We start from the raw sequence: 60,948 nt of genomic DNA, 5'->3' as shown, positions 1-60,948 counted from the left end.
ATTACAGCAGCAAGATGGAGTTTGGAGTCACATGGGCAAGTCACATATCCATGCATGACTCAGTTTTTTGCAGGCTGATGCCATGTTTACATGTTAGTTTGAAGGTTTCCAGGAAAGCTCAGATGTGGATTGACATCTCCCAAAGTTCATTGTCAGTTAAGTGTTTCTTGACTGGGCACTTACTGAGAAGAGTCCTTTCTCAAGAAGCTGACCAAATGCTTCACTGAGACTACTTAGAATCAAAACACATTGAGATACAAGTACAGAGCCAATATTCATAACTTCAACTACAAAAATGATACACACACATAGACAGCATCATCATAATCAGCAAATCATAACCTCTCCATAGACACCTTACACAACAACCTTTGTACAATATTTGCTGCAAATATATAACAGTGGTTGCAAAAATGAGCTATATGGTCACAGGTTATGTCAGTAATGTCACACAGCCAGCAGGAGGCGTCACAGTGGTGAGCTGAACCCTGTCACATTCCCATACAAAAGTGTGCTGATAACACATGCATGATAAACACAGATTTTTTTCTGTTCTGACAGTTTTTTGTTTTGCCAGATCCTCTTGTTCAGTCTAGACATTGTTGTGGCATCTTTTCCAATGCGGATGTTGAGTTCTGTTTTAAGTGAAAGGTTGTCTGTGATAGTGGACCCTAGATATGTGAACTCATTCACCACTTCAAGTTCATAGCTGCTGTTCTTGATGGAGGGTGCTTCCTCCGCTCCCTGGCACGCTGTTAGTCTTTTTTAGCCTTATAGTGAGCCTGAAGCCTTGGCAGGCTTTAGAAAACTGTCCACTAGGTTTGAAGATGAGCTTCTGTGTAGGCTGTCACTGCTGCATCATCAGCAAAGAGTCTTGGGTTCAGGTTTGAGTCTTGCAAGACTGAACAACTTTCCATCAGACCTTGTGTGCAAGTAGATTCCCTCCGTTGAGGAACCAAAGCTTGTTTCAGCAGCAGGGAGGAGAAGATCCCAAACGGAGTTGGGGAAAATACGCGGCCTTGCTTGACTCCGCTACGAAGCTGGAAAGCCTCAGACACTGAGCCGTCGTACTGAACTGTGCTGTGCATGTTTTCAGGGAAGGATTGTATCATGCTGAAGAGCTTGGGCGGGGGGGTGGGAGCATCCAATCCTTTCTAGAAGTGCGAATAGTCCACTTCTCCTGACAAGGTCAAAGGCCTTTGTGAGATTGGTGAAGGTTATGTAGAGGGGCTTCTTTTGTTTTCTGCATTTCTCTTGTAGTTGTCTCAGCGAGCAGATCATGTTGATAGTAGCCCTTTCAGCTCTGAAGCCGCACAGTGATTCAGGATAGATTCTGTCTGCAAGGGTTGAAGTCTGTTCAGGACAACTCAGGCAAAGGCTTTTCCCATAATACTAAGAAGGGAAAGGTGTCAGGTACTAATATTTTATATTAGTATTATTAGTAATATTGGGGGGAGGGATAGCTCAGTGGTTTGAGCATTGGCCTGCAAAACCCAGGGTTGTGAGTTCAATCCTTGAGGGGGCCATTTAGGGATCCAGGGCAAAAATTTTTCAAGTTGCAGTGGGGGAGGTTTAGGTTGGATATTAGGAAAAACTTTTTCACTAGGAGGGTGGTGAAACACTGGAATGCGTTACCTAGAGAGGTGGTGGAATCTCCTTCCTTAGAAGTTTTTAAGGTCAGGCTTGACAAAGCCCTGGCTGGGATGATTTAGTTTGGGTTGATCCTGCTTTGAGCAGGGGGTTGGACTAGATGACCTCCTGAGGTCCCTTCCAGCCCTGATAGTCTATGATTCTATGATTTTACTATCTTTCCAGCAACTCCTGCAGCGGATCAGATACCAGATGTATTGGTTCTTCCTCTCCTCTGGACTTTACTGCTGACACCAAGACAGGGGGGTCCTGGGCATGGGCAACTCCGGGTCTCTATATCATTTGTCCAGGCTTGCGTCCTAGAGAGGTACTCCCGTTTCACCTCAGGTGTCGACCCAGCAGTCACCGGTTCTAAACTGGATGAGGAACAGTCAGCACGGATTTGTCAAGAACAAACCATGTCAAACCAGCCCGGAGCTTTCTTTGAAAGGGTAACAAGCCTTGTAGATAGGGGGGAAGCGGTAGACATGGTATATCTTAACTTTAGTAAGACTTTTGATACTGTCTCACGTGACCTTCTCATAAACAAACTAGGGAGAAAAACAATCTAGATGGAGCTACTATAGGGTGGGTGCATAACTGGTTGGAAAACTGTTCCCAGAGTGTAGTTATCGCTGGTTCAGTCAGGCTGGAAGGGCATATCAAGTTGGGTCCCGCAGGGATCAGTTCTGGGTCCGGTTCTGTTCAATATCTTCATCAATGATTTAGATAATGGCATAGAAAGTACACTTATAAAATTTGTGGATGATACCAAGCTGGGAGGGGTTGCAAGTGCTTTGTATGATCTGGACAAATTGGAGAAATGGTCTGAAGTAAATAGGGATGTGAAATTCAACGAGGACAAATGCAAAGTCCTCCACTTAGGAAGGAACAATCAGTTGCACACATGCACAATGGGGAATGACCGCCTAGGAAAGAGTCCTGCGGAAAGGGATCTGGGGTCATAGTGGATCACAAGCTAAATATGAGTCAACAGTGTAACACGGTCGCAAAAAAAGCGATCATTCTGGGATGTAGTGCAGGGGCAGCGAGTTGTATGGCCCTGTGGTGCCCAGGCTCCAGCACAGGGACCTGGCTTCACCAAAGTTCGGAGCTGTGTCTCTCCTCGGGCCCTGCCTGCCACCCCCCGTGCACTTCCCCTGGAGCGTCCCCCCACCCAGCCCCACATGTCACCCCCAGGCAATTTAAAAGGGCTCCACTTCCAGAAGCGGATGGCACATCCCTGTGGCCCCTCGTGGGGGGGCGTGTCTCTACATGCTGCCACCGCCCTGAGCTGCGGCCAATGGTACCTGCAGGCAGTGGTGTGTGGAGACCCCTCCGGTCCCCCACCTAGGAGCTGCTGCCAGAGGGGGGTGCAGGTCACTTTTGGGAGCTGCCCAAGTTAAGCGCTGCACCCCTCACCCTCTCCTGCACCCCAACCCTCTGCCCCGCCCAGACCCTGCACCCAAACTCCCTCCCAGAGCCCGCCCCCTGCACTCCATCCTGCACCCCAACCCCCTGCCCCAGCCTGCACCCTAACTCCCTCGCAGAGCCTGCCTCCTGCACCCCAACCCCCTGCCCTAGCTTGCCCCCTGCATCCCCTCCTGCACCCCAACCCCTTGCCCCATCCCAGACCCTGCACCCCAACTCCCTACCAGAGCCTGCACCCCTGCCCCAGCCTGCGCCCCAACTCCCTCCCAGAGCCCATCCCCTGCACCCTCTCCTGCACCCCAACTGCCTGCCCCAGCCCAGAGCCCACACCCAAACTTCCTCCCAGAGCCTTAGGCAGTGGAGCGGGGGCCGGGACTTCGACCAGTTCTGGGCACCACCAAAAATTATACCAACCTGCTGCCCCTGTTTACTAGCAGGAGTATTGTAAGCAAAACACTAGAAGTAATTCTTCCACTCTTCTCTGTGCTGATTAGGCCTCAACTGGAGTGTTCTGTCCAGTTCTGGGGCCCACATTTCAGGAAAGATGTGGACGAATTGGAGAAAGTCCAAAGAAGAGCATCAAAACGGATGAAAGGTCTAGAACACATGACCTGTGTGGGAAGATTGAAAAAGATGGGTTTGTTTAGTCTGGAGTAGAGAAGACTAAGAGGGGACATAACAGTTTTCAAGTACATAAAAGGAGGAGGGAGAAAAAATGTTCTTAACCTCTGAGGTTAGGACAAGACGCAATGGGCTTAAATTGCAGCCAGGGCAGTTTAGGTTACGGACATTAGGAAAAGCTCCCTGCCAGGGTGGTTTGGCACTGGGATAAATTGCTTATGGAGGTTGTGGAATCTCCATTATTGGAGATTTTTAAGAGCAAGTTAGACAAACCCCTGTCAGGGATGGTCTAAATCAGGGATCTCAAACTCAAATCACCACGAGGGCCACATGAGGACTAGTACATTGGCCTCAGGACCACATCACTGACACCTTTCCATATAAAGGGACAAAAGTCCCCCGGCCCCACCCCTACTCCACCCCTTCCATGAGGCCCCACCCCTTCCCCACCCCCATTCCAACCCCTTTCCCAAAGTCCCCACCCCAGCCCCTCCTCTTCTCTGCCTCCTCCCCTGAGTGCTTGACTCCCTGCTCCTCCTGCTCTCTCCTGGAAAGTGCTAAGTGCCGCCAAACAGCTGTTTGGCGGTGGGAAGGCCAGGAGTTAGGCAGAGGAGCAGGGACATGGCGTGCTGGGGTACGGAGGCGTGCCGGGGGAGGGGAGCTTGGCAGCCGCAGGAAGTAACTCGGGGAGGGGGCACGGGGAGCTTGCTGGGTCGCAGCAAATAACTCTGAGGGGATGGGGGGCATGGGGACCTTGGTGGGCCACAGAAAATAACCCTGCAGGCCACATGTTTGAGAGCCCTGGTCTAAATAATACTTAGTTCTGCCATGAGTGCAGGGGACTGGACTAGATGACCTCACGAGGTCTCTTCTAGCCCTATGATTCTATGAGCACTGCAGGCCTCACCAAAGCACATAAGAACGGCCACACTGGGTCAGACCAAAGGTCCATCTAGCCCAGTCTCCTGTCTTCTGAGAGTGGCCAGTGCCAGGTGCCCCAGAGGGAATGAACAGAACCTGTAATCATCCAGTGATCCATCCCATCGCTCATTCCCAGCTTTTGGCAAACAGGGGTGAGGACACCATCCCTGCCCATCCTGGCTAATGGTCACGTGCACGTGAGCATCCAGTTCTGGCTGGACAGGTGAGCAGCAGGCAGTGAGCTGAAGCCCCTGTTCATGCTGGCTGCACAGCCTGGGAGCCAGGAGAGTGCAGAGGGAAAAGGCGTGGCACAGATAGACCTAGGAGGTGTGTTACCTTTTTGTCCGATCAGCTTCTCAATATTTCACTGAAGGGGTCCTGGGTGGTTTCTGCTAAGAGCTGAGAATGAGCTGATGCTCATGGTCATTGCGAGATGCTACTGAGGGAATTAACCCAAGCAATATCTAAAATGTAGACTGGAAAGTTGCAGAACTGTGGAGGTGGGACTTGTCCCTGGGGGAGGGGTCTCACTGCGAGCTCAAGCAGCGGTGAAATGGGAATAACTAATTGCCAGGACTCTGACTGCCCTGGGGACAGTTACGAAGCCTAAACTCCAAAATTATCTCCTTTGAAAGTTATAATACAATTAAACTCTTTGAACTGGCCTACTTGCGGCCTGCCTCCTGCTGACTGACTGTAACTAACTGGGTGGGGGGGCAAGTTCCTTGTGCTTTGAGCTGGTTACTCAGCAATGCCGGTGCCTTAGCAAGAGCAGGACTGCAGGAGAGGAGCAGACTCGCCTAAAGACAAGGGGGGGTGTGCGCACCGCAGCTGGGAGCCTCCTGGCCCTGGTAGACAGGGGCCAGCTAGCCCCCTAAGGACAGCAGCATGGACCCTGCCCTGGGGCTGCAGTTCAGGTGTGCCAGTGACCAAACCCCTCCCTCCCTAGTCTCACTGGGATAGAGAAGGGAAATTGGCACTAGATTTCACAAGTAGCCAGTGCAGCTGCAAGAGCAGCAGCTGGCAGAGGGCTGCTGTCCTAAGGCCCAGAACAGGTCACTGACTGCTTTGGGGCTGGGGCCGGGGCCTGCAGGGCCCCAGGCCAGTGTGCAGCAGCCAGAGCTGCTGAGCTGGAGAAGCAGGGGGGTGGGGATTGTTGTTCTCGGTCTATGCGTTGGGGGGCCCAAGCAGGGGACCAAGAGAGACAGGCAAGAACCAGCCCCCCCCAGGCAGGGCATCTGGAGAGGCTCCTAGTGGGCACTGGGGGGAGCCAGGGGTGGGCCATGCTGCTGGGAGCTGCAGTTCCAGGGCTAGGAACAAGCCCTATGCCAAGGACTGTGGCTGCTGCAGGGCTTAATTACTCATGAAAGAGGTGCCTGGGTTCAAGCAATTTTTTTACTTTCATAACTGACTAGGGGAGGCAAGCCCAGCCCTGCCAGGCCTCTGAGCTGCGGGGACTTGGCCCAAGTTAAGCACTTGGCCAGCCCCTGCAGTGCACCGGCTGCAGACACAGGGCCGGCAGGTGAGAGGAGCTCCTGGGGTAGGCACTGCCCAGTGGGCCCTGCAGCAGGTCCCGCAACAGAGACAAGACAGAGCTCAGGGTGGATTCCACAGCGTGGGGGAGCCAGGACAGCTAAGGGGCAGAGCAGGCCCCTGCCAGCACTTTGCTGGGGGCTGGATCTGCCAGGCTCCCCATCAATCAGCAGGGGGATTATGCCCCAGGTTGGTGCTGGGCTGTGACACACCCTCCCACCCCCCCAGAAGCCTGGGGAATGGGAAGGGCAGCCCCCAGCCCAACCAGCAGGACCCACCCCTGCCTTTACTGATCCAGAGGGCAATGGGGCTGGGGGCCCCTTGCTGGTGCCCTGCCTGTAGGGCTGAGCCAGCCTCTTCTCCCCTCCTGTTCTGTGAAAGCCACAGCCCCTCTGGCAGCAGGCACCGCTGGGAAAGGCCCCAGCGCCCACGCCCCGGGTGGAGGGACCCCTCACTGGGGCAAGCTGAGCTCCTGCCTGGTGTCCAGGGGGCCAGTCCCCTCCTGGGGCCTTGGTGGGGAGAACAGAGGGGACCAGGAGAGCCTGGGACTGTCCTGGGTGTGAGGGGATAACTGGACCAGGCCGGGCACCCGGGGCGGGGTTTCTGGCTTCCCCCGGCACGGAGGGGCTGGGACTGGGGCTGGCAGTTGCCGAGTAATTAGCATGCCCGACCCTCCGGATTAATCAGCCGCGGCGGGGTCCGCCGCCTCCCGCAATCAGGGGCCGGTTCAGGAGACTCCGCGGCCAGCTCAAGGGGGCAATCAGCGCCAATCAGCACCATTAGCGCGGGGGGCTCTAGCTCCGACGTGCAGCCGCCGGCCCGGCCCGGTTCGGTCCCGGGACTTCGCCGGGTCCCGCGGGCAGCAGCTGGGGGGCGGCCGGTTCCTGCGTGCGGGATTCAGGGAGCTGCGCCCAGGCCCGTTCCTTCGCCCTGCTCCCATTATCCCGCCCCCCCGGCCCGCTCCCCTCATTATCCCCCTGGCCCGTTGCCCCCCTCGGCCCCCCGCTCTCCCCATTATCCCGCCGCCCAGCCCGTTACCCCGCAACCATTCCCCCATCACCCCCTCGGTCTCCCCGGCCCCCCCATTATCCCCGCTCCCATCCATTACCCCCTCCGCCCATTCAGTCCCAGCCAAAGCGCCGCAGAAAGGCTTGACAAGTGGCCGGGCGAAAGCATCTGTCTGGCCGCGCCGCCCCCGTCCCGCCCGCCCCAGCCGACAAAAGCGCCCTTGTGCGGCTCCCTTGTGCTCCGGCCTCAGTAATTACCGATCATCAATCAGCGTTAATCACAGCTGATTAGGCGGGAGGGGGGCGGCGCCTTCCCAGGCCGGGCGCGCCGGGGGCCGGGCCCTGCCCCCCGAGCGGGCTAAGGGGGAACTCAGGCGTGGCGTGAGGAAGATGGATGAGTCCGGAGGGCGACACCCCTCCCCCGCCCCCCTGCGCTGAGCCGGGCTGCGGGGAGCCTCGGAGCGCGCCGCCACTCCAGCCCTCGAAGGCAGCGGGCAGGCAGCGCTGCCGGGGCTCCGGGGCACGGGCTGCGGCGCAGGAGCCTGGGGGCGGCGAGCCCGAAGCCCGCGGGACCGGGGGATCGCGAGAAAGGGACCCGAGGACCCAGGCATCGCGCGCAGCGTAGAGGGGGAGCCCCGCGCGGCGCAGAGTCGGGGCCCTGCGCGGCGCAGAGCCGGGGCACCGCGCGCCCCGCGCAGCGCAGAGGGGGAGCCCGGCGCAGCGCAGAGCCGGGGCACCGCGGGCCCGGGAGCAGCCGGGCGGCCCAGCAAGTTGGCGGCGGCTGGAACCCGTGGGGAGGTGGGGGCGCAGCCGGCCCGGGAGGCGCTCCGCGCCCGCTCGCCATGCAGAGACCCAGCGGCCAAGGGGCCGCCTTCTCCATCGACTCGCTGATCGGGACCCCGCCGCCGCGCTCCGGCCACCTGCTCTACACCGGCTACCCCATGTTCATGCCCTACCGGCCGCTGGTGCTGCCCCAGGCGCTGTCGCCCGCGCCCCTGCAGTCCGGCCTCCCCCCGCTCGCCCCGCTGGCCTCCTTCGCCGGCCGCCTCACCAACACCTTCTGCGCCAGCCTGGGGCAGGGGGTGCCCTCCATGGTGGCGCTCACTACGGCGCTGCCCAACTTCAGCGAGCCCCCCGACGGGTTCTACCCGGCGCAGGAGCTGCCGGCGGCGCGCACCAACCCGGAGCCGGGCTGCAGGCGGAGCGCCGAGAGCCTGGAGGCGGAGGAGCTGCCCCCGGCCAGGGACAAGGGGCCTCCCGAGCAGCCGCTACACTTCCCGGACCCCTTCCCCAGCCTGGCAGGTAAGAGCCGGGCTGCAGCCGCAAGCCCAGTCTAGGCCAGCGGAACTTTCTGCGGGGCGGACGCTGACCCCTCTCACGGGTGCCGCAGCCGGGACCGGAGCGTCCTCCTGGAGCAGAGCGAGCAGCCAGCCCTGTTCCGTGCGCAAAGCGCGGCGCGGTCCCTGCCCTCTGAGGGTAGCGATCCCGCCCGAGCAGCCTGGGCGCCAAGGGGATCCGTACCCTTTATCGGCTCCGGCTACTGGGGGAGGGGGCAGGGGGCAGGGGGCTGCTGGGGTGGGGAGCGATCGGGTGCAGACGGAGCGGGAGAGCTGGGGGTGGAGGGAACAAGGGGGCTACAGGGGAAAGACCTGGGAAAGGAGGCACGAGGGAGGGGCTCTGCGGAGGAGACACCCCGGGAACAAACAGAGCCGGAGCCGGAGTTGGGGGGGAGCGTCCTGGGAGGCGCTGGGACCAGGGCTGAAGGAGGGGAAGGGACCTTCGGGACAGGTTGTGCCGGCGTTGGAGGAGGGTAGGGGGCTGCAGTAGGGATCGGAGGTCCAGAGGGAGCGATGGGCGAGTGTGGAGTTTCCTGGGAGAAGAGGGCTGTGGGGTGGACTAATAAGGAGGGGCAGGTGAAGCCGGAATTAGGGGGCTAAGGGGGACTGCAGGGGGAGAGGGGAAATGGGTTGGGGTAAAGGAGGCTGCAGCGGGAGGGGCAGGTGGAGCCGAGGTTGGTGGGCTGCAGGGGGGCAGGGGCAGCCGGTGCTGGAGGTGAGGGGAGTTGCAGGGGGAGCCGAGGCTGAGGTGCAGGGGGCCGGGCAGACCGGGGTGTGTGGGGAAGGGGTCTGTAGGCATGGAATAATCCGGGGGGCGCGGTGGGACTGCGGGGGGCAGGACCCTGGAGGCTGGTGGAGCCGCCCTTGGGGGGCGTAGAGTTGGGGCGGGGGGGTCAGGTGGCTGCAGGGGCAGGTAGACGTGGGGGGCGGGGGGAGTGGCCGATGGGGCGGGAAAGGGGTTTCCGGTGGAGGCCCCCTCTGCTGTGCCAGGGGCGGGAGCCCTCAGATAACCACAGCTGTGTGCTGGGGCGGGGGGGGAGAAGGGTTGCGGGCCGCCCCCCGCGGGGATTGCTCCAGAGGCGGCGCAGGCTCCGGGTGTCTCGGTTCTTCGGCCCCCAGCCCCCCTCTGCCCCGGGCTGGCGGGCAGGGGAGGGGTCTCCCTCTGGAGCAGGCTCCCACCCCGGCCTGAGCTCCCCACGGGCTGCCCTGGGAATAGAAGTGGCCGGTGAGTGGGAAGCCCGAGGGAGAAGGGGTGGTGAGCGCCGCTCCCCTCGCGGGTCCCAGGCTGGGCTCGGCTCGGGACAGACCCGGCTGTAGCTGCCCCTCCGCTCCCGGCTGCCTAGGCGTGTGAGACACCTGCCCCAGCAGCCCCCGGCGGGACGGGACCCAAGATCCCGCGTGTGTGTGCGGGCAGCCCAGTGCCGGGCTTCGGGGGTGTTTAATTACACTTCGGTGATGGGGGGCTGTGCGCGCCACGGAGGGAGTGTCCGGCGGGGATGGGGTGTCCGGTGAGTGGGTGCTCCCAGGGTGGCGGGTTGGAGGGGGGTGTTGGGTGTGCGCAGGTGGGTCGCTGCGCCAAGAGCTGTCGGGGCGGGTTGGGGGTGTCCAGGGGAGATAGGGTTCGGGGGGCGCAGGGGTGCCCGTGCCGGGGGTGTCCGGAAGCAGGGGTCGGGTGGGCTTGTGCGCCAAGGTGTGGCGGAATGGAGAGATTTCCGGCCCGGGGTGGGTCTGCGCGCGGGGGGGTGCGCGGGGCGGGGGCTTGGGAGGGCAGGGGGTGCCCGGCGGGGACAGAGTCGGGGGGGGGCAGGTGGCTGTGCCGGCGGGGGGTGTTGGGTAGGTGGGGGGGGCAAGGTGTGGAGGCATGGGAGGATTTCTGGCTGGGGTGTGTGTGTGCGCTTGGGGGGGGGTGTCCGGCGGGGATAGAGTTGGGGGGTGCGCAGGTGGCTGTGCTGGGGTCTCTCGAGTGGGGGGGGCAAGGTGTGGCGTCATGGGAGGATTTCTGGCTGGGGGTGGGTCTGCGCGCGCAGGGGTATCCGGGGTTTGCGGGGGTGGGTGTCGGAACGGGAGGGAGGTGCCCAGCGGGTAGCGCTAGGGGTGTCGGTGGTTGCAGGTGGGACGTCTGGGAGTCCCCCCCCCCCCCCGCCCCCGCAGCCGCTGGCCGCAGCTCAGCTGAATGGTCCGGAGCCGGGCCCCGCCGTGCGTCCTGCAGAGGGTACCCGGAGTCGGGTCCAGGCTCCCCTCGGCCCACTCCCAGCGCCAGGGCGCGGCGCTCTCCGAGGTGCTGGCGCCCAGCTGTGGGTGCTGCTCCCCGGCGGCAGCGGGGATCGAGCTGCGACCCGGTCTGGCGGTGCCCGGCGCCCCGCAGGGACGGGAGCAGCTGGCGGCTTTATTCCCACAGCAGTTGCCGGAGGGTCCAAGTCCCCCCTGCCCCCATCAGAGAGACGGGGACCCACAGGCCTCCTGCGCCGCTCGGGCAGCCAAGCAACTGCAACCTGGGGGGCTGGCAAACCCCGGCACCGCAGAGCGCGCCCGGCCAGCCCCTATGTCCGAAAAGCAGCTCCCCAGTGGTCGGGGCTGCAATCACCGCTCCGGGGAGCCCCCAGCCCGCCCAGGGAGGGACCTTCGGGGGGCGGGGCGTTTCCAGATCTCAGCAGCCGAGCCCCCGGAAGCCCGGGGGAGTCTGGGTCCCCCTCATCAGTTTTCCCCTTGTCAGGAAACAGGTGATCGTCTGCGGCTACTTCTCCTAGCCAGCTGCTTCCCTGGGCCCCAGCCGCCGCCTCTGGCTTCCTCCCCAGCCTGCGGGAGGCCTGGCTGGAGTAACTTGGGGTGCGCGGGGGGGGGCTGCCTAACTTGTTGTTTGAGTCCCTCTGATGTCCCCTCTGAACAGGCCCGGTCTCTCTAGCTCTTCGCAGACTTGTGTTCCCTGCCTCCGGGCGTTTGCATCGCCTGTCCTGAATTCTGGGGTCTCCTCTGAGACCCAGTGACGGGCGCTGGGCACCTGGCCTTGGCCCCCTAATGTCACATTCGCTTGTATTACCGCTGGGCTCAGGCTCCTGGCGCCTCTCCGAGGAGGTTCCAGGCCCTTCCCCAGCAGCTGAGTTGGACCCCACGACGTGTACGCGTGGTTAGCATGATTCCTTCAACGGGCATTTCCTACCCTGATCGCTGCGAAATGCCATCCCTGGCCGTCCCCAGGCTGGGCCTGGTTCTTCCGTCTTCTCTGGCCTCCTCGCAACCTGAATAATTGTATGTCGTGTGCGGGCTTCCCCCTCCTGCTCACCCTCCTCTGCAGACCAGGAGAGATTAAGCCCTGGACCCAGTCCCAGTCCAGCTGATCTTTTAACCCGCCTCTTGGTGCTGCCCTTCTCTGGTTTCTGATCTATGACTGAACCCGCGCTCTCATCCTGCCTTTACTTAGCTCCCTCCAGAGCATCAACAGTCTTGAGAAATCCGAACAAACTGGCAACCTGTTCTCCTTTAGCAATAGTTTTTCATGCACAAAGGATTCTGATACCCGAGACATTTTCTAATACATTTCCTCTGCAGAAGTCGGGCAGCCTTGTGTCCCCGGTGCAGGGGCTGGGCGCTCTGGAACCCTGGGAATGAAGCCAGAGGGGGCCTCTGGCTGTGGGACCGCCCCGGGGCGCGCTCTCACCAGGGCAAGCCCCCTCCTCCTGGGTCTCACCTCGGAGCATTCAGCCCCCTGCTCACACCATGAGCCCACCTGGATGGGAAACCGGGGGAAGCCTTGCACTACCCCTCCAAAGTGCCCTGCACCCCAACTCCGCAGTTAGGAGTGACTCTCAGCCAGCATGTAAAACAGAAGGTTTAATAGACAACTGGAGCACCGCGTAGAACAGCTCGTGTTCGTACAGAAATCGGGAACATTTAGCAAAGCCCATCTTGGGGGGGGGGGGTCCAGAGCTCTTCCCTCCCTACAGAGCCCCAAGCCAAGAGACGGACTCGTTTCCAGCAGCCCAACCTCTGACACACCCAGCTGCTTCTACTCCGTCCCAGGTTCTCTTTTCTAGGAAACGGGTCACCCGAACTCCACCTCTCCTTGCTCCAGCTTGCGGCCGCTGGTTGAGGGGCCTTGGCCATCAGTTGCCAGGTTAGAGAGTGTCCACTCCTCGTCTGTAGGCAGGCAGCTGGAGGCAGTGACGCCTGCCCACAAGGGTCTCTGCGAACATCACACTCTTGTCCACTTTGAGGCATTTGGGTAATAGACAGGGGAACTGAAGCACACCCAGGACTCATGGAAAACATTAAGACCCCTCCCTCCTCTCCCACCCCCACCCCCCCACACTTTGTCCCTGGTATCTCAAGCTCCTCTGTTTATCATTCTTTGTTAAATACATTGGATGAAAGTGAAGTAAGGCTCAGGGGTCTGTAATTCCCAGAATCCTGACTTGCACCTTTTTCAAAGATAGGTATAAAGTTGGCTCCTCTTCAATCCTCTGCTGTGGTTAGCTGCCTTTGTTAGCAGCTCAGCTACTTCAGGTCTCTTGGGTACATACATATTTTGTTCTGGTGACTTGTTGCTCTTTTTTTACCAGTTCCAGCACCTTCCCTTTTACACCTTGGTCTCTGACAGTCTTTTTGAAAATCTAAATAAATTGTCAGACAGTCCCCTTTACCCATTTAGTTTATTGACATGTTCAGATAATTCTAAGATCAGCCAAATTAAAGGTCTAGAAAACATGACCCATGAGGGAAGATTCAAAAAATTGCATTTGTTTGGTCTGGAGAAGCCTGAGAAGGGATATAACAGTTTTCAAGTACATAAAAGGTTGTTAAAAGGAGGAGGAAGGTGAATTGTCCTACCCGCAGAGGTTAAGGAGAACAAGGAGCAATGGGCTTAATCTGCAGCCAGGGCGGTTTAGGTGGGACGTTAGGAAAAACCTCCGACCTGTCAGGGTGGTTCGGCACTGGAATAAATTGCCCAGGCAGGTGGTGGAATCTCCATCATTGGAGATTTTTAAGAGCAGGTTGGACAATCATCTGTCAGGGATGGTCTGGATAATGCGTAGTCCTGCCGTGAGGGCAGGGGACTGGACTGGCGAGGACTTCCAGTCCTACAATTCTAAACGTGATTTTCCTTTGCAGACAATGTGCGGGTTAGACCCTCTCCTAGTGTGATCTACCAGGTGTTGTAATAGACTATTTTAAATTATAACTTCATCCAGTTTCCCAGGTACAGATGTGAGGCTGACTGATCTGTAAGATCCTCTTTTAAAATGCATTTGCTACCCTTCAGTAGCTGGTGACTGTAGCTGGCTTTTAATAAGAGGTTGTATATTTTGCTAGCAGCTCCACACTTCCTATTCAAATGCCTTCAGAACTCGGCGAGGGAGCATCTGGGCCTGGGGACTTGTGGCTTTTGTAAATGATCAGTTTGCTTCAGCACTTCTTCCGCTGCTACCTTGATCTCCTTGAGGATCTCGACTTTATAGTGAGAAAAGACAGGACCTGGATGGGAATCTCCGCATGGAGACCGACGCAAAGAAATCACTTTGCTTCTCAGCAATGTTTTTGGCTTCCTTAATTGCTCCCTTTAATCCCCGGTTATCCAGTGGACCCCCCTCCCCCCAGTTCTTCACAGGCTTCTTGCTTCTGATGGACATAAGGAATCTCTAGTTTGTTTTTGCACCTGTTACATGTGCATCTGTGATACTTCTCTGGCCCCATCACCTGAGCACCTCCTGGGTGTGGCAGGGCGGGTCTCCCTGCAGCACAGATGGGGGAGTGAGGCACAGTGACTTGCTCAAGGTCCCAAAATAAGCCTTTGGCCAAGCAGGGAATTGAACACTGGCCTCCTATATTCTAGGCAAGGGCCTTAACCACTGGCCCATCCTCCACTTTTTGCTGTGAAGCCCCACTTTGGCCCTTCTAGCTCCCCTCTCACCAGCTGTAACCTATGTGCCTGTTTGGTTCACTGGGGCAGGTTTCAAGGATTTCGGTGTGGCCCAAATAGCCTGGCCCCCCTGCTATTTAGCCCTATTGGCTTCCTCTTGGCTTCCCGCTCCCTTTTGTTCCACAGCTCCTCTGCCTTCAGAGCGTCTCTTATTGTCCTGGGTTTCTCAGTAGCATCTATGCCCCTTTGTTCTATTGCAGTCCCCTGTCAGTGTCCCTTCATGGGGCCTCCCCTCCTCCAGGCGTGGAACCTCATTTGATTGTGGTCACGGGGGGCGGCGCCTGTGTGTTCCGTCACGCTGTTGGGACAGTGGGTGCCCAGGACCAGCCGCTCCACAGAACAGCGGCCCGAAGCATTACCTGGGCGTTGATCCGGTTGCCATTCTCCCTTCTAGCCTGGGCTCTATGACCGCACCAGCATTGTTCCGTTTATGCCTCTGTACTGGTAGCTGGAGCCCCTGTTATCAGAACCAGCACCAGCTGCTGTGGGAGCCTTTGGCTGGAGCCCTTCTCCCAGAAGTGGAGCTCTTTCCTGCCCTCCTCTCTCCCCCCTGTGTCACTGGTACCCGCATGTCCCACTGTGCCAGGCCCCTCGCCAGCACTTGGTAGCAGCCCCTGGAGATGCTCCGCTGCGCTGCATGTCGTGGGTGAATGGTGGTGCTAACGGTAGCTGCAATTTGACCATGAGGATCCTTTGGCTGGTCCAGTCTGTAGGTTTCCTCTGGCTGGGGAAATGTTAAATATTTGTCATAAGCAGATTCAATGGAGGTGAAGTTCCAGCCCTGCACCCAAGGGGCAGAGGTGAGGGTGGAAAGGAACAAACCTGAGAGAACCCCTTATGTCCTGATAGCCCTCAGGACTGGAGAGGGACAACTGGGCTATGGTTCCACAAACAGCTGCGTCCCATTCTTTCTCTCTTCCCCACCCCTGCACCCCCCAGCCAGGCTGGGTCCCCAAAGCACGTGTGCGCTGGTTCAGCTTTCCATAGTGACTGTGGTGGTTGCTGGGCCCCTGTGTGGCAGGTTGTCTGGCTTGAGTTAGACTGAGACTTTGGGATCCGTGGGCCTGATGTCCAGAATGGATGGGACAGAGGAGATGTGGCTGAGGGAGGAGTCCTCAGTCCCACCCCCCAGCAGGGAGGGGAATAAGACCAGGTCTGACCTGTTCACAGCTTGTGGCTTCTTGAAGGCCGTGGATTGTAGAGGGTGAGGTAGGGGCTGCCCAGCCTTGGTGTCGCAGTAACCTGTGTCTCCTTCGCTGACAGGCCCATGGGTGCTGCTGGCTGCCGGGGGGAAGCATCTGTAGCTCAGGGAGAGGCAGGCATGGCTCTGGGCACTGGTAGCATGTAGTACCTGGCTCAGAGATGGTTGGAAGCTCTCTTACTACACCTGGCTTGTGAGACGCTGAGGGGTGCGGATGTCTGGGTCGCAGAAGCGAAGGATGGTCAGAGGGCAGCAAAGCACAGACTTGCCTCAGGGGTCAAAGGTGCCGCTGACGGGCCTCGAGGGGACCTTGGCACCCTTTTGTTGACTCTTGCCAGGGTTCTCAGGCAGGGAAGGGAGCTGTTGGGGTGGGACTCCTCCCTGAGCAACCAGTTAGTCACATGGTAACTATTCTGTGTGACTAGTCGTGGGTGGGTGGGTGGGTGGGTGTCCCTACGGTGCCTAGAGATGAGCTTCGTGTTGTCCTGAAAGTACAGGGTGAGCTGTGACGGACCCCCGGCAGGCAGGGACAGGCTAGTACCGTTGGTCTCCCAGTTACTGAGGTTAGGCATGGCACTGCCATGTGTGCAGATCTGAGGGTGAAGTGGCTCCTACCTCTGTGATGGGGTGTAGCTGGATCGCTGTCCTGGCTCTACCGACTCAGCTTGGCCCCCAGAGCGTTTCCTGCAGCGGGGCCTGGCCATGTTTCTGGGGCATGGAAACTCTCTGATGTGGCCTGCTCTACTCGGAGCTCTGATGACTGCAGGACAGCCCTGTTTAGGGGAGGATGGGCCTGGCCCATATCCCAGCTCCCCGCAGCAGCGGCCAGGAGACACCCTCTCAGAAGGGACGTGTTCAGCACAGCTGCTAGGACCTGGGATGCTTTCAGCTCCTCCAGGGTGGGCTACTAGCACTAGTGGGCAGCTGCCCCAAGGGCGGGGGGTGGTGAGGAGCTCAGGTATCAGCAAGGGCTGCAGAAGGAGAATGGAGACTCGTGCCTGGACAGGGCTGTCTGGGGCCCATCGCTCGGACCTCCAACATCTCTGCTTCCTGACTGGGGGCTTTATGGGGTCTATCTTCCATGTGGAGTTAACTTGGGGGACTGGCACCCAGGTCTGAGCACCTGGACTGGCCTCGCCCGGGTGGGAGGCCTGGTCTACACCTAAAACTTAGGTCAGCCTAGCTACATCACATGGGATGTGAAAAATTCGCACCCTCAAGACAGTTCAGCCATCCTAAGCCATGGTGCAGACACCACTAGACGGAGGGCAGAATTCTGTCAGTCTAGGTACTGCTGGGATAGAGCAGGGACAGCAACAGGGAAAACCCCGGCTATCGCTGTAGCAAGTGTGGATGCCATCACGCTACGGAGGCAGAGCTGCAGTGACTGGTGCGGACAAGGGCTGAGTGTGGCACTCAAAGGGAACGTCAGGGTTGTGCCCTGTCTCTTTGTGGGTTGGAGCACTGCTGAAGAGGGAACACAGAGGGGAAGCAAGAAGACTGGTTGTGTCCCAGTGAGACGGAGCTGGCTTGGGGCTTAAGCAGGCCGTGTGTGTCTGTGGGCTTGTTAATAATACGTATTTAAGTCTAATAGAACCTCTGATCTGAAACCATCCTTGGACTGGGAGTGTAACATTAACACCCACCCTGCAGAACCTTCCCTGCATTCCTGTCCTCGCTGGGGCTGCACTGACCGGTCTGTGTCACTCAGACATCTCCGGACACATCCCAGGGCTCTTTTCCTTTCCTAGTGAGTTGTGGGAGAACTTCTTTGTCCTGGGAGCATAGGGGAATTGTGGGAAGGCATTTGTCACAGTCACCAGGCCGATGCTCTGGAACTGCTCTGTATGAAGCCAGTCAGGACTCCTTCACCAGGGCAAGAAGCTTACATGGCTTCCCCTTCCTGGGTCTGACCTTGGATCATTCAGCATCCCTGTCCTCACCATGGTGAGTCTGCCCAGGCGGGCTCCTGGGAAAGCCAGTGGGCCCTGCACCCCAACTCCACAGTCAGCTGTGACTCTCAGCCAGTGTGTAAAACAGAAGGTTTATTAATCAACATGTACACAGCATAGAACAGAACTTGTTAGCACAGAAATCAGTGACTTTCAGCCAAGGCCATCATGGGGGGACTCTGGGCCAGATGCCCAAGACACTCCTTCCTAGAGTCCCCCACAGCAGACTGAACTGGACCCAGCTGCCTGGCCTCCAGCATCCCCGTTGCTCCTTCTCTGGTCTTCGTCTTGCTTCCCGGGCAAAGTGTCACCTGGTCACATCCCGCTCCTGGCTCTCAGGTTATGAAGGGCACCTTCCATTGCTTACATGTAGGCAGCTGGAGCAGTCTCACCAGCCCCTGAGGGTCTCTGCAAAAGTCACACATCTTTTATCCCCACTACCTAGCCATTGGTGCAATACACAGGGAAACTGAGGCACACACTGTATTCATGCGAAACAGTAAGGCTCACATACAACACAATAAGGAGGAAAACCCCACTTTCTTGCAGCATCGGAGGACTATCAGCACTAAGGTGATATAGCCTGTCTCCTCCCTCCCTTACCAGCCCAAGTGAAAGCCGCACGGGGTGTTAGCTGGCCTGCTGGGGCCATAGGCTAACCCAGGTGCAAAGCTGTCACCACCCTCCAGTGAGAGGGTTTCCTGTGTGGAAAGGAGGTGGTTGGGGCAACACCCATCCCAGCCTGGGCTAATTCTGCAGTGAGAACAGATAGATTGTTCCAGGAAGCTCCAGTCTCTGCTGGGTTTGTCTCGGCCAGTTGGCCTTGTGCAATCTGTCGCAGGTGGCTCTATGCTGGACCGGCGCTGCTGGCCCCTGCATCTGTGGAGCTTCTTAGTTCCTTGACCCGGGGCTAAACCCAGGCCTGCTCTGCTTACAGATGCTGCCAGCTGTGCCAGGAGATGCTGTTGGTTGGCAAAGCCTCCAGAAGAATTTGAGTTCCCAGGAGCTTGCCTGGGCATAGATCCCTTTGAGCTAGCAATGAGGAGAAAGCGAAACTCCATCTACAATGAACTCTCTGCTTTTCTTTAGCTCCATGACTTAAAACCTTGTGAATCTGGCACCGCTCCCCCGGCAGAACAGAAGGGGATTGTTTTCCAGGAAGGCACTGGGAGTAGAGGTTGGGTTTAGAATGGACATGCGTGGTTCGGAGCTGCAGAGAGTAGGCTATGCTGCCAGGATGACTCTGCTGGAAGCCTGGGCCAGCTTCTTGGTGCTGTTGCTTCCCATCCTGTCGCTGTCCATGTGCGGAACCAGCAGAAATCCTGAAAAAACCCAACATCTAGTTTGACAGTTCCAGTTTTTGGCAAAAGTAAATTTCAGATTTCCACCATTGACTGTTCACGTGTGCTGGGGAGAGACATGTGTCATGTGCTTTTGGTTCTGTTCCTTGACTGGGTGACTTTATGTAGCTATAACCACAGCACAACCTGCAAACGCTAGCTAGGGCAGCGGTTCTCAAACTGTGGGTTGCAACCCCATTTTAATGGGGCCGCCAGGGCTGGCGTTAGATGGGCTGGGGCCAAAGCTGAAGCCCCACTGCCTGGACTCAGGCTTCAGCTTCAGCCCGGGGTGGTGGGGCTCAGGTTACAGGCCCCAGGCCTGGAGCCGCAGGGCTCAGGTGGGCTCATTCTTCAGTTCCCCCTCCTGGGGTCATGCAGTAATTTTTGTTGTCAGAAGGGGGTTGCAGTGCAATGAAGTTTGAGACCCCCTGGGCTAGAGCAAAGGAGCTGTGGGTGGCACTGCATGGGTAGTGACCGTGCAAAGGGCAGAGGGTCCCTGCAGCTGCAATAGTGGCTACTCAGACTCTGCAGTGTTGTTGTTGTTCCGGGAAGGAATTCCCAAACTTTAGCGAATGGGAATTTAATAGATTTCCTGATTTGTTTGCACTGATCACACATTAAAAGAAAGCCACTTCTCTGCCCCGAGAGGCTTTGTTTTGCCAGGGTTAGGTAACAGAACATGCAGAAGAGAACTGACGGCTTATGGTGGAGCACAGACTTGAGAGTAAGGGATCAGAGGCAGCTGTGAAAAAGTCTGGTTGGGTTCTGCAGTGGCCTATCGGGAGCCTCGTGTGTGAGACACAGGAGGTATTCGTCCCACACTGCTTGGCACTCACGGGGCCTCAGCTGGAGTCCTGGGTCTGGGTCTGGGTCTGGGGGCTGCGCTCTAGGAAAGTGGATACATTGGAGAGAGTTCAGAGGAGAGCAGCAAAAATGATCAAATGTTCAGAAAACCTGACCTGTGAGGAAAGGTTAAAAAAACTGGGCATTTAGTCTTGAAAGAAGAAGACTGAGGGGGGCTGATAGCCTTCAAATGGGTTATTACAGGCTGCCCTAAATAGCATGGGGATCAATTGTTCTCCATGTTCCCCGGGGGCAGGACAAGAAGCAATGGGCTTAATGTGCAGCCAGGGAAACCTAGCCAGTTTTCCTAGTATCTGACCTAACTCTCAGGGGAGTTCAGGTCTGGAACAGGCATCCCTGGGAGGATGTGGAATCCCCGTCACATTGGACAAACCCCTGTCAGGGATGGTTTACTTGGGTCTGCGTCAGTACAGGGTCTGGAGGTGAGGACCTCCAGCCCTACGTTTCTAGAATTCAGTCTGCAACTGAAGTAAATGACAAGCTTCGCTTACTTCCCTGTAACATGGTAAACTCAAGCTAGACCAGTGGTCCCCAAACTTTTTCTGTCCCCTCCCCCCCTTACCCATAATGGAATCTGTTTGTGCCTCCTCTCCCCCGGGGTAGTTGGAGGGCCAGAGTTGGAGCCTAGGATGGGGTTAGGAGCTGCAGTGGGGGCTGGGAGCTGGGGGCCAAGGCTGAGGTTGGCACTGTGGCTGGGGCCAGGGGCGGGGCCAGAGTGTAGCTGGGGGCAGAGCAGGGCTGGCTGGTGCTCCCTTCCCACCCCCCTTGGGGGCTGGCCCAGGCCCTGCCACGCGCCCCCCATCCCACCCCCTGAGATTCCCAGGGAAGTGCTCCCCATAATCTGGGGACCACTGAGCTGGCCAGACTCTGCTCAGAACGAACATGCCCAATGAAGAACCTGCTGAAGGCTGGCTCTGGGGCACTGTTGAAGTGTCCGTGACACAGCGTCCAGGAGGTGCTCTGTGAGCGTGGCTAACGCTAGCTGGAATGGCGAGCCCTCGTCTCAACAAGGGCAGCTCAGAACCTCGGCCCAGCTGCAGGGGATGGGAAATGAGAGACACTTATTCCCCGGAGGGGGCTGAGAGCTGCACCCCGCTGGGACCGTTAGCAGCAGAGCCAGGTGGAGATGGACATTGCAGTAACTGTAGGGGAAAATGAGACTCTCCCAAAGCATGTGCCCTGCCCCCACAAGCACACGCATGCTGCAGAGCCTCCAACTCCATACAGGCTCATCCCGTGAGCCTCGGATTTGCTGAGTCTGGGCTGGAGCCTGGTGACTTCCAGGTGCATGGGAGGGAGGGCACCAAAACCCGAAATTCTCCCTCACCTTTACCTCCCGCTCCTGGCATGGGCTGCATGGGGGAGGCTCCTCCGGCTATGCTGGTTCTGATGCTTTGCACTGGTGCTGTGGGGTGGGGGTAGGAGGGAGTGACGGGGGTGAGCCCTAGTGCAGACACGGCTTCGCTGTTGTTCCACGGGGCTGGCTCAGAGCAGGTGGCTAAAGTGCTGGGCGCTCCCTTGCCCTTGGGACCCCTGTTGCTCCTCGCAGGGATGCCGGTGCAGACAAGGCTCTGAGCTGGGGGGTGTTGGCCCAACACGTCTCCCTCAGGGTTTCCCAGCAGGTGTCTCCAGAGCAGACTGTCTCCTTTTCTCCGTGCAGGTGCCCTGGCTAACGCTGTTTGTCTTGGCTGCAGATGGTAAGGCGTACAGCTCGGACGAAGAGAAGCTGGAGGTGAAATCAGCGGAGACCCCGTGCAGTGAGAGGGAAGAGGAGAGCTCTGCGCCTGACAGCGAGGACGAGAGCTTCCTGGATGGGAGCAGCGCCAGCTGCCTGGGGCCCAAGCCCAGGCCCAAGAGCAGCTCTGGAGGGGAGCAGGCACCTCCCGGCTCCAACCCAGGGAAGAGCCGCCGGAGGCGCACAGCCTTCACCAGTGAGCAGCTGCTGGAGCTGGAGAAGGAATTCCACTGCAAGAAGTACCTGAGCCTGACAGAGCGCTCGCAGATCGCCCATGCCCTCAAGCTCAGTGAGGTGCAGGTCAAGATCTGGTTCCAGAACCGCCGCGCCAAGTGGAAACGCATCAAAGCCGGCAACGTCAACAACCGCTCCGGTGAGCCCGTCCGCAACCCCAAGATCGTGGTGCCCATCCCCGTGCACGTCAACAGGTTCGCCGTGCGCAGCCAGCACCAGCAGATAGAGCAGGGCAGCCGGCCCTGAGCCCCCCGCCCGCACGCTCCGGGCTCCACTCAGAAACTCTGTGGGAGGAAAACGCCAAATGCCCTGGCTGCAAACGAGCAGGCGCGTGCCATGCCCAGCAGAGGGGCCCGCCTTGCATGGCCAAGCGGGGCTGACCCAAGCTCCCATTCCAGACGCTGCAGCAAAGGGAGAGGCTCCAGTGCAGACCCTGGGGGCGGCGCTGCAGGGGGAGTTTTAACCATTTGTGCTCCAGCCGCTGCTCACAAACCTCTCTGTAAATATCCCTTATTTATTCTGTGTAAAGTCTGTACATATGGAATTGTCTGTCTGTCTGTCTGTCTGGGGGAGTGCAGGGCTGCCTCCGGGAGGGATGGAGCTCTAGCTGGTGCTGGGCTCTGCTTGTACCAAGCCCCAGGGCTCCTGTGTGCAATGATCAGTCTGTGGGTTCTCCAGGCCCCTTATCTCTGCATGCTGCCCTCTCTTCCCCCACCCCTTCAGCCCCTCCTCCCTGCGGCAGGGCAGGGCTGCACAGAAGGGGTGGATGGCCTATGTATTCTCTCTCTGTCCGTAAGGTATCGCTGTGACTGGCTGCATCTGTGCCCCATCCATGTATAGCTGTGATTTCAATAAATTATTTTCTATGGAAAGGAAACAAGATTCTTCCCTGCTTCCCTGAAAGGAGAGGCTCTGCGTGGATACCATGCCGCAGAGGTGGCCGGGGGATGGGAGGTGGCAGAGGGGGAAGCAGCTCTCCGCCAACGTGACACGTGCTGGAAATGCACCACACCAACGCAGCACGGTGCAAAATCAACACGGTGCATATTACATGGATTAAAACCTGGCTGACCTCCAAAGGTAACTGCATGGGCCACCATTTCCCAAGGAGCTTTCTGGGTGAGATCCCACAGATGGGACTGTTCTTGGTCTAATGAGATTTCAAATCTTCCTGATGATCTAGTCAAGAACATAGACAATTATTGCAGATGTCACAGAGCCAGCCGGGGTGGGCGACGATGGGGTAGGTCGCAGTGCAGCCGGGACCGCTCATGGAAACAAAATGGGCTTTAATGCACTTCCGTGCAAGGTACCTGGAAATAAGGTGTCCCCTTTCCCCAGGCAGGGGAATTAATCATGGAGCAATTTCCCAAGGGCCATGGTGGATTCCCCATCCCTGACAAGTGGGTGTTTGGCTAACAGACCTGCTCTGGGCATCAGCCTAGATCACTCGCAGACTGCACTTCTCCCTGAAGGCAGAGTGAGAACCAAGGGCGGAGGGCTGGAGCAAAAACCAGTTCAAACCAGACACACACTTTCAAGTGAGGGTAACTCACAGCTGGGGCCAGGTGGATTCTCTATCACCCCATCTGTCGGCAGCGCTGGCGACTGGGAATGGGCGACAGGGGATGGATCACTTGATTCCCTGTTCTGTTCATTCCCTCTGTCATTCATTGGCCACTGTCAGAGAGAGGAGACTGGGCTAGATGGACCTTTGGTCTGACCCAGTGTGGCCATTCTTAGGCCTGTGCCCTGCCTCAGGCAGAGAGGCTGGATGCAGGTGTCCCAGGGTGCGAGTCACTGCCTCAGGCCTTGCAGGAGCCCTGATGGGATGCTCAGAATCATTCTTCCGCCCTGACTGCGGTAACTCGATGAACGTGCCAGGGTAGCTTGAGTGACCCTGTGCCCCAGGAGGGATGAGAAAAAGGGGGAGTCACTTGTTTTCCTCACGGGCAAGTAACCCCCATGAGGTTCATGGATCTCAGGCCAGAGTGACCATCCTCCCCAATCTGTCTGGCCTCCCACAGAGCCCAGGGCTGAGCATCTCACGCCAGGGATGCCAGCATCCAGCCTCCACGTCTGCCTGAGCAATACAGCTAGTCTGTCAAGGAGCAAGGCCCTGCCCCTGGCCGTTCCCCCTCGGGCTGCAGCCAGTGCTCCCCACAGCCCTTCTCTGAATGCTCCCCTGTGCAGCGAGGGGCTGGGCTGGGCCCCAGCCTGTGCATTGAGCCCGCCTCGCAGTAGCATGGGTGGAGCCGGGTGCTTGGCGGTGATTAAGTAGCTGTCTCCCACCACAGCCTCGTTGAATCTCCGTGGTGGTGACAGAGCGGAAGAGGGAGCCCCAGGCTTTTAAACCAGCATGAGGCTGGAGTCACAAGGGGGCGTCTCTGTCCAACATTTGGGGGCCAGGGAGCTTCCTCAAACCCCTGCTCAGCTGCTGCCTCACTGGGCACGTCCGCCACTCCCTGAGATCACCGAGCCACTTGGCAGCTCATGCCAGGTCACTTGGGTGCATGTCACAACAAGCCATTCCCTGAGACACGCACAGCGGACACTAGGAGCAGGCCCTACCCAAATGGTGGGTGAACATGAACATAAGTGTGGTCAGACCAAAGGTCCACCTAGCCCAGTGTCCTGTCTTCCAACAGTGGCCATTCCCTAGAGCCAGGGCTTTGTGCACCCACCCAGCATGTGTGAAAACCAGGGTCTGTCTGATGGGAGCAGGCAGCTGAATGCATATCTCCCACATGCCCTGCCTCTGGGGCTGACAGGCAGTGTGGGCTGTTAATTGCTCCAGGGGCTGCTGTTCCACTCTTTATAAAATAAGTACATGGTCAGTGGGCCAGAGCCAGAGAGAACAAATCTATGGCCCAGTGCTCCCAGCCCTCTGTGGCATGAGCTAGCACTTCTGTTCCCACTCCCACCCCTGGGTTCACCAATCCTGCTGTGACAAAGTGGGAATTTTTTGTGGTAATTGTTGTTAAGCCTATGTGTGCCTCAGTTTCCCTGACACTTTGCTTGGCTGCCCAGCGGGGGAAAAGGAGTATCTTTGCTCTCCAGGACGACTAAGTAATGTGCATGTGCACGCAACCTAGCAGCCTGAATGGGTCACTAAAAAGGACTGGTTGAGGCTGACCCACATCAGTGGAAAAGGTGAGAAGCCATTGGAAAACCACCAGTAGGACGCTGACCCCTAGCAACCACTGACCCAGAGCAAGGAAGCTGAGCCGAGACCCAAGGCCCCTAAGATGTGGGGGCGAATCCGAGTTGGCAGCAGCACCCACGTATCCATGTTCACTTCTCCTCTGATGCATCACGGCCTGGTGCATGCTTGCACCCACCTCCCCCTGCCCCTGGCAGCACCCACGTACCCATGTTCACGTCTCCTCTGATGCATCACGGCCTGGTGCATGCCTGCACCCACCTCCCCCTGCCCCTGGCAGCACCCACGTATCCATGTTCACTTCTCCTCTGATGCATCACGGCCTGGTGCATGCCTGCACCCACCTCCCCCTGCCCCTGGCAGCACCCACGTATCCATGTTCACTTCTCCTCTGATGCATCACGGCCTGGTGCATGCCTGCACCCACCTCCCCCTGCCCCTGGCAGCACCCACGTATCCATGTTCACTTCTCCTCTGATGCATCACGGCCTGGTGCATGCCTGCACCCACCTCCCCCTGCCCCTGGCAGCACCCACGTATCCATGTTCACTTCTCCTCTGATGCATCACGGCCTGGTGCATGCCTGCACCCACCTCCCCCTGCCCCTGGCAGCACCCACGTATCCATGTTCACTTCTCCTCTGATGCATCACGGCCTGGTGCATGCCTGCACCCACCTCCCCCTGCCCCTGGCAGCACCCACGCACCCACATTCACGCTTCCCCCAGTGCATCACAGCTACCGCATGCCTGCACCCCCTGCTGCCCACTGCACAGACACACATGGGCCCACTCCTCCAGGACCTGGCTGGCCTCCCCCGGGCTCTCCCACAAGCTGATCTCCTGGCCCAGTCCCACCAGCTCTCAACACCTCTGCTGCTCCAGCCTCTTCATCCCTATCCTGCCGCCCCCATCCCTGAGCTTCCCCTGCCCCACTAGCTCCAGCCTCTGGATCGGGCACAACCAGATGCCTGCAGCTTGGCGTTGACTGATGCCCCCTTCCCAAGGCTCCAGGCTCTCACGCTCACGGCCTGGGACCCCCGGCCTCCCACTGCAGCACTGTGCATCCCAGAGGGGCTGGCAGCTACTGCTCAGGGCCAGGCCCAGTGCGGCACTGGCTCCAGACCCCAGTGTGGCAGTGGGGTCAGCACTGATCCCCGCCCAGGGAAAACCACTGTCAACCCCTGGCTCTGGCACTGCAGCACAGCGCCCCCTAGCACCAGGCTGGAGAACGGACTGCATGGGGGAGCCATTCCCCCCCGCACACACACACAGATTGGGGCGTGGTTATTGGCCTGGCCCGTTCTACAGGCTGCCTCTCTTCCCTGCCTGCCCTGCCCGGGCGCCTGGGCTCAGGCCCCTGGCAGGATGCCGCCCTCCTCCTGCACACCTCCCGCTGCCCCCAGCCCCACCGCAAGGGCTGACCTGGAAAGAGGCCACAGGGGCCCCTGCGCCTCACCCAGATCCAGCCTCAGCTCCTCCACCCTCAGAGCCCTGTGTGTCTGGAGGCTGGGGGCCAGTCCTGGGCTCTGCCAGGGCCAATGGGCAGGGCGGGCCCCCCCCCGTGATCCCTGGCTACCCTATCGGGTGTCTCAGGGGGGCCTCACTCAGTGTAGCACTGATGGCCTCGTCTGCCAGGCCCGCAGGCCTCTCCCCAGCATTGCCCAGCCACCAGGGCAGGTGGCAGACCAGCAGTCCAGGGGTGTGCTGGCGAGGCCTGATGGTGCCAGCTGAAAGGTCCACTCACAGTGTGGAGCAAACACGCCTGAGGCACACTAAGCAGCGTTCCTTTCAAACGTACATGTGGGCACCCAGCCACGGAGGGAGGGTGACTGAGGCCTACAGCAGGGAGGCCAAAGGACACATTTGCACGGAGCTCCAGGATGGGCATGCAGGAGGGCTCAGCCCAAAGTCATTAATAACACACATTACCTGATGGCCAAGAAAGGCAGCCGTACGGGTTTAAAAACTGACATGATTCAGAGGGGGAGTGAAGGCAGCTGTAAAAAAAAAAAATAAATAACATAAATGGCTGAAAGGGGGCATTGATACTAATGACTAGCAATCAAAAACTAGGCACAGCCGCACATAGATAAGGAAAGCAAAAGACCACAAGGTGAAATCGATGGCCAGCAGCGAGAAGGACAGTGAGGAGTTTTTGAAGTGCATTAGGAACAAAAAGAATCCTCACCATGGTATTGGTTCAGTATGAGGCGGAACCGGTGGCTTTGGCAATAATATTGCAACAAAGGAAAAAGTGTTCAATAAATATTTCTGTTCTTTATTTGGGGCGAAAAAACAGTGGTGTAGTTATGACATATGATATTGATGCCACTCACTCCATTCCACTAGCAGCTCAGGAGGCTGTTAAACACCAGCTACTAAACTTAGACATTTTTAGATGAGCAGGTCTGGATGACTTCTATCCAAGAGTTTTAAAAGAGCAGTCTGAGGCATTGGCTGACCCATTAATGTTGATTTTCAATAAGCCTTGGAACACTGGGGAAGTTCCAGAGCCAATATTTTAAAAGGCTAAACGGGATGACCCAGGTAATTATAGGTCTGTCAATCTGACATTGAGCCTTGGCAAGATAATGGAGTGACTGATAAGGGACTTGCTTAATAAAGGATTAAAGGAAGGTAATGTAATTAACATCAATCAACATGGGTTTATGGAAAATAGACCCTGTCAAACTAAATTGATAGCTTTTTTTTGATGAGCTTACAAATTTGGTTGATAACAGTAACAGTGATGATGTAATAAATTTATACTTCTGTAAGTCATTTGACAAGGTACTGTGCGAAATTTTGATTAACAAACTAGAACCATACATTAAATGGCTCAGTGATCGGTCTGAGACTGTTGTCACTGAGCAGGTGTGGGGTTCTATGCGGGGGGAGGTCCGTGCTTTACACTCGTTAACATTTTTATCAATGACCTGGAAGAAAACATTAAAGCATCACTGACAAAGTTTGAAGATGACATGAGGCTTGGGTGAGGGAGGGGGTAAATAATGAAGAGCACAGGTCACTGAGCCAGACAATCCGGAGCGCTTGTGTCAAGCTTGCCCTGCAGTGGCTCCAGAGGGTGAAGCCCAACCTCAGGGCAGGCGGCTGGGAACCAGGGCACAAACCCCAAACTGGCTGTGAGCGCTGTACTTAGATTTCACCAGCTGTCAAGTGTAAACTCCACTGGACCTATCACAGCCTTAACCTGGAGTCACAGGCAGTCCCCTTGGGCACTCCGCTCTGTCTCACCACGCAGGGGAGCCTGCCTTTGGGATAGCAGGTCCCGTCCACCAAGCATCACAGCGAGATTCAGGTTACTTCCAGTTCCAGCAGATCAGTCATGTGCCCCAGGTCAGCGGCACTTTAGCTCTCACACCCAAGAGAATGCTCTACGGCTTTATTAAATTGGAAAAGAAAATTCGCGTTCTTTCAAGTGAAAGCAGGTGAACACACACACACATGAATTACTGTCACAGATCCACAGACCTGCTGCTTTGGAGCAGTCTCTGGGAGGCCCCCTTCAGGGAACTAGCCCCCACCCTTAGGGTCACACTCTTTCACTAGGGCAAGCCACTTGGCTTCACTGCCTCCTGGACCCACACCTTGGAGCCTTCAGCACCTCTGCTTCACGCCGTGAGCTCCCTTTAGTGAGTCTACCTGAGAGGGGCACCTGAGGGAGACGTGTACCCCCCAAAGGGAGCCATGCACCCCCCCCAACCTTTAGCATCTGCCATGATGCTTGGCCAGCACTGGAAAAGTGGTCAGGTTTATTCGATGGCTAGAACATAGAATCATAGAATATCAGGGTTGGAAGGGACCACAGGAGGTCATCTAGTCCAACCCCCTGCTCAAAGCAAGACCGATCCCCAACTAAATCATCCCAGCCAGGGCTTTGTCAAGCCTGACCTTAAAAACTTCTAAGGAAGGAGATTCCACCACCTCCCTAGGTAACCCATTCCAGTGTTTCACCACCCTCCGAGTGAAAAAGTTTTTCCTAATATCCAAAATAAATCTCCCCCACTGCAACTTGAGACTATTACTCCTTGTTCTGTCATCTGCTACCACTGAGAACAGTCTAGAACCATCCTCTTTGGAACCCCCTTTCAGGTAGTTGAAAGCAGCTATCAAATCCCCCCTCATTCTTCTCTTCCGCAGACTAAACATCCCCAGTTCCCTCAGCCTCTCCTCATAAGTCATGTGTTCCAGTCCCCTAATCATTTTTGTTGCCCTCCGCTGGACTCTTTCCAATTTTTCCACATCCTTCTTGTAGTGTGGGGCCCAAAACTGGACACAGTATTCCAGATGAGGCTTCACCAATGTCGAATAGAGGGGGATGATCACGTCCCTCGATCTGTTGGCAATGCCCCTATTTATACATCCCAAAATGCCGTTAGCCTTCTTGGCAACAAGGGCACACTGTTGACACATATCCAGCTTCTCGTCCACTGTAACCCCTAGGTCCTTTTCTGCAGAACTGCTGCCGAGCCATTCGGTCCCTAGTCTGTAGCGGTGCATGGGATTCTTCCATCCTAAGTGCAGGACTCTGCACTTGTCCTTGTTGAACCTCATCAGATTTCTTTTGGCCCAATCCTCCAATTTGTCTAGGGCCCTCTGTATCCTATCCCTGCCCTCCAGCGTATCTCCCTCTCCTCCCAGTTTAGTGTCATCTGCAAACTTGCTGAGGGTGCAATCCACACCATCCTCCAGATCATTTATGAAGATATTGAACAAAACCGGCACCAGGACCGACCCTTGGGGCACTCCACTTGATACTGGCTGCCAACTAGACGTGGAGCCATTGATCACTACCCATTGAGCCCGATGATCTAGCCAACTTTCTGCCCACCTTAGTGTCCATTCATCCAGCCCATACTCCTTTAACTTGCCGGCAAGAATACTGGGGGAGACCGTGTCAAAAGCTTTGCTAAAGTCAAGGAACAACACGTCCACTGCTTTCCCTTCATCCACCGAGCCAGTTATCTTGTCATAGAAGGCGATTAGATTAGTCAGGCATGACTTGCCCTTGGTGAACCCATGCTGACTGTTCCTGATCACTTTCCTCTCCTCTAAGTGCTTCAGCATTGATTCTTTGAGGATCTGCTCCATGATTTTTCCAGGGACTGAGGTGAGGCTGACTGGCCTGTAGTTCCCAGGATCCTCCTTCTTCCCTTTTTTAAAGATGGGCACTACATTAGCCTTTTTCCAGTCGTCCGGGACCTCCCCTGATCACCATGAGTTTTCAAAGATAATGGCCAATGGCTCTGCAATCACATCCGCCAATTCCTTTAGCACTCTCGGATGCAGCGCATCCGGCTCCATGGACTTGTGCTCGTCCAGCTTTTCTAAATAGTCCCGAACCACTTCTTTCTTCACAGAGGGCTGGTCACCTCCTCCCCATGCTGTGCTGCCCAGTGCAGTAGTCTGGGAGCTGACCTTGTTCATGAAGACAGAGGCAAAAGCAGCATTGAGTACATTAGCTTTTTCCACATCCTCTGTCACTAGGTTGCCTCCCTCCTTCAGTAAGGGGCCCACACTTTCCTTGACTTTCTTCTTGTTGCTAACATACCTGAAGAAACCTTTCTTGTTACTCTTAACATCTCTTGCTCGCTGCAACTCCAGGTGTGATTTGGCCTTCCTGATTTCACTCCTGCATGCCTGAGCAATATTTTTATACTCTTCCCTGCTCATCTGTCCAATCTTCCACTTCTTGTAAGCTTCTTTTTTGTGTTTAAAATGAGCAAGGATTTCACTGTTAAGCCAAGCTGGTCACCTGCCATATTTACTATTCTTTCTACACATCGGGATGGTTTGTCCCTGTAACCTCAAGAAGGATTCTTTAAAATACAGCCAGCTCTCCTGGACTCCTTTTCCCCTCATGTTAATCTCCCAGGGGATCCTGCCCATCAGTTCCCTGAGGTTGTCAAAGTCTGCTTTTCTGAAGTCCCGGGTCCATATTCTGCTGCTCTCCTTTCTTCCCTGTATCAGGATCCTGAACTCGACCATCTCATGGTCACTGCCTCCCAGGGTCCCATCCACTTTTGCTTCCCCTACTAATTCTTCCCGGTTTGTGAGCAGCAGGTCAAGAAGAGATCTGCCCCTAGTTGGTTCCTCCAGCACTTGCACCAGGAAATTGTCCCCTACGTTTTCCAAAAACTTCCTGGATTGTCTGTGCACCGCTGTATTGCTCTCCCAGCAGATATCAGGGTGATTGAAGTCTCCCATGAGAACCAGGGCCTGAGATCTAGTAACTTCTGCGAGTTGCCGGAAGAAAGCGTCGTCCACCTCATCCCCAGGGTCCGGTGGTCTATAGCAGACTACCAACACGACATCATCCTTGTTGCTCACACTTCTAAACTTAATCCAGAGACTCTCAGGTTTTTCTGCAGTTTCATACCGGAGCTCTGAGCAGTCATACTGCTCCCTTACATACAGTGCAACTCCCCCACCTTTTCTGCCCTGCCTGTTCTTCCTGAACAGCTTCCTGAACACAGCATGGACAGTCCTTGGTTAGCGCAGAAAACAGACTGTTACAGCCTGGCCCATCTTGGGCAGCCCAGAGCCCTCTGACTCCTCTTCTGTCCCAGTCGAAGAGAGTCTCTGGAGTCCAGTAGCCCACTCTTAACAACCCCCCCCACTTGGCCCCACCTCAGTCCTTTGTTCTAGTTCCTGGGCAAACCCGGCTGGCTTCCTGCGGCAGGGTGGGCCAGCCACCCTAGGTACCAAATGTCCAGACAATTGGAGTGGTCCAGGCCCAGACAGTGGGTGTCAGTCATACCTGGAGCACTGGATCTCTGCAGTGAGTAAACAACTCTTTCCTGCCACCTCACTAACAATGCAGCACATGGGGAAACTGAGGAACGCACAATATTCACATAAAATATTACAGAAAATTCCCCCTCCATCACAGTTACAGTCTTAAGTTTCCAATGGTAATACAAGCTGTATGAAGTGGGGGTTATTCATCTTGTTATGCTGCATGTGAGGCTTACTGTCCTATATTTGGGCAAGGCTACACTTGCAGATGTAGAGTGCTTTGAGTTAAACCAGCCTTCGGCGAGCGCAGTCGGGAAAGCGCTGCAGTCTGTCCACACTGACAGCCACAAACGCACTGGCGTGGCCACATTGGCGACACTTGCAGTGGCACTGGGAGCGGTGCATTATGGGCAGCTATCCCAGCATGCCAGTGACTGCAACGTGCTTTTCAAATGTGCAGGACGGTGGAGTGTGACAGGTAGTGTGTTGTGTGTATGTGGGGGAGAGAGAGTGGGTTTTTGTGGGGCTGAGAGCATGGCAGTGTGCTGTCTTGTAAGTTCAGACAGCAGCAGACCCCCCCACGCCGCGTCCCTCTCTCATGCACAGCATTCCACACTAATGGTTGCTTTGTCTCAGAGCAGATAAGCAGCCGGCTGTCAGAAACGGAGCTTTCAAAGGGCATATCTGCATTCCTATCGCGACTCCAAACAATGACAAGAGTGGCCGCTTGACTTCAGGGGATTATGGGCCGTTTCCGGAGGCTGATCAGAGCGCAGTAATGCAACACCTCGGCCACACTGGCACCACGGCACTCCAGCGGGGGCGCAGCAAACATTATTCCCCTCGCCGAGGTGGAGACCAGCAGGGCTGTAGCCGCGGAGTCAGAGCGCTCTACGTGCCTTGCCAGCAGGGCCGGCTCCAGTGTTCTTGCCGCCCCAAGTGGCAAAAAACCAAAGAACAAAACACCTCGCTGCCGAACACAGAGGCGGAGCGATGGAGCGGCCGCTGACTTGCCGCCGGCGACTGTAGGAGAGTCGCGTCCCCGCCGCCGAATTGCCGCCGAGCATGAAACACACTGTGACGGAGCAGACGCCGAATTCCTGCCGCCACTGCGGGCGGATTGCCGCCCCAGAGCCCACCGTCCTGCCGCCCCTTTACATTGGCCACCCCGGGCACCTGCTTGGTTCGCTGGTGCCTGGAGCCGGCCCTGCTTGCCAGTGTGGACGGGTCGTGAGCTAGTGTGCCCGGGGCTCCTTTATTGTGCTGTAACTCACAGATGTAGCCAAGCCCTCATACTGTGTGTACCTCAGTTTCCTAGTGTGCTGCACCAACACGTCTGTGGTGGGAATTGGGTGTGTGCGTTTGCTGAGGCCCTCAGGGCAGGTGAGGCTGCCCAGCTGTTTGCACCTGTGTAACCCGAGACCCAGGAGGGGGGTGGGACCAGGTGACACCTTTGGCCCGGGAAACAAGACAAGGAGAAGGGATATGGGGGGTGGGGGGGAAAGTCAGGTGGATGGAGGCTGGCAGTCTGTGTGGGGGGCCTGGAAGAGGGGGAATCCAGGGCGTCTGGCCCAAGATTCACAAGATGGACTTGGCTGAACATCACTGAAGTCTGTAATAGCAAGCTCTGTTCTACGCTGTGTTCCTGTCGCAAATAAACCTTCCGTTTTACACTGGCTGAGAGTCATGTCTGACTGCGGAGTTGGGGGGGCAGGACCCTCTGGCTTCCCCAGGACCCCGCCTGGGCGGACTCGCTGTGGGAAGCGCACGGTGTGGACGGGGTTGCTGAATGCTCTGAAGTCAGACCCAGGAAGGTGGAAGCTGTGTGAGTTTCTTGCCCTGAAGACAGGCTGCTCCCAGAGCTGGCTCCCCCAGAGTCCTGACTGGCTTCATATGGAGTAGTTCCAGAGCATCGCCCGGGGACTCCGTGACCCAAACTCTGCTCATAAACAAGCTCTGTGTGTCCTTTAAAGCAGAACAAGAAGAATGGTCTCAAGATGCAGTGGGGGAGGTCTAGGTTGGAGATTAGGAAACACTATTTCCCTAGGAGGGTGGTGAAACACTGGAATGGGTTACCTAGGGAGGTGGTGGACTCTCCATCCTTAGAGGTTTTTAAGGTGAGGTTTGACAAAGCCCTGGCTGGGATGATTTAGTTGGGTTTGGTCCTGCTTTGAGCAGGGGGTTGGACTAGATGACCTCCTGCGGTCTCTTCCAACCTTGATATTCTATGATTCTATGATTTAGGGCTAGGCCAGACTACACTGCTGGGGATCCCTTGCTTATGCCTAGATACTTTGCCCCCAGAGTCCAAGCAGCAATGAGATCCAGTTCCTCTTTGTTATTCCCTTCCCCTTTCTTCTCTGAGCTGCAAACTCATCTGGTGGAAGGAATTCACTTGCAAGATTTATCTTCAGGGCAGTGCAGGGTAGAGTAAACAACCAAGTCTTTTGTGCTCTTGAATGTTCCTCTCTAGGCCGTCTGGTGTCACTGGGCCTCCTTTGCCAGGCAGGACAGACACCATCTGTTGGAGATTAGCACGTCACACCAGTTAATGGGTTTTCCTGTCTCGTGAGTGACACAGTCACAGAGGCTCACTGTGCAAACCCGCAAATGTGGCATTATAACAAGGGGCATGGCTATTATGTGAGATTAATGCAGGCAGCCGTTTACAAGCGTTCCATAGTCTGAACACTAAACCCATTCTTACAAGTCCAGCCCCTGCTGCCACAGTACTATGCACAGGTGAGCCAGAAAGGTTTCAACTGTGTGTTTGCCAGTGGAGACATGAGGCTGTTGGCATGAGCTGGCACCTGGCCCGCCAGTCTCACAGCTTGGTAAACTGGGCACAAGCAAGCAAAATGCTTTTGAATGCAGTTAAATGTAAATGTCTACAGCTAGGAACGAAGCACGTGGGCCACCCTTACAGGGCGGGGAGGGGGATATATCCTGGGAGGCAGCGGCTCTGAAAAAGCTTTGGTGGGAGCAGGGGGTGGATAATCAGAAGAACATGAGCATCCCGTGCAATGCTTCAGCCCAGAGGGCTTGTGCGACCCTGGGATGTTTAAACAGGGGCGTGGGAAGCAGGAGCAGAAGGGTTCTTTTACCTGTGTACTTGGCACTGGTGCGACGGCTGGTGGAATCCTGTGCCCAGCTCTGGGGCCCACAATTCAAGAGGGCTATTGATAAATTGAAGATGGTTCAGAGGAAAGTGTTATGAAGTGGGACTGTTCTTAATGTTTCCTCTGAATAGTGGGGGGTGCCTCAGTTTCCCCTAGGCAGTTTTTAAGTCTCTAGGGGGTGGCGTAAGGGTGTGTGATCATTGCAGAGCCCTAGAGGGCAGGTGTGTGCAGGAGTCTGGACACAGAGAAGGGCCGACACCCTGTTTCCTGGCAACTGATGGCCTGGGCCCTTCCCCCACTGCAAGGTGAGAGCTAAAGGGTTGGAGAACAAAGGAATCAGGTGCCCTCCTGGCCCAGGAAAGGAACAAAGCCCAGAGGAGGAGGGGCTGGAGGGAGTTTCAGTTTGGGGCTGGCTGGGACATGGAGTGAAGTGCAGACGTGGTTGTCTGGCTCACTGCCCCCCAAAATGGACCCAGCTGAGGGGGTCCTGTTCTCTGCACCTGCAAGCTCTGTGTTAGACCATGTTCCTGTCATCTAATAAACCTCTGTTTTACTGGCCAGCTGAGAGTCCCGTCTGACAGCGGAGTTGGGGTGCAGGACCCTCTGGCTTCCCCAGGACCCCGCCTGGGCAGACTCGCTGTGGGAAGTGCACGGAGGGGCAGAGGATGCTGAATGCTCCGAAGTCAGACCCAGGAAGGTGGGAGACGGGTGAGCTGTGTGTCCTGCAGACAGGCTGCTCACAGAAAGGAGACTGCCCCAGAGTCCTGACTGGCTTCATGGGGAGCAGTTCCAGAGCATCACCCAGGGACTCTGTGACAGACAGCCACAAGAACGGTTAAAGGATTGGAATACGTGCCTTAGACTCAAGGAGCTCTGTCTACTTAGCTTAACAAAGAGAAGGTTACGGGTGGCTGGATCAGTACCTACATGAGGAGAACCTATTGAATAACAGGCTCTTCAGTGTAGCAGACAAAGGTCTAACATGAGTCATTGGTTGGAAGTTGAAGCTAGGCAGATTCTGGTAGGAAGCAAGGCGAACGTTTTACACAGTGAGGGTAACGAATGATTAGAAGGGATGTGGTGGAGTCTCCATCTGCCAGCTCTTTTAAAACTCTTGGATGCAAGTTAGCCAGACCTGCTCATCTGAAAATACTCTAACTTTTGTAGCTGCTGATTACCCCCTTCCTACAACCCAAGAAGAATGGAAGGAGGGTTAGCAGTCCTGAAGTGGCAAAGAGTCTGAGCAGCCACCTACTATGGCTGGAGTCTGAGCAGAGCGCACAGAGAGACCGAAATGCTGGAACCTGGCAGCTAAGGCTCTGAGGCGGTGAGGCTGTGTATCCCATCCTTGTGGAACAGCGTGACCCTTTGCGGAGGTATGATACACTAAAGGGTACCCCAAGGAGACCCTCTAAAGGCCAGGACACAGCACAGACCCTGCAAATCTGGGCCACAATGTGCCAAGGCACCTGGATCGCCATCATCGCTGGCTCTGGCTCTGGGCAAAAGGAGGAAACCTTTCCTGGGGTCTGACCTTGCTCCAATCCAGCATCTGCCTGCCATGCCCCCCTTTGTGGGAACAGGATCCCTGGCTGCTCCAGAGGGGGCCAGCAATACAGCCTGAAATGACAGCACGCCGGTGGCCAAGGGCAGTGGCTTTGGCTTTCCCTTCATCACTCTCCACTGCATTTGGCTGAAGAATTGATGGGACAAAGCCTGCAGCTTTGGGGGCGAGTAAAGACGGCTCCAGGTGCAGCTCTGCGACCCTTGACAAACAGAGTGGGCTGGGAGCGCAGGCTCCTGCCCAAGGAAGGGAATGTCACCCTTCTGCCAAGCAGGATCGGCAGCAACAAGGGCCAGGGTCAGTATGGGGGTGGGTGTCATCTTCAAATTACAAAACAAAACCAGCTTGAGCCCCCCCACCCCCCGAAATCTGGGGAACTAAGCAGCTCCTGCTGGACGCCACTAGGCACCACTCCCCCATTTAACACATCCCTCCCCTGCATCCCACTCTGCTGTCTGAGGTCAGTGAGGTCCCGGAGCCAGGGCACAGTCAGGCGGGGTCAGCCGCAGCCCTGTGAGGGCCAGGTAGGGGGGCCAGTGCTGCTGCCACCTCGCACAGCCTCCGCCTCTCGCCATGCCGTGTCCCCGGTCCAATTCCACAGCACCACACACCTCGCCCAGCTGTTTCCCCCGCTCGCTGCGCAGAGGGTGCTGGTGTGGCCGCATCTCTCGCCACTAGGCCCCCATTAACCAGGGTGCCACGAGCTGAGGGGTTCTTGGTGATTGCTGCTTTCTCACAGCAACTATATCCACACACCAGAAACCCCAGCCCCGGACAGCCAGGGTGGTGACAGGAGGCCCACGGTCACCCTGAAGACCCCAGGACTAGTCATTGGTGCTTCTTAAACACTGGAAGAACCAAATGCTAACTAAGCACCTTAAACAGTCTTGTCACCACCGAGCCCAATATTCCCTCACGCCATGCTTAGTGAGTGAGGTTCACACTATGGTGACCCCCCGCCCCAGTCAGGGTATATTAAATACAGTTCTGATGCCTCCTAGTCACGCAGTAAGGATAACAACATTTCATTGCCCCTGCCCCCAGGAATTTTATGTGAATTTTATCCCAGAATGACCAATATTGATCTTGTCAAGTAGGTGTGTCTATGCAAATAAGATCTGTTCACGGGGTCCTTTTCTCTCGTTCATCAGTCGATGGCAAGAGAGAGAACTTGTGTAGACCACTGGATTATATCAGTAAAGCCGAAGGCCTCTACCAAGGCTACTGAAACCCCGGGCCACAGGCCCACACCATAGCACTTCCCGTAGGGTGCCTGAAATTACAGCTACAGAAACCAGAAACTGCCACAGCGTGGCGGGGGGGGGTCCAGGCCCTGCCCCCCTTTTCCTGGGATTCCCCATGACTCTCAGCCTGCCAGTAAAATGGGAGGTTTATTGGACCACAGGAACACAGTCTCAAGCAGAGCTTGTGGGTCCAACCAGGACCCCTCAGTGAAGTCCTTCTGGGGGAGCAGGGAGCTTAGACCCCAGCCCTGGGGTTCCCTGTGTTCCTCCACCCAGCCCCAAACTGAAAACTAAACCCCCCCAGCAGGCTCCCTTCTGCCGCCTCTGTCCAGTTTCCTGGGCCAGGGTGTCACCTGGCCCCACCCACTTCCTGGCTCAGGTGACAGGCTCATCCCCTGCTCTCCCATCCCCAGTGCAGACAGTCCCAGGAAAATGAGACGACATCCCCGGGTCAATCCACCCGGCTCCCTGCTGTGTCACAAACTGTTCCTGCGGCCACAGTGCGACCTGGCCTGGTGGGAGCTGTCCGCCCGGCTGTACGGAGACAGGCAAGGTGCAGCTGGGCCATGCTTCTGCCTGAGGCGGTCACAGCAGCTCGCCGAGGGGGTGCCGAGCAGCCCTTTGAAACGCATTGTCCAACCTGCAGCCCAAGGCTGCGTCAGGGGCTAAACGCTGCGGTGGGGGAACAGCAACCCTGGGGCAGGGAATGTGGGCATGGCTACGCAAATGAGATTGGGTCAGCCGAGCATGGCTGTGGCCATGCTAACATGATGGTGTCACAGACTCATATCGTTCAGCGCCAGGAGGAACCACAACGACTGTCCGATCCGACCTCCTGCACAGCCCAAGCGAGGGCCCCCCACCAGCGATTCCTGCACCCAGCGCATCCCTCTGTGTGCACCAGAGCGGGTCTGAGAGAGCAGGCCAGAGGGGCTCAGCTCTGCTGGACAGATTCCAGGGCACAGAACCAACTCCAGCCTTAGGGCAGTTGGCCCAAAGTCTCATGATTACAGATCTGTGCCTCTTTCCACTCTGAATTTGTCTAACTTCAGCTTGCACCCACGGGATGACATTCTGCCTTTTCCTCTAGCTACACCCCGAAACCGCCTTCCCACACAGGTTCCTTTCCTGTGACCAAGTCACTTCCTACCCTTCTCTTGGCTACACTAAAGAGCTTGCGTTTCTTTAGCCTCTCACCTTAAGACAGGTTCTCCAGCCTTCCAGTCCCCTTGTAGCGCCTTCCTGAGCCTTTTGTAGTGGGTTAGCGGGAGGCCCTGCTGCCTCACTCCACCTTTCCAATGGTTCCATGTTGGTTTGAAGTGCCCACCCAGAACGGGGCACAGTATCCAGGCCCAGTTTCACTAATGGATAGACACACGTAACACTGCCTCCCTGCTCCTACGTACTAGTCCCTGCTTCTACGCCCAAGAGCCGTATTGCCCTCTTAGCGACAGTGACATGCTGGAGCTCATGTTCTCAAGCCCCTCCCGTGACAGGTGATGCTCTGGGGCTCACCCAGCCCAGTGAGGGATTGTCACCCCTGCCCTGTACCCTGGGTGTGTCCACGCTGTGCAGCTGTGGCTCAGCGCCCTGGCACCAGCAGCCTGTTCACAGCACTGTGCCCTCACCCTGGCATCTGCCAGCCTGGTTACTCCTGGCAGGGCGACACTGGCTGCCCTTCCAGCCCCGAGTCTCCCCAGCATGGATTCTCCCGCAGAGTCCAGTCCCTCTGCCTGGACCTCCCAGCAGTTCTCACGCTGGCTGCCTCCAGAGAGAGCCAGCGCCCCCACCCCAGCTGGCTGAGCTGGGGCTGGGGGGGTTAACCCCCTAGTTTAGAATGCAGTGGGGTAAAACTGAAGTCCTCTCTGGCTGGTTTGGTGCCTTAGTAATAAAGAACACCCAGCCTGGGGCTGTGACTGCCCTGCTCTAAGCAATTTGTCCTGAATTGATACTCTCAGTCATGTCCCACAAAAGGCAACATCGTTACAGAGACCGTATCAAACACTTTGCTAAAGGTAGGGTCCAGACTGACCTAGGCAAATTGGAGGATTGGGCCAAAAGAAATCTGATGAGGTTCAACAAGGACAAGTGCAGAGTCCTGCACTTAGGACGGTAGAATCCCATGCACCGCTACAGACTAGGAACCGAATGGCTCGGCAGCAGTTCTGCAGAGAAGGACCTAGGGGTGACAGTGGACGAGAAGCTGGATATGAGTCAACAGTGTGCCCTTGTGTGACGAAGTGGGACTGTTCTTAATGTTTCCTCTGAATAGTGTGGGGGTGCCTCAGTTTCCCCTAGGCAGTTCTTAAGTATCTAGGGGGTGGGATAAGGGTGTATGATCATTGCAGAGCCCTAGAGGGCAGGTGTGTGCAGGAGTCTGGACACAGAGAATGGCTGACACCCTGTTTCCTGGCAACTGATGGCCTGGGCCCTTCCCCCACTGCAAGGTGAGAGCTGAAGGGTTGGAGAACAAAGGAATCAGGTGACCACCTGGCCCAGGAAAGGAACAAAGCCCAGAGGAGGAGGGGCTGGAGGGGGTTTTCAGTTTGGGGCTGGCTGGGACATGGAGTGAAGTGCAGACGTGGTTGTCTGGCTCACTGCCCCCCAAAATGGACCCAGCTGAGGGGTCCCATTCTCTGCACCTGCAAGCTCTGTTTTAGACCATGTTCCTGTCATCTAATAAACCTCTGTTTTACTGGCCAGCTGAGAGTCACGTCTGACTGCGGAGTTGGGGTGCAGGACCCTCTGGCTTCCCCAGGAGCCCCGCCTGAGCGGACTCGCTGGGGGGAAGCGCACGGAGGGGCAGAGGAGGCTGAATGCTCCGAGGTCAGACCCAGGAAGGTGGAAGCTGTGTGAGCTGTGTGTCCTGAAGACAGGCTGCTCACAGAAAGGCGACTGCCCCAGAGTCCTGACTGGCTTCATGGGGAGCAGTTCCAGAGCATCGCCCAGGGACTCCGTGACACCTTGTTGCCAAGAAGGCCAATGGCATTTTGGGATGTATAAGTAGGGGCATTGCCAGCAGATCGAGGGACGTGATCATTCCCCTCTATTCGACATTGGTGAAGCCACATCTGGAGTACTGAGTACTGAGTAGTGTGGGGTCCAGTTTTGGGCCCCCCACTACAGAAGGGATGTGGATAAATTGGAGAGTCCAGCAAAGGGCAATGAAAATGATTAGGGGGCTGGGGCACATGACTTATGAGGAGAGGCTGAGGGAACTGGGATTATTTAGCCTGCAGAAGAGAAGAATGAGTAGGGATTTGATAGCTGCTTTCAACTACCTGAAAGGGGGTTCCAAAGAGGATGGCTCTAGACTGTTCTCAGTGGTAGCAGATGACAGAACAAGGAGTAATAGTCTGAAGTTGCAGTGGGGGAGGTTTTATGTTGGATATTAGGAAAAACTTTTTCACTTGGAGGGTGGTGAAGCACTGGAATGCGTTACCTAGGGAGGTGGTGGAATCTCCTTCCTTAGAGATTTTTAAGGTGAGGCTTGACAAAGCCCTGGCTGGGATGATTTAGTTGGGGATTGGTCCTGCTTTGAGCAGGGGGTTGGACTAGATGACCTCCTGAGGTCTCTTCCAACCCTGGTATTCTATGATTCTGTAAAGCTAACTTGGGAGAACCGCTGTGTCAACCAGCCAAAGCCAGCCTTGGGGAGGCTACAGAAGCACACCTCACCGTGCGACAGGGCCAGCAGGCAGACCGTCCCCATTGCAAGGGGGCAGATCTCCTGCCTGGGGAATGCCATGCCATCAGCACTGGGCATACATACCAGGAGCGCCCGAGGATCAGCCCTGCCAGACCACGAGGAGCTAGTTGAGGAAAGCCCTGAAGCCCCCAGAATGGCAGTGAGCACCTGCGTGAATGGAACAGCTCTCAGCACCAGCTCAAGGACTAATTCTGTGGAATGGTAGCAGTAGCAGGCTGTTATCCCTGGTGTGTACCAACACGGGAGGGGGACATGACACCCACCATCAGAGTGTGAGACGCCCACAGTCACTGACAATGAGACACTAGTCTGGGCCTATCGTGGGTAGTTCTCTAAAAACGTCTGCTCAGTGTGCAGCAGCAGTGAAAACAGCGAACAGAACGTTGGGAATCATTAGGGCAGGGATAGATAATGAGACTGAAAATATCACCTTGCCTCTGTATAAATCCATGGTACGCCCGCACCTTGAACACTGCGTGCGGATGTGGTCGACCCATCTCAAAAAAGATATATTGGAATGGGAAAAAGGTACAGAAAAGGGCAACAAAAGCGATTAGGGGTATGGCACGGCTTCCATATGAGGAGAGATTAATAGGACTGGGACTGTTCATATTAGAAAAGAGACGCCGATGGGGGGATCTGAGAGAGGTCTGTAAAATCATGGTGTGGCAAAAGTGACTAAGGAAGTGTTATTTACCCCTGCACAAGAATCAGGGGTCACCCAATGAAATTAATAGGCAGCACATTTAAAACAACCACAAAAAAGTTTCTTCACCCTATGCACAGTCAACTTGTGGAACTCCTTGCAGGGGATGCCGTGAAGGCCAAAGTATAACTTGGTTCAAAGGAGAACTAGATCAGTTCCTGGAGGACAGGTCCATCAATGGCTATTAGCCAAGATGGGCAGGGATGTGACCCCCGTGGTCTGGGCTGGGTGTCCCTAAGCCTCTGACTGCCAGAAGCTGGGACTGGATGACAGGGACAGATCACTCAATAATTGTCCTGTTCTGTTCAGTCCCTTTTACACATTTGGCGCCAGCCACTGCCACATACAGGGCAGTGGGCTAGATGGACCATTGGTCTGACCCGGTGTCACAGAGCCACAGGTCCAGTGCTCTGGAGCAGTCCCCGGGAGGTCCCCTTCAGTGTTTCAGCCCCCGCATCCCCTTAGGGTCACACTCACTGGCGTCAGTCCCTCGGCTTCACCACCTCCTGGGACCCCCCCTCGGAGCCTTCAGCCTCCTGCTTCACACCGTGAAGTCCCCTCAGGGAGTCCTGGAGCAAGACGCCTGCGGGAGGCTGCAGCCCCAGAGGGAGTCCTGCACCCCCACGGCCTGACTGGACGTTCTGCAGAAAAGGACCTAGGGGTTACAGTGGATGAGAAGCTGGATATGAGTCAGCAGTGTGCCCTTGTTGCCAAGAAGGCCAATGGCATTTTGGGATGTATAAGTAGGGGCATAGCAAGCAGATCGAGGGACGTGATCGTTCCCCTCTATTCGACATTGGTGAGGCCTCATCTGGAGTACTGTGTCCAGTTTTGGGCCCCATACTACAAGAAGGACGTGGAAAAATTGGAAAGAGTCCAGCGGAGGGCAACAAAAATGGTGAGGGGACTGGAAGACATGACTTATGAGGAGAGGCTGAGGGAACTGGGATTATTTAGTCTGCGGAAGAGAAGAATGAGGGGGGGATTTGATAGCTGCTTTCAACTACCTGAAAGGGGGTTCCAAAGAGGATGGTTCTAGACTATTCTCAGTGGTAGAAGAGGACAGGACAAGGAGTAATGGTCTCAAGTTGCAGTGGGGGAGGTTTAGGTTGGATGTTAGGAAAAACTTTTTCACTGGGAGGGTGGTGAAACACTGGAATGCGTTACCTAGGGAGGTGGTGGAATCTCCTTCCTTAGAAGTTTTTAAGGTCAGGCTTGACAAAGCCCTGGCTGGGATGATTTAACTGGGGATTGGTCCTGCTTTGAGCAGGGGGTTGGACTAGATGACCTTCTGAGGTCCCTTCCAACCCTGATATTCTATGATTCTATGACTGCAGTGACGCTCGGCCAGCGTGTGAGAGCCGGGGGTCAGTGGGGGTCTGGACACAGTGCAGACAGGCTGTGATTACCACAGAGAACAGAAAGTTACAGCAAAGTCCAGCTGGGTCAGTCCAGAGCCCAGCACACCCAGATCCCTCCCTAAGCTCAGGCCAGGCGCTTCTGGTTCCAGCAGCCCCCACTTAGCAACACCCCCCCCCAAGTCCCTCCTCAGCCCTTTGTCCTTTTTCCCAGCAAACATGGTCACCTGGCCTCCTCATCAGCCTTTTGTCCTCCCACTGGTCACAACCGGCTGGCCTCCTGCGGAGGGGCCAGGCCATGGGTGCCAAATGTCTGGGCAATTGGAGTGGCCCTTGTTTTCGGGGACGGTCCATCGGCCCGGGGCCCAGACCCCAGGCAGCCCGGTGTCTATCACACCTGGATCTCTGGGGCTCTGCAAAGAGCAAACATCCTCACCCCCCTCCTCCCCCACCGAATTAACCATGCAGGGGAAACTGAGGCATATCACAGTATGCATACAAAACATTACAGGCAAACCCCTCTCCGGCATATCCAATATGCCCATTCTTAGGTCCCCCAGGCCTCGCAGCAGGACACTGGACACCCCCTTCACCTCAGATGTTTGTCTTTGTTTGCTCTGTGGGGCAGGGATGGTCTCTGCCTCGCAGGAAATTCCCACAAACTAAGGGTCACAGTCACCCTCCCATAGCACAGGCCCTGGGCACCCCCAGGCCTCTCCTGTGGCACAGTCATGCCCCAGGCTTGCCTGCCCCATCCATGGCTTGTTCTCTCTTCCCACATGGGCTCTGGGCTCTCCTGGGCCCCACCCTGAGGCGCTGAGGGCTGAGGACAGATGGGAAGGGAGGTCTCAGGGCTGGTTGGTCTGGATGGCCATAGAGGCTCTGGGGGTGCTGGGCTGGGCTGCAGGGGGTCGAGGGCTAGAATGGGGCAGGGAGGGGCCTGGGGTAAGATGGGAAGGGAGGGTATGTGGCTGGTGGTATGGGGCTTTGGCCAGAAGAGTATATGGCTGGGGCCGGTAGGGCTAGGTATGGGGCCAGGCCAGGGATGACGTATGGACCCAGGGCTGGGCCGGGCGGGCATGGGGCTGGGCCAGGGATTATGTATGGGCCCAGGGCTGGGCTGGGCGGGCATGGGGCTGGGCCAGGGATGATGTATGGGCAGATGTATCAGATCGCACAAGATAAACAAGCAGGGAATTTCATCAGCGCCCATCATGGCTTTAATTTGGCTGCCTAATGAGTCAGATCCAGCCGCGCAGATAAAAGTTGTCAGAGCCGCAGCCCTAATGAATTTCTTGCCACTTGTAATCAAGGCAGCTTGTCGGAGGGGGATGATTAATGGGTCCCCAGAGGAGACGCCGTCCCTCCGCTGCCATTCGCACTAATGCAGCCGCCAAGAACTTCGCCGAACCAGGCGCAGAGCAAGCCTGGGGCTTGGGGCAGAGCATGGCCATGTGGGGGTCCACGCTGGGGTGGGGGGACACGAAGGGCGGAGGAGGCGGCTTGAAGTGGGGCAGCAGGAGTGGAGGGGAGGGGAGCAGGGACAGGAGTGGGGGCGAGGAATGGGTGGGGGCTGTAGTAAGAGTAGGGGAGGGAGAGGTAGGGGCCGGGGGCAGGGCTAGGATGGAGTGGGGGAGGGAGGGAGGGGCAGGAGGGGAAGGGGGAGGAAGGGAGGGGCAGGGTTAGGATAGAGTGGGGCAGAAGTGGGACAGGAAGGGACGGACAGGGCTAGGAATAAGTTGGAGGGATGTGGAGGGGAGGAGGCAGGAGGGGAGGAACTGGGGCAGGGGTAAGCGTGGGGGGAGAGATGGGGCGGGGTGAGGGCTAGCCGTCGGGGGGCGGGATAGTCCTGACCTGGGTGTAGGCGCTGCCCCGTTCCAATGCCCCCAAGGCGTGGTACTCGGTAGAGGCAGGGGGTGCCCGCCGTTCCCCGGGGGCCGCCTCCCCTCCTTTGTCCCTGCTGGCCATCGCCCAGCCTGTCCGTGGGCCAGGCAGCTGCAGCTGGGAGCCCAGGCCTGAGGAAGGCTCGCACCCCTGCGTGCCCGGGCGTGCCCTGTGCTCTGCCCCAGCACTGGGGCACATGGAGGGCAGCCCAGGCTGGGGGCCTGCTCCGATGCAGTTGTTTTCTGCCTCGTCCTGACAGCCCAGTGCGGCCCCCAGGCCCTGCGGCAGGGCAGCCTGTGACCTGCTGGCGTGTGGGGCGGCTGCTCAGCCCAAGCCCTGGGCACGAGGCTGTGAGGCCGCTGGCTGCTCCAGGGGGGCGCGAGCCAGGCCCTGGGGCCCAAGCTGGGCATCGTGCTGAGAGCCGACAGGCCGGGCATGCGTGGCTCTCCTGGACGGGCGTCGGCACCGTGCCCCAGATCTTTGGGGATCCTGACCTGGCCGCCCAGAACGGGAACCACCTGGGATCCACAGCACCACGCTGGCTCCAGCCATCCCTCAGCAGGGCATCTGCAGAGCCCTGGGGCACTGGGCTTGCCGGGACCAGTACGGCCCGCTTCTCCTCGGGAGCGGTGGGCCACCAGCTCCTGCCAGTAGCAGGGTCCCACCGTTGGCAGACGGGGCCCAGCTCCCCCTGCGGCTGCCTCTCCCCGGTCCACCGAGCTGCTCTGGGCTAACACTGGCAGTGGCCAGAGGGCTGGTGGCAGCATGAACCCCCAGGGCAGCTCAGCCACCTCCTCAGCGCCCAGACGGGATGGGCCCCAGGCCCTCGGGCGCTGACCTGGGAGGGCCTGGAGGCTAATGGCTGTGAGGGGCTCACATGCTGTGCTGCTGGGTCAGCCCCACATACGTTCCCTCACCCCATCACTGTTCCGTCTCCTTAGCGCCTCGGGTGGCCACGTCTCCCCTACGTGGCCCCTTGTGCCCTCCCTAGCACCCGGGCACAGTGGGCACCGGGCCCTGCCCAGGAAGGGGCAGGCTGCTGCTGCGGCGGTGTGGTACATGCTGCAGACACGCCCGGGGCAGGGGGTCTGCACCGACGCTGCCCTCAATGGCTCCCAGTCTCGCAGGCAGAAACAGGGAGGCGCAGCCCGGCCCCGTGGAGCCTCAGCGGGAGTTTACAGTTTGGGTCACGGCTTACGGGCAAGTCTGAAGGCCAAACTCACGGGTCTCGCTGCCCCTCTTGCTCCAGGAGCCCCTCCCCTGGCGTCAGTGTGGTGACACCGGTGCACACGGGCAGCCAGAGGACATGCCGTGGGACCCCAGATCGGCAGGAACAGTGCCGGCTGGGCACTGCCGTGCCAGGGAGCTCTGCAATGGCCGGGCCCATGGCTGGCTCAGCCCGCAGCTGGGCAGCGAGAGTCCCCGTGCTCCGATCGCCAGCACTGGCTGGAGAGCTGCAGTAGCCGACAGGTGACATTCAGGCTAGCAGCGCAGCGGGAGACGGAGCAGTTCCTCCCAGCTCGGCCCAACACACCTGCTTCGTCGCTCTGAGGCCAGCATTTCCTACCCTCCCTGAGCAAATTAAGGCCCAGCTGTGCGGCCCCCACATCCCAAAGTGACCCCGTGGGCCCCCTGCCTGCCACCTAGAGACCTTGGACAGGCTTAAGGCTGGCTAGCAGCTCCCCCATTTGCTCCTGGCTTAGCTCCTATTCCCCTCCTGCCTGGTTGTGCCTTGCTCCCCCAATCCCAGGGCAGCTCCCACCCCAGTACCCAGGGTCCCTTCACTGGCTGCTGAAGGCAGCACCCGGCCCTTCCAGAGTCTACCGGGTGCTTGGGCGGCCTCTGGCCCGTAACGGCCATTCCTTTCGCTCGGCTCTTCCGCCCCCAGGTCAGGGCGTTTCGATCCCCTGGGCTCGCTGGCTCCCTTGGAGGGTGCATCCTGCTGCCCCAGCCACGGCTCCTCGCGCCCACACTGCAGCCCGGCGCCCGGGCGTTTGCCTGCTCCTGGGCTTTGCACCCTGCCATCAGGGAAGTGCAGTGAAAGCCCGCAGCCCTGCCTGTGCGGGGGGCTCGTGGCCCCTGAGCGCCTTCGCCTGGCACGCCCTATGCCAGGCCTCCTGGCTGCACCCTTCCATGCCCAGCCCGATGGACAAGCCCAGGCCTCAGCACTTGATGGCCCAGTGCCGCTGCTGGCCATGCCCCATGCCCCGAGCCCATTGGGCCAGTGGGAGCAGGGGCTCCCTGGGCTGCAGGTCGGGCTGGAAGTCCAGGGCTGGCACAGAGAGGCTGGGCTGGCAGGAGGAGGGAGCTTTATTGGCTGTTATCTCCTTGGCTGCAGGTCACACACAGGGCAAAGAAACAGTATTTACAGCGCGTCCATATAAATATTTCCAATGTACATTTTATACATGCGCGGCGGAGTCGCCCCGGAAGCCGTGTCCCAAGCCTGGGGGCCCAGCACGTGGTGCAGGCTCGGGCCAGAGAACCCGTCTCCCCTCCCCAGGCTCAGCCAGAGGCCAGCCCCCTGGCAGGGCAGCAGGAGCAGGGCACGGAGCCGTGGGGCAGGCCAGGGAGTCTCCAGGGGAATGGACACAGCCAGGAGGTTCCCAGAGCGGGTCAGTCCCTCTCCTCTCCTGCTTGCAAGCGAGGGGCCGCGGCTGCCCCGGTGGGCAATTCCCTTTGCAATTGCAGGCAGAGGAAGCAGCAAGGCCGCAGCACAGAGCTGGGCTCTGTCCTACAGTGGTGCAGCACGCACACAGCCCCCCGAGCCTGGCACCTGTGGGGGGCAGGGGAGGGGGTGCACCGGAACTGCCTCCCTGTATGGGGGGGCAGGGGTGCACCGGAACTGCCTCCCTGTATGGGGGGGCAGGGGTACACAGGGACTGCCTCCCTGTATGGGGGGGGGCAGGGGTACACAGGGACTGCCTCCCTGTATGGGGGGCGCACAGGAACTGTCTCTGTACCAGGTGGAGGGGGCAGTGGGGGCAGGCAGGAACTCTCTCTCTGTACAGGGTGAGGTGTGCAGGGGTGCTCAGGGACTGTCTCTCTGTACCGCGGTGGGGGGGCTCACAGGAACGGTCTCTCCGTACCAGGTGGAGGGGGGCTCACAGGAACGGTCTCTCCGTACCGTGTTGGGGGGGGCACACAGGGACTATCTCTCCGTACCAGGTGGAGGGGGGCACACAGGAACGGTCTCTCTGTACCGTGTTGGGGGGGGGCACACAGGGACTATCTCTCTGTACCAGGTGGAGGGGGGCACACAGGAAATGTCTCTCTGTGCCAGGTGGAGGGGGGCACACAGGAAATGTCTCTCTGTGCCAGGTGGAGGGGGGCTCACAGGAAATGTCTCTCTGTACCAGGTGGAGGGGGGCACACAGGAAATGTCTCTCTGTGCCAGGTGGAGGGGGGCACACAGGAAATGTCTCTCTGTGCCAGGTGGAGGGGGGCACACAGGAAATGTCTCTCTGTGCCAGGTGGAGGGGGGCTCACAGGGACTGTCTCTCTGTGCCAGGTGGAGGGGGGCTCACAGGGACTGTCTCTCTGTGCCAGGTGGAGGAGGGCACACAGGAAATGTCTCTCTGTGCCAGGTGGAGGGGGGCACACAGGAAATGTCTCTCTGTGCCAGGTGGAGGGGGGCAGACAGGCACTGTGTTTCTGTGCCAGGTGGAGGGGGGCACACAGGGACTGTCTCTCTGTGCCAGGTGGAGGGGGGCTCACAGGGACTGTCTCTCTGTGCCAGGTGGAGGGGGGCACACAGGAAATGTCTCTCTGTACCAGGTGGAGGGGGGCAGACAGGCACTGTGTTTCTGTGCCAGGTGGAGGGGGGCACACAGGGACTGTCTCTCTGTACCAGGTGGAGGGGGGCTCACAGGGACTGTCTCTCTGTGCCAGGTGGAGGGGGGCACACAGGAAATGTCTCTCTGTACCAGGTGGAGGGGGGCTCACAGGGACTGTCTCTCTGTACCAGGTGGAGGGGGGCACACAGGGACTGTCTCTCTGTACCAGGTGGAGGGGGGCACACAGGAAATGTCTCTCTGTGCCAGGTGGAGGGGGGCACACAGGAAATGTCTCTCTGTAGCAGGTGGGAGGCAGGGAGGGTGCACAGGAACTGCCTCCCCATGCGGGGGTGGGTGCACGGCAGGGGAGCCCCTTCTCCTGCGAGGGCACCTTTGCACATGGAGCTAGTCAGCTGGTGTCGTCGGCCACAGGGTGCACCATGCCAGCCCCAGTGCAGTTTTGCTCCTGTGAGATCCCCGGCAAGGCAGGGAGACCGGGTCCCCTCATCATCAGCAGCATCTGGTGGGTCCGGGAGCCCCGCACCGTCTTGGGGCTCCGAGTGGGAGGCCGGCCCAGCAGGGTGGCTAGAGGACGCTGGGGCTGGGGCCCAGCTCAGCCGGGGACGCCGAGCAGGAGTTGTTGGCGTTGCGGGGGGGCAGGCTGGGGGTCAGTGTGCTCACGGAGCTGTCGCTAGGGCATCCATGCTGCAGGAGGATGTCGATGCACTCCTGGCTGCCAGCTCGCCGGGCGTAGGCCAGGGGCGTCAGGCCACGGGCGTCCCGGCTCTTCACGTCCACCCCATACTGCACAGGGAGAGAACATACCAGGGGCAGCCAGGTCAGTGCCAGGGAGCACCGGGTGGCTGCCAGCGGGACAGCCATGCAATGCCAGTGGGGACAGGCCAGGAAGGGGGGCCCCACCTGGGGTTTCCGGAAATGGTGGGAGTTGTGGGACTTGGAAAGGGGCTGGTGCAGGAGATCAACAATGGGAGAAGGCAGAAAGGGGGAGCTGGGGGGTCAGTGAGGGGCTGGGGGACAGGAGCTAGGAACCGGGGTCAGCGAGGGGTGGGGGGGAGGAGCCGGGGGACCAGGGTCAGTGAGGGGCTGGGTGTGAGGAGCCGGGGGACCGGGGTCAGCGAGGGGCAGGGGGACAGGAGCCGGGGGACCGGGCTCAGTGAGGGTCGGGGGACAGGAGCTGGGAACCAGGCTCAGCGAGGGGCGGGGGTCAGGAATCAGGGGACGGGGCTCAGCGAGGGGCAGGGGTCAGGAGCTGAGGAACTGGGGATTAGTGATGGGTGGGAGGGTCAGGAGCTGGGAACCGGGCTCAGCGAGGGGCGGGGGTCAGGAGTCAGGGGACTGGGGCTCAGCGAGGGGCGGGGGTCAGGAGCTGAGGAACTGGGGATTAGTGATGGGTGGGAGGGTCAGGAGCTGGGAACCGGGCTCAGTGAGGGACGGGGGACAGGAGTCGGGAACCGGGCTCAGCGAGGGGCGGGGGTCAGGAGTCAGGGGACTGGGGATTAGTGAGGGGTGGGAGGGTCAGGAGCTGGGAACCAGGCTCAGTGAGGGACTGGGGACAGGAGTCGGGAACCGGGCTCAGCGAGGGGCGGGGGTCAGGAGTCAGGGGACCGGGGCTCAGCGAGGGGCACGGGGACAGGAGTCGGGGGACCAGGGTCAGCAAAGGGTTTCTCCTCACCCATATGAGCAGCTGCGTGAAGACCACGTTGGCCATGGCGCTGGAGAGGTGCAGCGCCGTGCGCCCATCCCCGTCCCCGTAGGTCTCGTTCACCTCCTCCTTGGTGCCATGGGCCAGCAGCGTCACCACCAGGCGCACGTCGTCCTCCACCACGGCCCGCAGCAGCTGCTGCCCCAGGGGCACGTCCGAGTGCGGCAGGGCAGCCAGGAACAGCTTCTGCTCATACTTGGCCCGGATCCAGCGCTCCTTCTCCTCCCTGCAGGGAGGGACCCCACACCGGGGGCACCAGTGACACGGGGTACCACATGGCAGGGGCGGCTTGTGCCCCACACCACCCTGGCACTCGTGCCCCGAATGCACCTCCAGCACTCGTGCTGCATGCGAGTGCATCCCTCCTGGCACTCGTGCCCCGTACCCATCCCATGGCACTTGTGCCCCTTACTGCGCAGCACCCCTCGTGCCCCACGTGCAGACCTCTGTCCCTCCTGCCCTTCACCCCCCGCGCTTGTGCACCATGTGCAACCCCCTGCTCTTCACATACACTCCCCAGAACTCGTGCCCCACGTGAACCTTCCTGGCTCTCGTGCCCCGTGTCCCCCCCGCCCTGGCCCTCATGCCCTCTGCACCCTCCTCCTAGCTCTCGCGCCCCACGTGAACCTTCCTGGCTCTCGTGCCCCGTGTCCCCCCCGCCCTGGCCCTCATGCCCTCTGCACCCTCCTCCTAGCTCTCGCACCCCACGCGCCCCCAGCTCTCGTGCCCCGTGTCCCCCCCACCCTGGCACTCATGCCCTCTGCACCCTCCTCCTAGCTCTCGCGCCCCACGTGAACCTTCCTGGCTCTCGTGCCCCGTGTCCCCCCCGCCCTGGCCCTCATGCCCTCTGCACCCTCCTCCTAGCTCTCCGCCCCATGCGCCCCCAGCTCTCGTGCCCCGTGTCCCCCCGCTCGGCCCTCATGCCCTGTGCACCCACCTCCTAGCTCTCCGCCCCACACGCCCCCAGCTCTCGTGCCCCGTGTCCCCCCGCTCGGCCCTCGTGCCCTGTGCACCCTCCTCCTAGCTCTCCGCCCCACGCGCCCCCAGCTCTCGTGCCCCGTGTCCCCCCGCTCGGCCCTCGTGCCCTGTCTCTGTGCATGTGCCCTGCTGTTCTCACGCCCCGCCTGCCGGTGCAGCCCCCGGCGCGTCTCCACGGCGCGCGGGGCCTCGGCCAGCGGCAGGGAAAGGTTAGCTACTGCGCGCAGCTGCCCAGGGCCACAGGGGGCGGCGTTATCGCGCCTGGCGCAGACAAAGGCTGAGCCGCCGGCTGGGCCCGCCGGGGCTGCCGGGCCCGGCCGATCGATGCGCGCCGCGTGCCCCGCTATCTGCTCCCATTCTATCCATCTGCATCTGGCAGGCGGCAATCAATACCCCGCACGGAGCATGCTCACTGCCGCTGCCCCCTGACCCGCGCCAGCCGCTGATAAGGCGCAGAATGGGCTCTTGCCTGGGTGGCGGATGAGTGACAGGAGAGACGCTCCGACAGGGACAGACAAGGCCTGAAAGGGACGCACCCCTGAGACCCACAGGCAGGCGCCGGCAAGCTGTCGCCATTAACCCCTTCCGCTCCGCAGCCAGCCGGCACGGGGCAGCCACAGCACCTGCCAGCCAGACTCACCTGCCCCAAGGACACCCACCCCCTGGGGCCAACAGGGCTTCCCAGCTGCAGACCCCCGGGGCTGCCTCCCACAGCCCCCCTCTGCTCACGGCCCACCCCTGACCCGGGGCTCCTCACTGCAGCCCCTCACCTGGTGTTCTCGGGGCCTGGCTTCTGGTAGCCCTCCACTGCCCCTTCCCAGACCGCGTTGGCCAGCGCGTTGCCAATGGCTGTCATGACCATGATGAGCTCGCCAGGCCAGTCGTCCAGGTCCAGGGAGCGCACCCGGGACAGGTGGGTGCCCAGGTTACGGTGGATCCCGGAGCACTCGATGCACATGAGGGAGCCCAGGTTCAGACTTGCCCAGTCAGGGTCTGGAGGGTGGAAGGAGAGCGCAGGGAGGGGTGGCGGGTTATCGCATACCCCAGGGACACACAAGCCCATCCTCCACCCACGCGGCACCAGCCCTACCAGGACCCACATGTCCCCACCCAAACCTGCAGAGTCACCAGCCCCACAGGGATCCAGGGACCTACATTTTTTGCTTCCCTTGGGCAGTAAGATCCCATGGGAAAGTGAGGCCACTGGGGCAGAGCAGGAGGGCCCTGTGGGGCTCAGACCCCCTTTCCCTTGGGTGGAGTGCGTGGGTCCTGTGGAGCACAGACCCGCCCCCTTCCATGGGCAGGGCGGGAGGGCCCCATCCTCAGGCAGCGTCACTCACTGGGCGCGTCGCAGTCCACGCAGAAGCTGTTCCCACGTGCAGTGCGGACCGTCTGCAGGGCCAGTGCATCACTCTGGCTGCCCAGCCGAGCCTGGAACAGGAAAGAAACCCCCCCCGACTCATTAGAGGCTGGCTGGCCCCCTGGGCCTGTCTCCTCTCATCACTGTCCTCAAGACCAGCCCACCGAGCAGCTGCCAGGGCCACGCTCTGATGGGCACCAGATGGGCAGACAGCACTGTGGTCTGGGAAGCTGTCTCCAGCCAAGGCAGGGCACGGGGGGCAGGAGAGTGCCCGGGTGAGTGATGCCAGCTCTGGCAGGGTTGGGGAAGAGGGGCAGGCACCAGCCTGGACGGTGTGGAGGGTACACAGGAAGTGGCCTAGGCAGGACCACCGTGGGGCACGCGCTTACTGGGGTGGGGATGCAATGGGGCTAGCATTGACCCAGGTGGGGCAGCAGCCAACCCAGGCAGGGTGAGGTTGGGGTGCACGGGGGCAGGCACCAGTGTGTGAGGGGGCCTGGTCTGTGTAGGGCAAGTGGAGCAGGAGCTGACGGGGCGGGGGGGGGAGGGCTAGGAGAGGAGGGACCGTGGTGGGGCAGGTGTCTGCCCAAGCAGAGCAGGGTGGGGCACAGTGGGACAACTGCCAGCCTGGGCAGGGAGGGGGTCCCTCACCTTGTTCTTGCTGCTCTCGCAGCCCTGGAGGCTGGCCAAGATCTGGCTCTCGATGGCCTGGACCCACAGCTCCCGCTCCTCTGACGTCGAGGCCTCAAAAAGCCAGGTCTGGCCTGTCAGCGACACGATGATGAACTCGAACGACTCATCTTGTTCTGGAACAGAAGGGAGGGGTCACTGCGCCGGCACAGGGGGGTGATGGGGTGTCACGGAGTCCCTGGGCGATGCTCTGGAACTGCTCCCCAGGAAGCCAGGCAGGACTCTGGGGAAGTCTCCTCTCGGGGAGCAGCCTGTCTGCAGGACACACAGCTCCCCCGGCTCCACCTTCCTGGTTCTGACCTCGGAGCATTCAGCCTCCTCTGCCCCTCCGTGCGCTTCCCACAGCGAGTCCCCCCAGGCGGGGTCCTGGGGAAGCCAGAGGGTCCTGCACCCCAACTCCGCCGTCAGACGGGACTCTCAGCCAGCCAGTAAAACAGAGGTTTATTAGACGACAGAGACATGGTCTAAAACAGAGTTTGCAGGTGCAGAGAACCGGACCCCTCAGCTGGGTCCATTTTGGGAGGCAGTGAACGAGACAACCACGTCTGCCCTTCACTCCATGTCTCCAAACTGAAACTCCCTCCAGCCCCCCCTCCTCCTCTGGGCTTTGTCCCTTTCCCAGGCCAGGAAGTCACCTGATTCCTTTGTTCTCCAACCCTTTAGCTCTCACCTTGCAGGGGGGAAGGGCCAGGCCATCAGTGGCCAGGAAACAGGGTGTCGGCCATTCTCTGTGTCCAGACCCCTGCACACACCTGCCCTCTAGGGCTCTGCAGTGATCATACCCCCTTACCCCACCCCCTAGATACTTAAGAACTGCCTAGGGGAAACTGAGGCACCCCCACACTATTCAGAGGAAACATTAAGAACCGTCCCACTTCATCACATGGGGTCACTGCGCCGGCACGGGGGGGGGGGGGTGATGGGGTCACTGCGCCGGCACGGCAGATGGGGGCTGCCATGTCCACAGGTGGCCGAGGCTGTCCCTGTGTATGGCCCAGCCCCTCACCAAGGCCACAGCCCAAGCTCACTTTGAGCCAGCCTAGAGAGCGAGCCCTCGGGCAGGTGCTGCCTCCCCCAGCCTAGCCAGAACACAGCCCCCACCACGCCAAGCCATTCCCCTTCGTCCGCCCCCTCCAGTGCGGCTCGGTCACGCCCACGCCCATCACTGCATCACTAATATTTGTCAAAGCTCTTCCCAGCCCTGTCTCTGCGGCTGGACCAGGCTGTGGAAGGCCCAGCGGGCGGGGCCATGGCTGGAGGGGCTCAGAGACCCAGGACGGCGCCTGTGGGGACCCCCCGAGCCCAGCCCATGCTCTGAGCTGGTCGCCGTAGCCTCACCCCCGCACGAATGCCCAGGAGCCCATGCTCAGGTGCCAGTGCCTTGGGGGAGGGGGACTGCGGGTGGGACCAGCGGGGGCCACCCTGGCCCTGGGAGGGCTTGCGGCTGGGCCGGGCCTGTGGGAGACGTGGCTAGGGGTGGGTGGGAGGTAACGCCCATGTTCTCTGAGGAGATCGGCATCCAGATCTGCCCATCCCTGCGACTCAGCCGGGGGCCCCAGTGCTGACCCAAGCGGGCTGCCGGGGGGCGGGGGAAAGAGGGAGCAGTAAGGGGCTCCCCAGAGCGTGCCACGGGCAAGGGGGGCTACTCTGCCAGAAGCTGGGAATGGGCGACAGGGGATGGATCACTGGATGATTCCCTGTTCTGTTCATTCCCTCTGGGGCACCTGGCCCTGGCCGCTGTCGGAAGACAGGACACTGGGCTAGATGGGCCTTTGGTCTGACCCCGTCTGGCCATTCTTATGTACTCAGGGACTCCTTGGTGGGTGGGTGGAGGGGTGGATGCGGGAGAAAGGGGGCTCTGCTCAAGGTCTCCTTGGTGGGTGTGTGGAGGGGTGGGGAAGGGGGGCCCTGCTGAGGGACTCCTGGGTGCTGGGGTGGGGGTTTCTTCTCAGGGCCCCCAGGCACAGGGGTTCCTGGGGGTGGGGATGCTCACACCCTGAACTCACATGGGGTCCACGTCCCATCTCTGCACCCAGACGCCAGCGTTTACCGTTTATTGCCCAACCTGAGCAGTTAGTGCAGCCAAGGACTGAACTACGCAGGGCCGGAATGGAATGACTAATAAACGGTATGTCACAGCACACGCTTCAGCTCATAGCAAAATGATTTGTAATTACCTAATTAGCGTTATGCAAATAACACCCTCATCTCCATAATGTGCCTTCCCAGTTCTCTATTAAAAGCAGGGAGCCAACTGCGCAGCTCCAGAGCCAGCAGGGAGGTTGAGGGGCTGGGCCTGGAGTGCGCCAGGTTCTGCTAGCCCCGGGTCTGGAAGGGGTGGGGGCCCGTGGCCTTCACTCTGCTCTCTGCCCCTGGCCCTGTGAGCGGCAGGCCAGAGCAGGCTCTCCCAAAGGGGCAAACGGGACGGACACCCCAAGACACTTCAGCTGTGCAGGATACTCCCTAGCGAAAGAGGGGGGCCGACTGCCACTCCCACTCAACTTCTGCATTGCTGGGTGACTGGTAGCTCGGTCCTGGGTGAGGCTCACAACCCCTCCTCGCAGCCCCAGGAGAGGAGGTGTCCAGCCAGGGCAGCAGCAGCAACGGCAGGTCCCCACCACAGCAGTTCTACACACATCCAAGGCAGAGATCCGCAAAGCAGCAGCCAGCTTCAGCCTGCCAACCTCTGCCAAGAAGCCCTCAGCCACGGCTCGGGGGAGCACAGCTCTTGCCATCCACGGGGCTCCCACTTAGCTCAGAAACTGCCTATGGGACCAATCAGCACCAGTTCAGCATTGCAGAGCCACCGCAGTGAGAGGGAGGGTAAACAGCACCCAGGACTCTGCGCCTCTCCAGGGGCAGGACAACAGGACTGGGCTGGTCTCGGCAAGGGCGGGAAGGCTGCTTCTGGGTACTGACGGGCCACCATCCCAGCTGCTCCTGCCCTGGGGCCCACTGGGTGGAGGAGCTTGTCCATCTGGTAAGCTGCACCATTGCAAAAGCCACAGTGGAGATGAGGCCTGACCAGCGTGCCAGCCTGGGGCTGGCTCCATACAGATTTCTTAAGTCAGTCAGGATGTGACTTTCTACTGGTAGAGTTAGACCCGGCCAAGGCCAAGTGTGGCTCCAGTGAAACTGGGATAGAGGGGCCTCAGACCTGGACAGCTTACCCCCGTCCCGCACATGGCCGAGCCCTTGGCGCTGGGGTAGCTACACCCACACAGGGGTGTCACAGCCGGACAGTTTACCCCTGTCCCTCACATAGCTGAGTCTCCCTGCTCCGAGCCCTTCGCACTGGGGTACCTACATCCACACAGGGGTCAAACACCCGGACAGCTTACCCCGTCCCTCACACGGCCCAGCTCCCCCTGCTCCGGGCCCTTCGCGCTGGGGTACCTACATCCACACAGGGGTGTCACACCCGGACAGCTTACCCCGTCCCTCACATGGCTGAGTCTCCCTGCTCCGAGCCCTTCGCACTGGGGTAGCTACACCCACACAGGGGTCAAACACCCGGACAGCTTACCCCTGTCCCTCACACGGCCCAGCTCCCCCTGCTCCGGGCCCTTCGCGCTGGGGTACCTACATCCACACAGGGGTGTCACACCCGGACAGCTTACCCCGTCCCTCACACGGCTGAGTCTCCCTGCTCCGGGCCCTTCGCGCTGGGGTAGCTACACCCGCACAGGGGTCAAACACCCGGACAGCTTACCCCTGTCCCTCACACGGCCCAGCTCCCCCTGCTCCGAGCCCTTCACACTGGGGTAGCTACACCCACACAGGGGTGTCACACCCGGACAGCTTACCCCTGTCCCTCACACGGCCCAGCTCCCCCTGCTCCAAGCCCTTCGTGCTGGGGTAGTTACACCCACACAGGGATGTCACAGCCGGACAGCTTACCCCGTCCCTCACACGGCTGAGTCTCCCTGCTCCGGGCCCTTCGCGCTGGGGTAGCTACACCCGCACAGGGGTCAAACACCCGGACATCTTACCCCCGTCCCGCACATGGCTGAGTCTCCCTGCTCCGAGCCCTTCGCACTGGGGTAGTTACACCCACACAGGGATGTCACACCCGGACATCTTACCCCTGTCCCTCACATGGCCCAGCTCCCCCTGCTCCAAGCCCTTCGCGCTGGGGTAGTTACACCCACACAGGGGTGTCACACCCGGACATCTTACCCCTGTTCCTCACATGGCTGAGTCTCCCTGCTCCGAGCCCTTCGTGCTGGGGTAGTTACACCCACACAGGGGTGTCACAGCCGGACAGCTTACCCCGTCCCTCACACGGCCCAGCTCCCCCTGCTCCGAGCCCTTCGCACTGGGGTAGCTACACCCACATAGGGGTGTCACACCTGGACAGCTTACCCTGTCCCTCACACGGCTGAGTCTCCCTGCTCCGAGCCCTTCGCACTGGGGTAGCTACACCCACACAGGGGTGTCACACCCGGACAGCTTACCCCGTCCCTCACACGGCCCAGCTCCCCCTAATCCGAGCCCTTCGTGCTGGGGTAGCTACACCCACACAGGGATGTCACACCCGGACAGCTTACCCCGTCCCTCACACGGCCCAGCTCCCCCTGCTCCGAGCCCTTCGCACTGGGGTAGCTACACCCACATAGGGGTGTCACACCTGGACAGCTTACCCCGTCCCTCACACGGCCCAGCTCCCCCTAATCCGAGCCCTTCGTGCTGGGGTAGTTACACCCACACAGGGATGTCACAGCCGGACAGCTTACCCCGTCCCTCACACGGCCCAGCTCCCCCTGCTCCAAGCCCTTCGCGCTGGGGTAGCTACACCCACACAGGGGTGTCACACCCGGACAGCTTACCCCGTCCCTCACATGGCTGAGTCTCCCTGCTCCGAGCCCTTCGCACTGGGGTAGTTACACCCGCACAGGGGTGTCACACCCGGACAGCTTACCCCTGTCCCTCACACGGCCCAGCTCCCCCTAATCCGAGCCCTTCGTGCTGGGGTAGTTACACCCGCACAGGGATGTCACACCCGGACAGCTTACCCCTGTCCCTCACACGGCCCAGCTCCCCCTGCTCCGAGCCCTTCACACTGGGGTAGCTACACCCACACAGGGGTGTCACACCCGGACAGCTTACCCCTGTCCCTCACATGGCCCAGCTCCCCCTAATCCGAGCCCTTCGCACTGGGGTAGCTACACCCGCACAGGGGTGTCACACCCAGACAGTTTACCCCTGTCCCTCACATGGCCCAGCTCCCCCTGCTCCAAGCCCTTCGTGCTGGGGTAGTTACACCCACACAGGGGTGTCACAGCCGGACAGCTTACCCCTGTCCCTCACATGGCTGAGTCTCCCTGCTCTGAGCCCTTCGCACTGGGGTAGCTACACCCGCACAGGGGTGTAAGTCAGAGTGCTAGCACTCGTGTGTAGGCAAGGCCTAGCTGCCGCCTGCCTGCCCGCCCTAGCCCAGGGCTTCCTGTTCGGGGCTCCTTGTGGGGAACCCTCTCCCGCCTGAATGCTGTTCCCCCAGTGGGGCTATTGCTACACCTTGGAGCATGGCCATGAGCTTTTCGCTCCGGATCCGGGTTCCTGCCTGACCCCTCCCAGCAGCCTGGCAGGGCAGGCTCTGAGAGTCGAATCCAAGAGGAGAATGTCAGTGTTGGGCTCCAGGCCAGCGCTCAGGCTCCTGGGGCTGGGAACACCCCCACTCCGCTCAGCTGGGAGAATCGTTACTGCCCTGCTTGGTGCCAGCTCACTGCCAGGGCCCCATGCTCCAAGTCTGCCCCCTCCCAGGGGAAGGCCCATTTGCTGACCCCATGGGGACGGTGCTCCTCTCGAAGCCGCACTCCCCGCTCCCAAGTGGGAGACATTCTTGCGGGGGAGGCTCCTGGGACAGGAAGCGGCTCCCAGCAGCCATGAGGAATGAGCTTCGGGAGGGGATCATAGCACAGCGGGCACAGCTGAGGGGCCTGCCCAGATCAGCGTGGGGCACACAGCTCCCACAATCAAGAAGCAGAGGAAAGAACAGGGCAGGAGCCAGCCCGGCGCGGCAAGACCCTGTCTCCCCAGCCAGGCGGAGGTGGAGAAGGTCCCCTGAGCCCAGACAGCACCCTCTGCTGCTGGGGCAGGGAGTGCTGGGAGAATCCTTCGGCAGCTGGGCCTCCTGTGGGCGGTGACTGAGGGACACGGTCCAAGGCCTGGCAACCTAGGGCACACTGGCATGGCCACACCCCTGGGCCCAGGCGACCTTGCCCCCTAGCCCAGGGTCCTGACATGGGAGCTGCCAGGATGTAGGAGCCTGGCCCACACCCCATGGCCCTTTGGCTACTTCGTCAGGAGCTAAACAGCAGGTCCCTCCTTTGAGCCAAGGGCTGATTCTGGGAGGAGAACACTGGGGGAGGAAGAGCACTGGCAAGAGCCAGAGTACGGGTGAGGTGCCTATGTCTCCCCGGCTCTGCCACCGCTTCACCATCCTACTGACAGCGTCCTGCAGTCTGTTCTCCGCACCCTGGGCTCCACACTGCCAGTGCCCTGAAGCCTGACCCACAGCCTCCCTGCTAACCCCACCCTGGGCTGCATGCTGCCATTGCCCCCAAGACTGACCCACAGCCCTGCTGCTATCCCTGCCCTGGGCTGCATGCTGCCAGTGCCCCCAATCCTGACCCACAGACCCCCTGTTCTTCCCACCTGGGCTCCGCACTGCTAGTGACTCAATACCTGACCCACTGCCCCCCTGTTCTCCCCGCCCTGGGCTCTGCGCTGCCGGTGCCCCGCAATCCTGACCCACAGCCCCCTGTTCTCCCAGCCCTGGGCTCCCACCCCAGCTCTTCTGGTGCCCCTCCATCCTGACCCGCCATATCTCATCTGGATCAGGAGTGGGGCAGCGAGCCCTAGGGGAAGGGGCTCTCCTAGCTGGATGGGGGTGGGGCGGGGGGACTCCCCAGCTGGCTGGGGCAGAGGCTATCCCAGGGACAGCCTGAGAGCAGGACTAGTGGGAGTGTATTACGCCAGCTCCATTAGAATTAGTGGGCAGTGGAAATGAACAAGGCAATTCTCTGCCTCTTGATGAGGTTTTGATGAGGTTTTGAAGACTGAGCGCTGTGCAGAGCTGCCGAGCAGAGCGTGGCGAGACCTGCCGTTGTTAATGTGCGTTAACCCCCTGACCCCATCTCCAGTGCTGCCCAGCAACAAGTCCTCCAGCTGAGAGTGAAATTAGCCAGGGCAT

The 60,948-nt window shown here is 59.0% G+C and overlaps 2 protein-coding genes across 2 annotated transcripts in view; one reads left to right on the top strand and one right to left on the bottom strand.

Moving 5' to 3' along the window:
- Nucleotides 1-7,984: 7,984 nt before the first annotated feature.
- On the top strand, nt 7,985-21,965 carry GBX1 (gastrulation brain homeobox 1). Its single transcript, XM_077809548.1, has 2 exons — nt 7,985-8,444; nt 21,445-21,965. Exons 1-2 carry the CDS (start codon nt 7,985-7,987, stop codon nt 21,963-21,965), a joined length of 981 nt encoding a protein of 326 aa, XP_077665674.1.
- Nucleotides 21,966-48,485: 26,520 nt separating this feature from the next.
- The window catches only part of AGAP3 (ArfGAP with GTPase domain, ankyrin repeat and PH domain 3), a 257,979-nt gene continuing 245,516 nt past the window's right edge, over nt 48,486-60,948 (bottom strand). The window contains exons 14-18 of the mRNA XM_077808650.1: nt 53,715-53,869; nt 53,044-53,134; nt 52,474-52,696; nt 50,696-50,951; nt 48,486-49,806 (exon numbers count right to left, since the gene is read on the bottom strand). Coding sequence (XP_077664776.1) covers nt 49,588-49,806; nt 50,696-50,951; nt 52,474-52,696; nt 53,044-53,134; nt 53,715-53,869 — 944 coding nt within the window. The 3' untranslated portion in view covers nt 48,486-49,587. The remainder of the gene's footprint in view (nt 49,807-50,695; nt 50,952-52,473; nt 52,697-53,043; nt 53,135-53,714; nt 53,870-60,948) is intronic.

The sequence above is a fragment of the Eretmochelys imbricata genome, chromosome 2, assembly GCF_965152235.1.
Source record: "Eretmochelys imbricata isolate rEreImb1 chromosome 2, rEreImb1.hap1, whole genome shotgun sequence".
NCBI lineage: Eukaryota > Metazoa > Chordata > Testudines > Cheloniidae > Eretmochelys > Eretmochelys imbricata.
Note: the sequence above shows the minus strand (reverse complement) of the source record. Positions and strands in the feature narration are given on the sequence as shown.

Bases quoted from the DNA above. Each gene is read 5' to 3' on its own strand.
- GBX1 (XM_077809548.1), top strand. From the start codon at position 7,985: ATGCAGAGACCCAGCGGCCAAGGGGCCGCCTTCTCCATCGACTCGCTG. The intron at 8,445-21,444 runs GTAAGAGCCGGG...TCTTGGCTGCAG, and splicing joins CCCCTTCCCCAGCCTGGCAG to ATGGTAAGGCGTACAGCTCG.